This window comes from Durio zibethinus, chromosome 19 (assembly GCF_047325235.1).
Source record: "Durio zibethinus cultivar Kanyao isolate XHJ-2024 chromosome 19, ASM4732523v1, whole genome shotgun sequence".
NCBI lineage: Eukaryota > Viridiplantae > Streptophyta > Magnoliopsida > Malvales > Malvaceae > Durio > Durio zibethinus.
In genome coordinates, this window is record NC_143180.1 from 15,612,304 (window position 1) to 15,684,392 (window position 72,089).

At 28.1% G+C, this 72,089-nt stretch overlaps 1 protein-coding gene across 3 annotated transcripts; it reads right to left on the bottom strand.

Annotated features, from left to right (window-relative positions):
- Nucleotides 1–29,408: 29,408 nt before the first annotated feature.
- LOC111310413 (3-hydroxyisobutyryl-CoA hydrolase 1-like) lies at nt 29,409–36,037 on the bottom strand. Of its 3 annotated transcripts, none has more exons than XM_022909854.2 (14): nt 35,893–36,037; nt 35,450–35,530; nt 35,298–35,366; nt 34,563–34,626; nt 34,221–34,285; nt 33,006–33,089; nt 32,653–32,737; nt 32,204–32,289; nt 31,124–31,245; nt 30,748–30,808; nt 30,496–30,594; nt 29,973–30,074; nt 29,835–29,876; nt 29,409–29,741 (listed from the first exon to the last, which is right to left on the bottom strand). In XM_022909854.2, exons 1-14 carry the CDS (start codon nt 35,923–35,925, stop codon nt 29,598–29,600), a joined length of 1,137 nt encoding a protein of 378 aa, XP_022765589.1. In that variant the 5' UTR covers nt 35,926–36,037; the 3' UTR covers nt 29,409–29,597. The 3 variants fall into 3 exon arrangements, with proteins under 3 accessions (XP_022765589.1, XP_022765588.1, XP_089604704.1); XM_022909853.2 differs by having other exon boundaries at nt 34,221–34,300; XM_089748578.1 differs by having other exon boundaries at nt 34,221–34,300; nt 35,450–35,538; nt 35,893–36,002.
- Between the last annotated feature and the right edge of the window lie 36,052 nt (nt 36,038–72,089).

Here is a 72,089-nt window from a genome sequence, read left to right on the forward strand (position 1 = left end):
AAACAATTGTTTTTCATCATACAAGCCTATTCAAAATAAAATAATACTAATTTATTAACATTTCAAAATTTAATAAGTAAGAGATTTAATAAATAAATCTATTTACTGAACCATTTTCTATTGGAATGATTATCTATTTTAAATCATTATAACCTTTTATTTTATTATAAATAATTGTTTCAACTCATATAAGCTTATTGGGAATAAAATAATACTAATTTAATAATATTTCAAAAATTGATAATTAAGAGATTTAAAAAATAAATATGTTTGCCGAAGCAATTTAAACAATTAAGACTATATGAACAATTATAAAAAATTATGGCCTTTTGTTTAGTCATATAACAATTTTTTTGATCATTCAAGCCTATTCAAAATAAAATAATACTAATTTATTAACCTTTCAAAAATTAATAAGAGATTTAAAAAATAAATTTGTTTACCAAACTAGTTTAAATGAATAACTATTTGAACAATAGTAACTTAAAATTGTTATAACCTTTTGTTCTATCATAAAACAATTATTTTTATTCATACAAGCATATTTAGAATAAAATAATACTAATCTAATAATATTCTAAAAATTAATAACTAAGAGAATTAAAAAATAAATTTGTTGGCTAAACCAGTTCAAATATTTAAGACTATATGAACAATTATGTATTTTAAATTGTTATGACCTTTTGTTTTGTCATAAAATAAGTTTTTTTGAATTCATACTAGCTTATTTGGAATAAAATAAAATGAATTTATTAATATTTCAAAAATTAATAGAAAACATATTTAAAAAATAATTATGTTTACCTAACAAGTTCAAATAATTATGACTATTTGAACAATTATCTATTTCAAATAGTTATAACATTTTGTTTTGTCATAAAACAAATGTTTTTGTTCATATAAGTTTGTTTGGAATAAAGTAATACTAATTTGTTAATATCTCAAAAATTAATAAGAGATTTAAAAAATAAATCTATTTATCAAACGAGTTCAAATAGTTGTGAATATTTGAGCAATTATTTGTTTCAAATAGTTATGACTTGTTGTTTTGTTATAAAACAATTGTTTCTATTCATACAAGCCTATTCAGAAATAATACTAATTTATTAATATTTCAACAATGAATAAGTAAAAAATTTTAAAAATAAATGTTTATTAAACTAGATCAAATAGTCATGACTTTTTTAATAATTATCTATTTCAAATCATTATCACCTTTTGTTTTGTCATATAAACTTATTCGAAATAAAATAATACTAAGTTATTAATATTATGAAAATTAATAAGAGACTTAAAAAATGAATCTTTTTGTTGAGCCACTTTAAATAATTATGTCTATTTCAATAATTTTCCTTTTGAAATTGCTACAACCTTTTTGTTTTGTCATAAAATGATTTTTTTTGTTCATACAAGTTTATTTAAAATAAAATAATAAAAATTTATTAATATAAAGACAATTAATAAGTAAAACATTTAAAAAATAAATTTGTTTACTGAACAAGTTCAAATCTTTTGACTATTGGAACAATTATTTATTTCAAATTCTTATGACTTTCTATTGTCATAAAATAATTGTTTTTGTTCATACAAGCTTATTCAAATTACAATAATATTAATTTATTAATATTTCAACAATTAATAAGTAAAAGATTTAAGAAACAAATATGTTTTTCGAACAGTGCAAATAGTCTTAACTATTTGAATAATTATCTATTTTAAATCATTGTGACCTTTTGTTTTGTAATAAAACAAATGTTTCAGTTCACATAAGCTTATTTGAAATAAAATAATACTAATTTATTAATATTCCAAAAATTAATGAGTAAGTGAATTAAAAAATGAATCTATTTACTGAACATGTTTAAATAGTTATGACTATCTGAATAACTATTTATTTCAAAATATTATGACATTTTTTTGTTATAAAATAATTGGTTCTTTTCATGCAAGCTTATTTCAAATAAAATAATATAAATTTATAAATATTTGAAAAATTAATAAAAAAAATTTAAAAAATAAATATGTTTTTTTTAACACATTCAAATAGTTATGACTATTTGAATAATTATCTATTTCAAATCATTATGACCTTTTATTTTGTCATAAACCAATTGTTTCTATTTATAAAAGCTTTTATGAAATAAAATAATGCTAATTTATTAAAATTCCAAAAATTAATAAGTAAAAGATTTAAAAAATAAATATGTTTATCAAGTGAGTTCAAATAGTTATGACTATTTGAATAATTACTTATTTCAAATTGCTATGATCTTTTTTTTTTTTTATCATAAAACAATTGTTTCTATTAATATATGTTTATTCGAAATAAAATAATACTAACTTATTAATATTCTTAAAATTAATAAGTTAGAGATTTAAAAAATAAATTTGTTCATCGAACCAATTTTAATAGTTATGATTATTTGAATAATTATCTATCTTAAATCATTATGATCTTTGTTTTATCGTAAAATAATTGTTTATATTCATGCAAGCTTAACTGGAGTAAATTATTGCTAAATTAATAGTATTCTAAAAATTAATAAGTAAGAGATTTAAAAAATAAATGTATTTGCTGAACCAATTCAAATGATTAAGACTATTAAAACAATTATCTATTTCAAATCGTTAAAACCTTTTATTTAGTCAAAAAATAATTTTTTCAATTCATATATGCTTATTCGAAATAAAATAATACTAATTTATTAACATTTAAAAATTAATAAAGAACAAATTTAAAAAAATAAATCTATTTTTTAAACAAGTTCAAATAGTTATGACTATTTGAATAATTATCTATTTATTATAAATATGACCTTTGTTTTATCATAAAACAACTGTTTTAGTTCATAAAAGTTTATCTAAAATAAAATAATATCACTTTATTAATATTTCAAAAATTGATAAGTTAGAGATTTAAAAAAAAAAATAATTTAGTTTATCGAATTGGTTCTAATAATTTTGGCCATTTGAATAATTATCTATTTCAAATCATTACAAACTTCTATTTTCTTATAAAATAATTGTTTTTCATCATACAAGCCTATTTGGAATAAAATAATATTAATTTATTAATATTTCAAAATTTAATAAGTAAAAGATTTAAAAAATAAATCTATTTACTGAACCAATTCCTATTTGAACAATTATCTATTTCAAATTGTTATAACCTTTTTTTTGTCATAAAATAATTGTTTTAGTTCATATAAACTTATTTGGAACAAAATAATACTAATTTAATAATATTTCAAAAATTAATAACTAACAGATACAAAAAATTAATTTGTTTGTCGAAGCAGTTCAAATAATTAAGACTATATGAACAATTATCTATTTCAAATCATTAAGACCTTTTGTTTTATCATAAAATAATTGTTTCAGTTCATACAAGCTTATTTGAAATAAAATAAATAATAATTTTTTAATATTTTGAAAATTAATAAGTAAGTAATTTAAAATGTAAACTTGTTTATTGAATCAAATAATTATGGCCATGCCAACAATTATCTATTTCAAATCGTTGTTACCTTTTGTTTGGTCATATAATAGCTGTATTTAAACATTCAAGCTTATTTGGAATAAAATAATACTAATTTATTAATCTTTCAAAAATTAATAAGTAAGAGATTTAAAAAATAAATCTATTTACCGAACCAGTTCAAATAGTTATGACTATTTGAATAATTGTAAATTTCAAATCCTTATAACTTTTTGTCTTGTCATAAAATAATTATTTTTGTTCATACAAGCTTATTCGAAATAAAATAATACTAATATAATAATATTTTAAAAATTAGTAACTAAGAGAATCAAAAAGTAAATCTGTTTGCCGAACCAATTCAAATATTTTAAACTATATGAACAATTATCTATTTCAAAAAGTTATGACCTTTTATTTTGTCATAAAATAAGTTTTTTTGATACTAGCTTATTTGGAATAAAATAAAATGAATTTATTAATATTTTAAAAATTAATAAGTAAGTGATTTAAAAAATAATTCTATTTACCTAACTAGTTTAAATAATTATGACTATTTGAACAATTATCTATTTCAAATCATTATGACATTTTATTTTGTCATAAAACAAATGTTTTTGTTCATATAAGTTTGTTCAAAATAAAGTAATACTATTCTATTAATATTTCGAATATTAATAAGAGATTTAAAAAATAAATCTATTTATCAAACTAATTTAAATAGTTATAACTAATTGAGCAATTATTTATTTCAAATCATTATGACTTTTTGTTTTGTTATAAAACAATTGTTTTTGTTTATACAAGCCTATTCGAATTAAAACAATACTAATTTATTAATATTTCAACATTTAATAAATAAAAAATTTTAAAAATAAATATATTTATCACACTAGATCAAATAATCATGATTATTTGAATAATTATTTATTTCAAATTGTTATAACCTTTTGTTTTGTCATAAAGGAATTGTTTCAATTCATATAAGCTTATTGGGAATAAAATAATACTAATTTATTAATAATCCAAAAATTAATAATAAAGGGATTTAAAAAATGAATTTGTTTACTGAACAAGTTTAAATAATTACAACTATTTGAACAATTATCTATTTGAAATCATTATAACCTTTTGTTTTGTTATAAAAGAATTTTTCTTGTTCATACAAGCTTATCTCAAATAAAAAAATATAAATTTATTAATATTAAGACAATTATTAAGTAAAAGATTTAAAAAATAAATCTATTTACCGAATAAGTTCAAATCATTATGACTCTTTGTGCAATTATTTATTCCAACTTATTATGACATTTTGTTTTGTCATAAAACAATTGTTTCTATTCATGCACATTTATTCAAATTGAAATAATACTAATTTATTAATATTTCAACAATTAACAAGTAAAAGATTTTAAAAAATAAATATGTTTATTGATCAAGTTTAAATAGTCATGACTATTTGAATAATTATCTATTTCAAAGCATAATGACATTTTCTCTTGTAGTAAAACAATTGTTTCAGTTCATATAAGTTTGCTTGAACTAAAATAATACTAATTTACTAATATTCCAAAAATTAATTAGTAAAAGAATTTAAAAAAATCAATTTACTGAATAAATTCAAATAGTTATGACTATCTGAACAATTATCTATTTCAAAACATTATCACTTTTTGTTTTATCATAAAACAATTGATTCTGTTCATGCAAGCTTATTTCAAATAAAATAATTTAAATTTATAATATTTCAAAAATTAATAAGTAAAAATTTTAAAAATAAATATGTTTTCTAAACACATTCAAATAGGTATAACTATTTAAACAATTATCTATTTCAAATCACTATGACCTTTTGTTTTGTCATAAACCCATTGGTTCTGCTCATAAAAGCTTATTTGAAATAAAATAATACTAATTTATTAAAATTTCAAAAATTAATAAGTAAAATATTTAAAAAATAAATTTGTTTACCAAGCAAGTTTAAATAGTTATAACTGTTTAAACAATTATTTATTTCAAACTGTTATAATCTTTTGTTTTGTCATAAAACAATTGTTTTTATTCATACAAGTTTTTTTGAAAGAAAATAATACTAATTTATTAATATTCTAAAAATTAATAATTAGGAAATTAAAAAAGTAATCTGTTTACCAAATAAGTTTAAATAGTTGTGTCCATTTGAACTATTATCTATTTGAAATCATTATGATATTTTATTTTGTCATAAAACAATTGTTTTATTCATGCAAAATTATTCAAAATAAAATAATACTAATTTATGAATATTTCAAAAATTAATAAGAGATTTAAAAACTAGATTTGTCTACAAAATTATTTCAAATAGTTATGACTATCTGAACAGTTATCTATCTCAAATCATTAAATCTTTGTTTTGCCATAAAATAATTGTTTCTATTCATACAAGCTTATTCAAAGTAAAATATTGCTAAAATAATAATATTTTAAAAATTAATAAGTAAGAGATTTAAAAAATCAATGTGTTTACTAAACCAATTCAAATAGTTAAGGTAGTTAGAACAATTATCTATTTCAAATCATTTTGACCTTTGTGTCTAGTCATAAAATAATTGTTTTAGTTCATACATGCTTATTTGAAATAAAATAATGCTCTTTTATTAACATTCAAAAAATTAATAAGCAAGAAGTTTAAAAAAATAAATTTGTTTATCGAACAAATTCAAATAGTTATGACTATTTGAACACTTATCTATTTAAAATTGTTATAAACTTTTGTTTTATCATAAAAAAATTGTTTCAGTTCATAAAACCTTATCCAAAATAAAATAATATTACTTTATTAATATTTCAAATATTAAGAAGTTGTAGATTTAAAAAATAAATCAATTTATTGAATCAGTTCAAATAATTATCGCCATTTGAACAATTATCTATTTCAAATCTTTATGATATTTTGTTTTGTCATAAAACAATTGTTTTTTATTATACAAGCCTATTTCGAATAAAATAATACTAATTTATTAATATTTTCAAATTAATAAGTAGGAGATTTAAAAAATAAATATGCTTACCGAACTAGTTCAAATAGTTATGACTATTTAAACTTTCAAATCATTATAACCTTTTGTTTTGTCATAAAATAATTATTTATGTTCATATAAGCTTATTTGTGATACAATAATACTAATCTAATAATATTATGAAAATTAATAACTAAGAGATTTAAAAAATAAATTTTTTTACTGAACCAATTCAAATAGTTAATGGTATATGAATAATTATCTATTTCAAACCGTTATGACCTTTTGTTTTGTCGTAAAACAAATGTTTTTGTTCATATAAGTTTATTCAAAATAAAAAATATTAATTTATTAATATTTTGAAAATTAATAAGAGATTTAAAAAGTAAATCTATTTAATAAACCAGTTCAAATAGTTATAACAATTTGAACAATTATTTATTCAAATCATTATAACCGTTTGTTTTGTCATAAAATAATTGTTTCTATTGATACAATCTTATTTGAAATAAAGTAATGCCAATTTGTTGATATCCTAAAAATTAATAAGTAACAGATTTAAAAAAATGAATCTGTTGGCTTGACCAGTAGAAATAGTTATAACTATTTGAACAATTATCTATTTCAAAGCGTTATAACCTTTTGTTTTGTTACAAAACAATTGTTTTTTTCATTACATGCTGACTCGAAATAACATGAATCTAATTTATTAATATTCTAAAAATTAATAAGTAAGAGATTTAAAAACTGAATCTGATTATCCATTAAGTTCAAATAGTTATGACTCTTTCAACAGTTATCTATTTCAAATCACTATAACCTTTTTTTTTGTCATAAAATAATTTTTTTCTATTCATACAAGCTTATTTCAATTGAAATAATACAAATTTATTAATATTCAATCAACTAATTAGTAAAAGATTTAAAAAATAAATCTGTTTACTGAATAAGTTCAAAAAGTTATGACTATTTGAACAATTATTTATTTCAAACCGTTATGACTTTTTGTTTTGTCATAAAATAATTAGTTTTGTTCATACAAGGTTATTCGGATTAAAATAATATTAATTTATTAACAATTTTCCAATTAATAAGTAAAAGATTTTAAAAATAAATATGTTTACTAAACAAGTTCTAATAGTCATAACTGCTTGAATAATTATCTATTTCAAATCGTTATGACCTTTTGTTTCATCTTAAAATAATTGAATCAATTCATATAGGCCTATTTGAAATAAAATAATTATAATTTATTAATATTCCAAAAATTAATGAGGAAGAGAATTAAAATATGAATCTATTTACTGAACAAGCTCAAGTAGTTATAAATATTTGAATAATTATTTATTTCAAATAGTTATGATCTTTTATTTTGTCATAAAATAATTATTTCTATTCATGCAAGTTTATTTGGAATAAAATAATACTAATTTGTTAATATTCTAAAAATTAATAGGTAGGAGATTTAAAAAATAAATATGTTTACCAAATAAGTTCAAATAGTCATGTCCATTTGAAAATTTATCAATTTCAAATCGTTATGACATTTTGTTTTGTCATAAAACAATTATTTTTGTTCATACAGAATTATTTAGAATAAAATAATACTAATTCATTAAGATTTTGAAAATTAATAAGAGTATTAAAAACTAAATTTTTTTACCAAACTAGTTCAAATAGTTATGACTTTTTGAACAATTATATATCTCAAATCATTATGATCTTTATTTTGTTATAGAACAATTGTTTCTTTTCATATAAGCTTATTTACATTAAAATAGTACTAATTTCATAATACAAAATAAATATGTTTTGTCGAACAAGTTCAAATAGTTGATACTATTAAAATAATTATCTATTTTAAATTATTCTAACCTCTTTTTTAGTCATAAAATAATTATTTCAGTTCATACAAGCTTATTCAGAATAAAAAAAATACTAATTTATTAAAATTTAAAAAATTAATAAGCAAGAGATTTAAAAATATATATGTTTATTGAACAATCTCAAATAGATATGGCCATCTCAATAATTATCTATTTCAAATTATTATTAGCTTTTGTTTAGTTATATAACAATTATTTTTTTATTATACAAGGCTTGTTTAGAATAAAATAATACTAATTGATTAATCTTTCAAAAATTAATAAGTAAGATATTTACGAAATAAATCTATTTAACGAACCAGTTTTAATAGTTATGATTATTTGAACAATTGTATACTTCAAATCAATTATTTAAAAAATAAACCTTTTGTTCAGTCATAAAACAATCATTTATGTTCATACAAGCTTATTTGAAATACAATAATAGTAATCTAATAATATTCTAAAAATTAATAACTAAGAGATTTAAAAATTAAATTTGTTTGCCAAAACAGTTCGTATTGTTAAGACTATATGAACAATTATCTATTTAAAATCATTATGACCTTTTCTTTTGTCATAGAACAAAATTTTCAATTCATACTAGCTTATTCAGAATTAAAAGAATGGACTTATTAATTTTTTTGAAAAGTAATAAGTAAAAGATTTAAAAAATAATTTTATTTACCTATCCAGTTCTAATAATTATGATTATTTAAACAACTATCTATTTCAAATCGTTATGACCTTTTGTTTTGTCATAAAACAAATGTTTTTGTTCATATAGGTTTGTTTGGAATAAAATAATACTAATCTATTAATATTCCAAAAATTGATAAGAGATTTAAAAAATAAATATTTTTATCAAAATAGTTTAAATAATTATGACTATTTGAACAATTATCTATTTCAAATTGTTATTACTTTTTGTTTTTTCATAAACAATTGTTTTGGTTCATAAAAGTTTATCCAAAATAAAATAATTTTGTATTAATATTTCAAAAGTTAATAAGTAAGAGATTTGGAAAATAAATTAATTTACTAAATCTGTTCAAATAATTATGGCCATTTACATAACTATCTATTTGAAATTGTTATTACCTTTTGTTTTCTTATAAAACAATTGCTTTTCAATATAGAAGCTTATTCGAAATAAAATAATATTAATTTCTAATATTTCAAGAATTAATAAGAAATTTAAAAAATAAATCTGTTCACTGAACTAGTTCAAACAGTTACAACTATTTCAACAATTATCTATTTTAAATTGTTATAACCTTTTGTTCTATCATAAAACAATTGTTTTTATTTATATAAGCTTATTTGGAATAAAATAATATTAATTTAGTAATATTCTAAAAATTAATAACTAAGAGATTTAAAAATAAATACATTTGCTGAACTAGTTCAAATAGTTAAGACTATATGAACAATTATTTATTTCAAATTTTTATGACATTTTATTTTGTCATAAAACAATTGGTTTTATTAATATAAGTGTAGTGCAACCTCAATCGTTCAAACAATGACTTGTGTAGATAGAAATGGGAGAGAGACTGTTCTCTTCCTCTTTAACCAAAATTAAAGTTATGAAACATAATGGGTGACCTTATATATATATGACAGCAGAGACCTCTTTTAACATATTAGTCAATATTGACCTAACTCATTAATGTACTAATAATGGAATTAATATTGACATCACACTTAACTCACATCATTCTACTACTTTGGGTATAGTACAACTTGGTACCACAATGCTCATTGATTAACATTATAAAATTTGATACAAAATAAATTTGTTAGTCCATTAATATGAGATCAATTCAACAATTCAATGTCCTTCAAGTAGGATAGATTTGTTTACTTATAAAATAAAGGTCAAACTATGCCAACAATCCATTTACTTTATCAAATATGAAATTTAGTCCCTTTACTAAAAGAAAAAAAATGTAAATCTCATACTATTTTGATTTGATAATCTTAGTTCAATCACTAACTTTAGCAAATTTTGGCATTAAAAATGTTGATGTGACTCTTGACTTTATGAAATGGGCATTGACTTTGTTGATGTGCCAACTTAGGTGGATGAAATTAATTGTCAAATTATGCAAATGATCTTTGTACTTACATGAAATTTCAAATTTAGTTCCTTTAATACAATGCATAAAAATCTCATCCTTGTACAAATTAAATTTGATAATATTGGTCCAGTAATTGATGCAATTAGTTATGCCCCGTTAGCTTTGTTAACATGACCATTGATTTTATTAATGTGACATTAACATTGTTGGTGTGACAATTGAAATGGATGAAATCTATTTATTTTGACCAACATGACAGTTTTTGGCTAGGGAATCAATCACTTTCATAGATGAAAAACCCTATTCAACAAAATATAATTATATTAATGTTAATATATAAATTAAAACATATAAAAAAATTATTTAAATAAACAATTATTATTTAACTATTTCATATAATTTTTAAGTTAATTTTTAATATAAGTTCAATTAAAAGTTTTATAAAAGTTTAAAACACTAGTTACCCACAAAAATTACATTGCCAATACTTTTGGGTTTATTTAAAACTCTATCTCTTTGTTGTTTCTATATTTAATAATTCAAATCTAGACAAAAAAGGATTTTTATTTAAATGAATAAATAAATAAATAAACTATGCATAAGACATGGGTATTTGAATTGGTTCTATTTTGGTGCGTTGATGTGGAAGAGCATGGAAATTTTGAGTAAAACAATTAAAATGTCAAAGCATGAAGAGTTTCAAATTCTGATTTATTCTTTACTTGAACTGATAAATGATGAAGGATTTTAGTCGAAAGAAGCCCAACTTTAATTTGATAAATTAAAGTCTAAGTTTCTTGAAACCTTCAGTCACCTTCATGATGTCTTCACTTTATCTCTTGAATTTTTTTTCTCTCTGTGATTTGCTTAATAATAAGCAAGAAAGTTTTTTATTTAATTAACGATAGTTGTTTTTATAAAATTCATCCTTAAATTGAATAAAGTTTAAAAGCAAGAAGAATTGATCAATCCTCTAGCTTATAAGATCAATTTATTCTTTAACAAAAAGGTTTCTTAGAGTTTTTAAGTTAAAATGGACTATCCCTTTTTAAACAAGATAAATCCCTTAGCCAAAAAATGACATGTCTATCAAAATAAACTAATTTCATCCATCCAAATGGCCACTTCAACAAAGTCAATGTTAGGACTACGAAGTTAATGTTAGGACTGCAAAGTCAACGACTATATCAACATAATTAATACAGAATAACTAATCACATTAGTAATTGGAGCAACATTATCGAATTCAACTTATACTAGGACAAGGTTTTATTAATTATACTAAAGGGATTAAATTTCAAGTTTCATGCAAGTACACGAATCATTTACATTATTTGACCACTGATTTCATCCATCCATATTGACATGCCAACATATTCAACGTCATTTCAGCAAAGTTTTTGTTTGGCAAATAAAGTTTTGCATGCATTTTTCTTCTTATTCTATTTAAACATTAATCTTTGAGAGTTAAAGTGTAGAGTTACTATCAACTAATAAACATATACTTTTATATCAATAAAGCTACTTTTTTAACAACAACTATATTCATCTTTTAAGTTTGAGCTTCTTTATTGTGTATAGCTGCTTTTGTAACTCAAACTAGATCTTTCCTTTGGTTGGGGAAACTAAAACTAGATCTGTGTTTGCACTTATTAAAGTAACTAAAACTACAAATACATTCTCGTACTTATCCGTGCTTTCTGAAATGGGGAAAAGCTACATTGCCATTATTTTAGGTATATAACTCAAATTATAATGACCAAAAATATCATAGAAAGGAGTAAAAGCTCATATAATTATCAAGTTAGCACAATTGTTCTTTGAATTGAAATAGACTCTTTGGAGGTTTGAAATCATGTCTACAGCTTTTAATTCCACAAAAAATGTTACCCTTCATTCAAGTTTTGATTTGTGGAATTGTTTTTCCTACAATAAGAAAGCATTTTATTCTACTCAGTGTTTCTTTAGAATCTTAAATATATACTAAAATTTATAATCCAAAATGGGTGGTATGAACCTCTCTTGTTTTGTGCCTTAAAATTATTTTTTAATAATTTTAGTACTTATTTTATTTGTTTAAATCTTTTCACTTAATAAACAAATTAGCCATGTTAGAAGTTTCATTATGCAATGTAGATTACAGTGATCCAGAAATATTTCATCAATTATTGATTAATATTGTAAGCAATACTCGTTGAAAGAGTAAAGTGTGTACAATCGATTAGTTTTCTATTAATAATTTATTTTTTAACACTACATGTATTATTGCATTAGACGAGTGGCATAAACATTAAACATGCTTACTTCAGCTTCAAACAGGTGGCATGTGCACTTACGTACTAGAGTGATGATGTTAGGGCTTCTAACACATGCACTAAAAGCACCTACACACAGTGTCAGGCACAAGCAATGCACATGCCTTATCATCTTCCTTGGATTTTCAAATTTTTTTAAAAACAAATCATCCCGACCCAAACCTATTAAAAAATCCTATTTTGACATCTTTTAAGCTCTCAAAATTCGTATACTAACCCATTTAAGTTCCATAATAATAAAACAACAATTTGGAGCAAAAATCATAAAAAGCAAAAAGAGTTTTTAAAAATTCAAAACTTTAAAGCTCAAAGCAAGCTTTGATGAGGGTGTACAACAAAATGAAAAGTGACTAGTGACTCTTTTGGTGAGTTTGGCTTTAATATCAATTGTTGAAACTAGCTAGAAGCTCATCAAGTCACTAACACAAATTTAAATCTCGATAAAAATTGACTTAGGTCTATTACAACAGAGTACTACAATAATTACTCATTAATTAATATTAATTAATATAATTCAATACAAAATAACTTTGTTAGTCCACCAATATGAGATTAATACAACAATTTAGTGTCTCTCAAGTAGGATAAATTTGTCTACTTATAAAATAAAGGTCAAACTATGCTAATAGTCCCTTTACTCTATCGAAATTTGAAATTTAGTCCCTTTACTATAAAATAAACAAATGTAATTCTCAAAGTGTTTTGATTTGATATTCTTAGTTCAATCACTAACTTCGTGAAATTTTGCCATTAAAAATGTTGACGTGACTATTGACTTGATGACATGGACATTGACTTTACTGATATGGCATTGAATTTGTCGACATCGCAACTTAGGTGAATAAAATTAGTTGTTAAATTATGCAAATGGTCTTTGTACTTACCCAAAATTTGAAATTTGGTCCATCTAATATAATTCGTAAAAATTTGATCCTCATACAAATTAAATTTGATAATATTGGTCCTATTATTATTACAGTCAGTCACTCCCCAGTAACATTGTTAGTGTGATCATTGATTTTATTGATATGACATTAACATTGTTGATGTGACAACTTAAATCGATGGAATCATTTTATTTAACTACCATGATGGTTTTTGGTTAGGGAATCAATCCCTTATATAGATGAAAAACTCTATTCAATAAAATATAATTATATTAATAATATAAACCAAAACATATAAGAGAAAATTTATTTAAATAAATAATTATTATTTAATTTTTTAATATAATTTTTTTGTTATTTTTTAATATAAGATTAATTAAAATTTTATAAAAGTTTAAAATATTAGTTACAGATAAAAAATTACGTTTTCAATACTTTTGAGTTTATTTAAAACTCTATCCCTTTGTGTTTTTATATTTAATAATTCAAATCTTGAAAAACAAAGAGTTATTTTATTTAAATTAAAAAAAACTAATAAATTATACATAAGAAACCTTTCTTTAGAATTGGATCTAATTTGGTATATTTATGGTGGAAGAGCATAGAAATTTTGAGTAAAACAAAGTAATGTTTAAGCACGAAGAGTTTCTAATTTCAATTTATTCATTATATGAATCAATATACAGGAAATGATCTTAGTTGGAAGAAGTTTAGCATCAAATTGATAAATTGAAGTCCTAATTTCTCGAAGCTTTTTGTCACTTTCACAATGTTTCCACTTTATCTCCTGATAGATTTTCTCACTTTGATTCACTTAATAATAAGCTAGAAAGTTTTTTTATTTAATTAACAACTATTTTTTTTTTATAAAATCAAAGTTTAAATTTAATAAATTTTAAAAGTAAGAAGATTTGGTCAATCCTCTAGCTTATAAAATCAATATATTCTTCAATAGAAAGGTTTCTTAGAAGTTTTAAGCTAAAAGGGATCTATCTTTTTTTAAATAGGATAAATCCCTTAGCCAAAAAATGCCACGTAAGTCAAAATAAACTAATTTCATCCATTTAAGTCGTCACTTTAGCAAAGTCAATGTTAGGCCAACAAAGTTAATAGTCACATCAACAAAATTAACAGAGAGTAACTAATCACATTAATAATAGGATGAACATTATCAAATTCAACTTATACAAGGATGAAGTTTTATGAATTATACTAGAGGGACTCAATTTCAAATTTCGTACAAATACATGGACTATTTGACAATTGATTTTATCCATCCATGTTGCCATGACAGCAAATTCAACATCACAACAGCAAAGTCTCTGTTTGACATATAAAGTTAGCATGCATTTTTCTACTTATTTTATTTAAACATTAATCATTGAAAGTTAAAGTGTAGAGCTACTATTAGTTAATAAACATATGCTTTTATGTCAAATAAAGCTACTTTATGCTTTTATATCAAATAAAGCTACCAACAACCAAATTCATCTTTTAAGGTTTTATACATGGGCTTCTTTGTTGTATAAAACTACTTTTGTAACTCTAACCAAATCTTTCCTTTCGCTAGGGAAACTAAAATCAGATCTCTATCTGCACTTATTAAAGCAACTAAAACTGCAATTACATTTCTTACTTATCTGTGCTTTTTGAATTAAGGAAAAGCTACATTTTATTATTTTAGGTACATAACTTAGATTATAATGACTAGAAATATTGTAGAAAGGAGTAAAAACTCATATAATTAGCTAATTAGGATAACTATGCTTTGAAATCAAATGGACTTTTTGGACGTTTGAAATCACCTCTATAGCTTTTAATTCTACAAAAAAAGTTACCCTCCATTCAAGTTGCCATATGTGTAATTGTTTTTACTACACTAAGAAACCATTTGATCTCACTTAGTGCTTCATTAGAATCCTAAAGTCTCTACTGAATTTATTATCCCAAATGGCCAGTATGAAACTCACTTGTTTTGTGCCTTTGAATATTTTTTTAAAAAATTTAGTACTTTTTTTTTTGCTTTTATCTTTCACTTAATCAATAGAAATTACCCCTGTTAGAAGCTACATTATGTGATGTAGATTTCAATGATACAGTAACCATTTCATCAATTATTGATCAACATTGTGAACAGCTTTATTGAAAGACTAGAATGTGTACAATTGGTTAATTTTCTATTAATAATTTATTTTCTAACTAAATGTGTGTACGTGCACTGCATACGACTACTATCACTTTAAAAGTGTGACACAAGCATTGCACATGCTTACTCGTGCATTAAAGGGTGGCGCGTGCACTCACATGCTAGAATGATGATATTGGAGCTTGTAATGCACACGCTAGTTGCACCTAAATACAATGTCAAATGCATACCGTGCACACACCCTGTCATCTTATTTGGATTTTTAAGTTTTCTAAAAAAAAGGGATCATGTCGATCCAACTCAACCAAAAAACCCTATCTTGACACATCTTTTGGCTTTAATACCAATTGGTAAAATTAGCTAAAAACTCATTGAGTCATTAACATAAATTTAAATCACAATAAAAATTGAATTGGATACGGATGAGATTTCACTCTTGCATTACAAAGATCTATGAAAAATGAAGCCGCCATCCAATGTTTCTCAATGCCACCCCAATCATTCAAATGATGACCTACATAGAGAGAAACGAGAGAGAGATTGTTCTATTCCTCTTTAATCAAAACTAAAGTTATGAAACCTAATTGCCAGCTTTATATATATATATATATCTATGTGTATGTGTGTGTGTGAGAGAGAGAGAGAGAACCGAGACCTCTCATAACATGTTCATCAATATTGACCTATCTCATTATTGGTCTAATTATGAAATTATTATCCAAATCACACATATCACAATAATTACTCATTAATTAATATTAATTAATATAATCTGACAAAATAATTTTGTTAGTCCAATATATGTGATAAATTCAACAATTCAATGTCTCTTATGTAAGATAGATTTGTCTACTTATAAAATGAAGGTCAAACTTTGCCAACAGTCCCTGTACTCTAGTAAAATCTAAAATTTAGTTCCTCTACTATAAAAAATAAAAAAATGTAAACATCATACTATTTTGATTTGATAACATTAATCCAATCATTAACTTCATCAAAATTTTCTATTAAAAATGTTAATGTAACTATTTATTTGATGCTGTGAGTATTGACCTTGCTGACATCACAACTTGGGTAGATGAAATCAGTTGTCAATTTATACAAATGGCCTTTGTACTTACATGAAATTTATAGTTTAGTCCTTCTAGTATAATTCATAAAAGTCTTGTCCTCATAAAAATTGAATTGGATAATATTAGTCCAAATACTAATGTAGTAAGTTACTCCCCTCTAACATTGTTAATGTAACCATTGATTTTATTGATGTGGCATTAACATTGTGACTGACAATTTAAATGGATGACATCAACTTATTTTAACTAACATGACAGTTTTTGGTAAGGGACTCAATCCTTTATATAGATAAATTTGATTCAAAAAAATATAATTATATTAATATTAATATATATTAAAACAAATAAAAGAAAAAAATTATTTAAATAAATAATTATTATTTAATTATTTAATATAATTTTCTTTAAAGTTATTTTTTAATATAAGTTCAATTAAAAATTTTATAAATATTTAAAAAAGTAGTTACACTTAAAATTACATTGCCAACACTTTTAAGTTTATCTAAAACTCTATCTTTCTGTTGTTTTTACATTTAATAATCCAAATCTAGAAACAAAATTATTGTTATTTAAATAAATAGTTATACATACGACACGGGTCATTAGAATTGGTTTTATTTTGGTATAAGGTGGAAGACATAGAAATCTTGAGTAACAAAAAAATGTCAAAGCACGAAATGTTTCTAATTCATATTTATTTTTTACTTGAATTGGTATATGGGGAAGGATCTTAGTCGGAAGTAGCCCAGCTTCAGTTTGGTAAATTGAAGTCAAAGTTTCTCAAAGCCTTCAGTCACATTCCCAATCTCTTCCCTTTATCTCCTAATATGATTTTCTCTCTTTGATTCACTGAATAAAAAAGCAAGAAAGTTTTTATTTAATTAACAACAATTTTTTTTTATAAAATTCAAGCGTAAATTGAATAAAATTTAATAGCAAAATGATTTGATTAATCCTTTAGCTTAAAAGAATAATTCATACTTTAACAGAAAGGTTTTTTAAAGTTTTTAAGCTAAAAGGGATCTATCCTTTTTTAAAAAAGATTAATGCCTTACTCAAAAAATGCCATGTCAGCAAAATAAATTGATTTCATTGAACTCAGTTACCACATCAGCAAAGTCAATGTTAGGCAAGCAAAGTCAATGGCCAGGTTAGCAAAATTAACTAAATGTAACTAATCACATTAGTAATTGGACCAACATTATAAAATTCAACTTATACAAGGACGAGATTTCATGAATTAGACTAGAGGGGTTAAATCTCAAATTTCATGTGAGTACGTGGACCATTTACATAATTTGATAACTAATTTCATCCATCCAAGTTGTCATTTTAGTAAATTCACTATCACATAAGCAAAGTCTCTGTTTGGAAAATAAGGTTAGCATTCATTTTTCTTCTTATTCTATTTAAACATTAATCTTTGAAAGTTAAAGTATAAAGTTACTATCAGCGAATAAACATACGGTTCTATATCAAATAAAGCTACTTTTATAAAAACAATCACATTCATTTTTTAAGATTTTGTGAATGGGCTTCTTTATTGTATAGAGCTACTTTTGTATCTCAAAACAGATCTTTCCTTTGGTCGAGGAAACTAGAATAAGATCTCTATATGCACGTATTAAAGCAACTAAAACTGCAAATACATTCTCCTACTTATCTATGTTTTTTTATCTAAGGAAAAATTGTGCTGTAATTATTTTAGATACATAACTTAGATTATAATGACTAGAAATATCGTAGAAAGCACTAAAAACTTAAATAATTAGTTCGTTAAGACAACTATCCTTTAAATTGAAATGGACTTTTTGGAGGTTTGAAATCATGCCTATAGCTTGTAATTTCACAAAAAATGTTAACCTCCATTCAAGTTGCCATCTATGTAATTGTTTTTCCTACACTAAGAAAGCATTTGATCCTACTTAGTGCTTCATTAGAATCCTAAAATCTCTACTGAATTTATAATCTAAAATGGGTAATATGACCCTTTTTTATTTTGTGTCTTAATTTTTTTATAATTTTAGGGATAATGTCCTATTTGACCCTTAAACTATTATAGTTTGTTGGATTTGATACCTGAACTAAAAAAGTTGCTAAATAGGTACTCAAACTCTCAAATCGTGTATCAATTTTGTCCAAGAGTTAACTCCGTTAGAAGAGTTGTTGACTTGGCTATTTTAGCCAATAAAAAAATGTAATTTGGATGCAAAATGACATGTCAACTTAAATTGTTGCTTAAATGTCATGCTTATGTGGCTATATATTTTGAAAAAAAAATTGAATTAGTAAAAAAAATTAATTCTCTCTTAAACAGTACACCCTAAATTCCATACCCATGCCATCATCCACCCTAAATTGGAAGAACTCTTTAAAATTATAACAAAATCAAAGCTTGTGAAATCGACGCTGCTACCTTCATGAAATCAACAACAAATGAACCAATTAATCATTACCATCCATCAACATAACCCCACTTCACCCATGAAAAACTACCCCTACCAAGACACCCTCTCAATAATTGAATAAATCCAACAACCCAAAGACCGAAACCTATACTCACCACCATTACATACAACCTAGACAGCCTTCAACCACCAAGATTGTGAGTCTTGTTCATAGCCAAAACAAAACTTTAATAAATACTACCTCCAACACCCAAAATTCTCCCTATCAACACCCCATCTAGACCTATAAAAAAATACACAAAAAACCATATCCCTAAAAGGGGAACCACAAAACAATAGTCGAATAAAAAAATATAACACTAAAATTAAGATTTAGGTTTAGGTGTTTGGGATGGTTTCTAGGCTAGATTTTTGGAGAGTAAGAGGGCTTTGAGGAAAGAGACAACATAGTAAAATATAAGGACCATCGGAGAAGGAGAACTAATAAAAAAAAAAATTTGGTTAAATCTTTGAGGTTAGATTTAGGCTTCTAAGAGTTGTTTTTTTTTAAAAAAAAAAAAAACTAAGGCTAGAACATGAAAGAGGAGGTTGAAAGAAACCGACAAATGAAATCTAGCTTAAATCAATACTGGCAATCATCGACTAACAATGGTGGATAGTGGCTGGCATGATGGTGAGCCATCGATTTCTAGGTTTGGAAATGGCCAGTGTTCTTGGGGGTTAAAAGTGTTTGAAGTTTTTTCTAGAGGAAATGTTTTAAATGAATTGAAAAAAACTTGTGTTTTATATATTTTCTTAATTTTTTAGAACTTTTTTAGATTTTTTTGAAAATTTTCTTTTAATGCTGACATAAAATTGATGATATGACACTAATTGTACTTTTTTTACATGTGTCAATATTTTACTGGATGTTCATACCACAATAGCATTTAGGATTAATAGTGTTAACGGTTGGGGTAAATGAACACACAAAAATGTAGTTAAGATACCTTATTAGAAATTCCTTTTGTTTAGGTACTAAATCCAACAAACTACAATAATTCAGGGGTCAAACAAGACATTATCCCATAATTTTAATACTTTCTTTATTTATTTATGTCATTTCACTTAATCAATGATAACTTTATTTTATAGAGTTATATCTAGTGTTTTAAATGTTGATTTTTGCTTAGTTCGTAGCAAAATAATGTTCTTTTTACTCCTAAAATTGTGAATTTTCTATTTTATAGGTTTTCTAAAAGAAAAAAATTATTCTTGGTAATTCCTGAAGATTCTTGATGATTTTTGGATAATTTTTTATTATATTATAGGTAGTTGAGATGTTCTTGAAAGTTCTTGATTTTTTATGAAAATCTTGAAGTTCAAGAATAGGAGAGGAGTTCAAGATTGACTTTATGGAGTCTAATGAAGATGGAAAGATGAATCTTTAAAAAAAAATGAAGAAAATTCATGCAAAAATTGAAGAGGGAATTTCGACTATAAGAATAAGGGTAAAATTGTACTTTCAAGTGATTGCAAGTTCATGGTAGCTTGTGTAGGTGCACATGCATGAGATTACTAATAGATGATATGGCATAAAGAGTTTTCTTATTGGTTAAGAAAGATGATGTGGCATGATGACATGACAATTCTATTTTCTCTCCTATTTACAGTTGGATTTCTTTACTTAGTGAGGAAGTATTCCTAATTCTATTTGGAGTAAGATTTTGCATGGGTTATAAATATAACTTTTATGAGCATTAAGGAAACTTTTTGGATGAAGTTAATTTCTAATTTTTCTTCAAGAATTCAAGCCAAGGCATAAAAAAGAAGATCAAGATCAAGATGGAAGGATTTGAAGCAAATTTTTAGAAGCTAAATTTACTAAAGTCGAAAATAACTTTCTTGATTTGGTAGGATTCTGTTTTTGGTAAGTTTTTGGTATGGAAGAGTTGCTACAATATAAATAATGGTATGTAATGATCTAGAAGACAATAATGATCTAAAAGCTTTCTTTTTGAAAAGTCCTTATTGAATTCAATTTCAATAAGCATTCCTAGATTCAAGAATTTTAATCCATTGAACCAGTGTGCTACCAATAAGAGATCCATTCTAGTTGAACACTCTTGGATTTTTTTTGCCTATAAATACATAGATTAAGTCTTAGAAAAAGGGTGTAAGGGGGTTAGGGTCAAACCAATCTAAGCAACTTTAGTTTTCTTGTTCTTGAATTTGTTTTAAATTTTCTTTAATCTTTAAGTTTCTGTTTTGTTTAAATTTTAGTTTATGCACTTTCTTTTCAAATTTTCAATTAAATAAGTTTTATTTAGGCATCTTTATATTTTGTTTCAAGCAGATTTAGTTTCTGGTTTGCTAATTTTACAAAAATAGGTTATGTTTCATGTTTTTGGTTTATAGTTGATTTTTCTTTATCTAGTCTTGTTTAGATTTAATTTAATTGCTTTAGTTTAATTTCTGTTTTCATCTAATTTCTTTAATTGCATGTTTAATTCTTGTTAGAGCATTTACTTAGCATAGTTAGGGTTAGATTTGGATCATATTCATTATTGATTGCATAGGTTGCATGTTTTATGGATTAAATCTTATTTGTTGTATAATCTTTTACATGTTCTTGAATTGATTTATGGTTATTTTTTTTGATTAGTTTCTATTTTAGGGTTTTATATTTGGGGTTTTATTCTATTGACAATTAAAGTTTAATAAAAATTGATTTAGGGGTTTTATATTAGGGTTTAAAAAATTGCATGAGATTAGGGTTTTGAGTTTCAGGGTTTCATATATTGGTTCAGTTTCTTTTTTATTTATTTTAATTGTATAGCATATTATTTAGTTAATTTAAATTTTTTATATGTTTTATAGTTTATTTAGGGTTCAATTTGCTTAGATTGCATGGTTTGCACATTAGTTTAGTTAATTACATAATTTTTTGGTTATCCAAGTATAAGAAAGGATGATATAATTTCGGTACTTGTTACTCACAATATATATAATCTTCGTGGGAACAATATTTATATCACCACTTGTCGATTCCATGCGCTTGCAAATATCTTAATCAATCAACAGAAAGCCTTAAAAACTACATTATGCGATGTAGATTCCAATGATCCAATGATCATTGCATCAACTATTAATCAATACTGTAAGTAACCCTTATTGAAAGAGAAAAGTGTGTACAATTGGTTAGTTTTCTATTAATAATTTATTTTCCAATACTAGGTGCATGCAAGTGTGTGCATTGTACGTGCCTACCATCACGTCAGATGCATGGCATGAGCATTGCAAGCATTTTCTCACGTGTTAAAAGTGTGCATATGCACTCACATGCTAGATTAATGATATCGAGCCTTGTAACACACACACACTTGATGCACCATCATGTAGTATTGGACATTGCAGTGTATCATCTTCCTTAGATTTTTAAGTTTTTCAAAAAAAAAAAGATCATCCTGACCCAACCCGACCAAAAAATCTCATTTTGACATCTTTTAAGCTCTCAAGGCTCACATATCCACTTATTTAAGCTTCATAATAATAAAATGACACTTTAGAGCAAAAAAATCATAAAATGTAGAATGACTTTTCAAAAACTCAAAACAAGCTTCGATAGGGGCATACAACAAAATTGAAACAGTCAATGACTCTTTCGATGAGTTTGGCTTTAATTCCTATCATTGAAATTAGCTAAAAACTCAATGAGTCCCTAACACAAACTTAAAACGTGATAAAATTAACTTGGATGAGGACAAAAGTTCAATCTTGAGTTACAGAGATCCATGAAAAGTGAAGCCACCATCCAGTGTTTCTTAGTGCCACATTAGTCGTTTAAACAATGACCTGCATAGAAAATTAGAGAGAGACTGCTCTGTTCCTCTTTAACCAAAATTGATATTATAAACCTATGGGCCAAGCTTATATATATGTGAGAGTGGAGACCTCCCTTAACATCTTAGTCTATATTAACCTATCTCATTATTAGTTTAATTACGGAATTAACATCGAAATCATAGTTAACTGACACTATACACTAATTTAGCTATATTATAATATAACACCACAATAATTACTCATTAATTAATGTTAATTAATATAATCCCATAAAAAATAACTTGTTAGTCCACCAATATGAGATTAATACAACAATTCAATGTCCCTCAAGTAAGATATATTTGTCTTTTTATAAAATGAAGATCAAACTATGCCAACAATCTTTGTACTCTATCAAAATATAAAATTTAGTTCATTTAATATAAAAGAGAAACAAATGTAAACCTCATACTATTTTGATTTGATAATCTTAGTCAATCACTAACTTCATCAAATTTTGCCATTAAAAATGCTGACGTGATTGTTGACTTAATAATATGGGTGTTGACTTCGCTAATGTGACAATTTGGGTGGATGAAATCAATTGTTAAGTTTTGCAAATGATGTTTGTCCTTAAACAAAATTTGAAGTTTAATCCCTCTAGTATAATTCATAAAAATTTTGTCCTTATACAAAGTGAATATAATAATATTGGTCTAATTACTAATGCAATCAATTACTCCCCCTTTAACTTTGTTAACATTATCATTGATTTTATTGATGTGACATTAACATTATTGATGTGATGACTTAATGAATGGAATCGGTTTATTTTCACTAATATGGCAATTTTTAGCTAAGGAATCAATCCTTTATATAGATGAAAAACTTTATTCAACAAAATATAATTATATTAGTATAATTTATATTGAAACATATAAAAGAAAAAAATTATTTCAATAAACAATTATTATTTAATTATTAATATAATTTTCTTTAAAGTTATTTTTTAATATAAGTTTAATTAAAAATTTTATAAAAATTTAAAAACTAATTACCTATAAAAAAATAACATTACCAACACTTTAAAGTTTATCTAAAACTCTATCTCTTTGTTGTTTTTATATTTAACAATCCAAATTTAGAAAAAAAGTTATTTTTTTGAAATGAAAAAAAAATAAATTATACATAAGACACAAGTCTTTAGAATTGATTCTATTTTGGTACATTTGAGGTGGAAGAGTATAAAAATTTTGAATAAAACAAAGTAATGTTGAAGCACAAAGAGTTTATAATTTCAATTTATTATTTGCTTCAATTAGTATATGGAGGGATCTTAGTTAGAAGAAACCCAAGTTCGATTTGATAAATTGAAGTTCGAGTTTTTTAAAGCTTTTTGTAAACACGTTATTTTGTCTAGAATGATATAACATCATTAAACAGGGCTTGTTTTACGAAATACCAAAATAAAGATCAAAATGGATAATTTTTAAAATGACTTATTTTCTGGCCAAATTAAAAGCCCAAGATAACCATCAAAAGAGGCTTGAAATTGATAAAAAAAAAAAAGAAAAGCCGATTAAAGGGCCCATTCACAACTTAATAGAGGACCTGATTACGGGCTTAATTTACAGCCCAATTAAAAGTGCATTTTAAGCCTACAAGTTGGCCCATTTAGAGACCTTTTTACGAAGCCCAAATGGAACTCATAATGTAGCTCATTATTCAGCCCATTTATAACCCGAAAAAAGTCCACAGATAGCCCATTACATGGCTCAATTTGTAGCCAAATATGGCCTATTTGTACACCTAAAGTTATTTTTATGGACCAAATATAGTCTTTATAGAAGAGGCCTAAGAAATGGCCTGTTTTAGGGAGGAAGTTCTGGTCACATGAATAGAATGAAGACAATATGGGTTCTTTTTAAGAAAGGGGATTTTTTTTTGTTGCAAAAAAAAAGAAAATTTTTTTGGTTTTAGAGAAATGGGAGTTATGAGGAGAAAAGAAAAGGAGGAACGACCATAAATGAAGAGGACAATGAGCTAAGAAAAAAAATAGAGAAAAAAGCTTTGAGGAAAATAAAGGGAGCTTGGATAAAAGGAAGGAGATTGTTATCTTTAGGGGATTTCAGAGGAAAGGTAGCTCCTTTATCCATTTCCCTGCATTTAAGTTCATGTAATATTCATCTTGTTTCATTTATGTAATTTGAGGGAATATTCGGGTAGCTTTCTTAGATTTTTATATGAAAAAGATTTGATGCATTCTTTTCTAACATGAATGGTTCCCGTTTAAGCTAAAAGAATCTAAAAAAAATTGTCTTTTTGTCTGCCATAATAGAATCCTCAAAGCTATAGCAACTATTTAAAAGAGTTTTTAGAAAGAAAAGTGAAAGAACACTTTCCCAAGACACTCATCAAAGGTAGGGTTCATAGTTTTCAAAGGCATTCAAACATTGCCTGGGCAATGCTAATGGCTCGGGTTTGTTGTTATCACCTTGGAGTGCAAAAATTGGTATTGTGTCAAAAATGCCAACTTTAGTTTTGGTTCATTACATGGAAGCATAAAGCTTCTACCTTTCACGTGCCACATACAGATGTAAAAGTGTCACACCTTTCATGTTTTAATTTGGTTCAAGAATAAAATAAGGCCATGGGTAAAGGAAAACTAAAGCTGGAAGGAAAGCCGTATAAAGAAAAAAACTAAGCTTTTTCTAAAAAAGGGTGGGATTACATGGGTTGCATGGTTTCTTTTAGGATTGAAGAAATATTAAAGAAAGAAAGCCATCTGAATAAGATAACAAAGCTCTGTATAAAAAAGCGCGAGGACCATGGTGGTAGATTAATTGGATCTTATGTTTCCTTTTGGCCTAACATGATTAGAATAATAAAAAGTAGATTGGTAAACCCCTTTAGTTGGAATCTTGTAATAAATAAAATTCTATAAAATATTAGGCTTAAAGTTTGTTCCCAACAAGGTTTATTTTCTTGAGTGTTAATCTTAATTTTACTTATACATTTTTTTGGTGTTGTTTAGATTTAATTGAAAGTTTAATTTTATAAGTTGTTAATTTCTTTATTGTTTGGATTCCTATGCTTGTTTTAATTTAGTCTTTCATAATTTCATCTATGTTTGGCATATTTTATTTTTCTTACACGTTAAATTTATAATAATGTTAATAATAACACGAATGAAAATTTTCGAGAATGAGATTTTAAGGAAGTCCGAGTAGCGATTCCTTAAAATCTCTAAGTGAGAATATTTTTTAAAAAATACTATCAAAATAATCGATTATTTAAAAAAAATTCAATACAAATAATTTTCATTCATTCCCTAAAATTAAATTAGATAACAATAAAATAATATAATTGCTCTTTTAGGAATAAAATTAATATAGTGATTAACTATTTTTGCTTTTCAATAAAAATAATAATAGAAATTAAAGATTGGAATTAGGATAAAAATAAATAAGAAAGGAAAAAGTAAATAAAATCTCTGAGGATGAGATTATAAGAAAGTCCGAGTAGAGATTCCTAATAAGTCCTTAGGTGAGAAAATTCTTTTAAAAAAATTTACCGTCAAAGTATCAAGGTATTTAAAAAATTTTCAATAAAAAGATTTTCTTTACTTTATTCCTTTTAAAAATTATTAATAACGATAGTGAAATAATTAGATGATTAAGACAAGATTAAAGTGAGTAATGAAAATATAACATAAAGAAGATAGGTAATAAGTTTTTTATATATATAATATGTTTTTTCATATGCATGTTGTACTTGTTCTCGACATTATATAATCTTGAAAGTAATTGAAAGTTCCAATTACAGGACTCTAGGAAGTCTAAATAATGATTCTCAAGAATTTTTTAAGTGAGAAAAGTTTTCTAAAAATTACCTAAGTAATGAAATATTTATAAGCTTCTTTTCAATAATAAAACTTTCATTTTATTATTATTTTCTTTAATTTGAGTATTTTTTTAAATAATATAAAATTTTATATTTTTTAAATAAATTTATTTATGGATAATAATATTATTATATGATTTTTAAATATTAAAGTAATTGAAGCTTTTGATGATGAGACTTTGAAAAGTCTAAATAGTGATTCTTGAGAATTTCTTAGGTGAGAAAAAACTTATAAAAATTATCAAAGTACTAGAATATTTATAAACTCTTTTCAATATAAAGATTTTATTCTTCTTTAATTTAAACAATTTTCTTAAAAAGATAAAATATATATAAATTATTTGTAAGAGTATGCATTTTTTAGGAAATAAATTTATAGATCATTATATTGTTTCATAACTTTTAAGTAATACAATTTTTTATGAACTTAAATGGAAAATTTTGAGAATGAGATCCTAAAGGTCCGAATAGTGATTCTTTAGAAAACTCTAGTGAAAAAATTTATCTAAAATGTTGCCAATATATTAGAGTATTTAGAATAATTTTTTATATCGGTTTCTCATTTTGGTAGAATAAAAATAATAAATTTTTTAAAAAATATTATTTGATTTTAAATTATAGATATTATACTCCACGTTTTTTTAAGTACAAATATTGAAAATAAATATGAACCGTCGAAAATAGGTTTTTTGAAAATTTCAAATAGTGATTTTTAAAAATTTCTTAAGTGAGATATTCTTTTTAATATTTTCAGAATATTGAAATATGTTTAGGGATTCTTCAATATGTAGGGTTCTTATTTATTTTGCAAGCTATTAATAAAAAAATGCTTTTAAAGAAAATTAAAGAAATTAAATTTTAAATACAAAATTAAGACCATTTTAGTCATAATTTAAGGATAACATATAATTAATTAGTACCGTTTTAAACATGGGGTATTAATCCTTCCCCGAGCATAACCAACTCCTGAACCTAAACTAATTTCATAGACCAAAAAATTATTTTTTTGATAAAGTTTTAATTAATTTTAAAATTTTATTAAAAGAATAAGTTTTAATAGGTGGCCAATTACACCTAACAAAAAAAAATGATGGCAACTCTTTTTTGTTTTCAAATTCGTCAGCGACTCTCAAAACTGTTATGACACCTTCGATCACATTCTTGATGTCTTTGCTTTATTTCTTTATTTGATTTTTTCTCTTTGATTCACTTAAAAATAAGCAAGAAAGGTTTTTATTTAATTAATGGTTGTTTTTAAAAAAATTTAAGCTTAAATTGAATAAAATTTAAAAGCAAAAAGATTGATTAATCCTCTAGCTTATAAGATCAATTCATTTTTTTATCAAAAAGGTTTCTTAGAGTTTTTAAGGTAAAAGGGATCTATCTTTTTTTTAAACAAGATCAATCCCTTAACCAAACGATGCCACATCAATCAAAATAAACCGATTTCATCCATCGAAGGCACCACATCAGCATATTCAATGTTAGGCTAGCACAATCAACGATCATGTCAACAAAATTAACGAAGAGTAATTGATCGTATTAGTAATTGGACCAATATTATCAAATTGAACTTATACAAGGACAAAGTTTTATGAATTATACTAAAAAGACTAAATTATAAATTTTATACGAGTATATGAACCATTTACATAATTTGACAACTAATTTTAACTAATAAAATTGTCATGTCAACAAATTTAACAATAAAAATTTAACAAAATTAATGATTTGACTAAAGTTATCAAATCAAAATAGTATAAGAATTACATTTATATAAATTATAATAAAGTGATTAAATATCAAATTTGAATAAAGTACAGAAATTGTTGACATAATTTAGCCATAAGCTTTTTTTTTTTTTTCAATTAGAAAGCTTTTCACAATGTCCATAGGCATTTAAGAAAAAACCAGCAAAGTGGCAGAGAAGAAGATCAACGATATAGAGAAAGATCTTAAAAGTAAATGTAGAGATCATAAAAAAAAAAAGGGTTGGGGGGGGGGGGGGGGGGGGCTAAAAGCACCTCAAAAGATTTGTTGAGGAAGATTTTACCAGAATTTTGAGATGTAGTTTGTTTGACTGGTGATTCTTTCGTTTTACAAGAAAGAGAAAGAAATTATTACAAATTTTACTGTTAGGATAGCTTTTGCAACTAATGCAAGTACCTTAACCGTGTGATCTTTTAGATTCTTTTTTTTTAATGACTCATCTCCAAATCAGAGCTACTTTAATGCTTTTTTTTGCACCCTATGAATGACATCTTACCCCACTTGGTCGAAAGTTTAGCCCATTTCTTATATTGGTAACTTTAAGTTGAGAATAAAGTTTTTTGTTTATTGTTTTTCAACTTTCACGCAGCCTCCAGTCAGATGGTGTTTGCAAGAACTATTTTGCCAAACAGGAGAGGAGAATGAATGACTACTGCCATGCCCATGCTGCTTCAAATAGAGAATGAAAAACACCCCCTCCACATATATATAGAGAACAATTAACTGTGGTAATTTTCTATTGGGCTCATATGAATTCAGAGTTATGTTGCATAAAATGCCCATAGCAGCTTATTACTCATCAAGGAGTGACATGACAGCTTATTACATCTTTCTGCCCTATACTCAACACCATTTTAAATGTCATCTAAAGCTTTGCAATAGCAAACGGTGGCAAGTTGAACTTGGATCTAGTGGGAAGCTTTAGATCTTCCCAATCTTCATTGTTCACCTTGGAGAAATAGCAGTCAACTGTACCATCAGCAATAAGCTCCAATTTGGACGGCTCCCACTGGCAAACCAAAGAGGCAATTCAGTCAGTCTTCTTAAGAAACATCATAAAATGGAAATAAGTGATTGAAGATTCAGGAAAGAGAATACCAACCTTTGGGTTCTTATCCTTATCCAGTAATAGAGCCCTGCAACCCTGCATTGAGGAAGTATTAAGATTTTTAATCAGCTGAAGAAACAATGAGAACTAAAGCAATTTAAAATACATAAAGATATTTGAGTCAGCTGAAACCTCAAAAAAGTCTTTGCTGACTTCTCCCCGCATGACATGACACACCATTCTATACTCACGAACAAGGCATGGACCCACGCCTTGGAGCCTCCCTTTTCTAATCTGATATTGTAAGAGCAGAGTCAGCTCAAGCTGAAACAATTCATCAGGCTTCAAACAATCTCCTAATCAGATACTCCATTATCCTTTATTTACTAATATATAGGGAAATCAATTCATTCCTTGTTAAAAAAAAAAAAAAGAAAATGAAAAGTCATATTATCTTTCTTGTTTCAGTTGTGCCACTACCAGCATAAGAGAAAAATATTCATATGCCAAAATTGACGAGTGACAATTTTTTTATGGCTAAATTCGTTAATGGAGGGTTTCAAAATGAACTAGAATAAAAGATCTGATAAATACTACATACCGTATATCATGTTTGTAGGGTGGGGAAATTTACCTAAAGCAGAAACCCTAAAGCAACCTCAACAAATAATGATATCATTAGCATGTCTCAATCAATATGAATATGTCAACTTACTGATCTAAGAGAAATTTTAAGACTTGTTGGTGAAGCCTTTTTAAGTGTTTGAATTGTAGCAGAGATCCAACCGTCCATTCGGTGAACAACCTCCCTCTCCTGTGAAAGCGTATTCACAGATTTTTGTCTTAGATGGCATCTACTGATGGTATAATAAATTGCAGGGAACTTTGAAAACACATGCAAGAAACATTTAAAGAGAGCACTAGATTAATGTTTCCCAGAACAAACAAAATCAAATTATCAACTTACAAGAGCAGATAAAATTTCTTCAACTGTTTTTTGAGAGAAGCATCTATCAATGACATCTAATCTGCAGTTACATTAGCAATGATAATTAGGATCTAGGAATGTCAGTATGACATCAGCAAGTTTGATTTCAAAAACTACAAATCCTAAATATGATGTACTGAACCAGGCTTTTGGAATGCATAAATGTTGCAAATATGAGCCTTCAGTTTAATGTTATCGGCTACCTCATCTTTCATAAAAAGAATTATAATACAAGGGCAGATATTCAAAAATTTTTATATTCACTATTAATATGTAAGATATCTCTCTCCCCCTTGTTGGGCTGCAAATATCAAACTTTCTATGCAGGATAATAAATTATTAATAGAAAACTAACCTATTGTACACACTCTGCTCATTCAATGAAGGTTGCTCACAGTATTGATCAATAATTGATGAAATGATTGCTGGATCACTGGAATCTACATCACATAATGCAGCTTCTAACATGGGTAATTTCTGTTGGTTAAGTGAAAAGATACAAACAAATAAAGTAAGTACTAAAATTATTAAAAATATATATATTCTAAGTCACAAAACAAGAGAGGTTCACACTGCCATTTTGAATTATAAATTCAGCAGAGATTTTAGGATTCTAATGAAACATAGAGTACAATCAAATGCTTTCTTAGAGCAGGAAAAACAATTCCACAGGTGGCAACTTGAATGGAGGGTAACATTTTTTTGGGGAATTAAAAGCTATAGACATGATTTCAAACTTCCAAAAAGTCAATTTCAATTCAAGTGCGAGAAAATTTACAATGAAGCCCTTACAAAATATGCATGTATAGCCTAGTTGTTCTATAAACATTACCAAATGTAATGACTTCCTAGATGGTTAGATAACTTAAAGGTCAATACATTAACAGAAGCACAGTTGTGCTAACTAGCTAATTATATGACTTTTTACTCCATTCTACAATATTTCTGGTCAATATAATCTGAGTTACGTACTTAAAATAATCACAGCACAGCTTTTCCTCAGTTCAGAAAGCAAAGATAAGTAAGAGAATTTATTTGCAGTTTTAGTTGTTTTAATAAGTGCAGACAGAAATCTGGTTTTAGTTTCCCCAGCCAAAGGAAAGATCTGGTTTGAGTTACAAATGTAACTCAATACAATAAAGAAGCCTGTGTATAAAATCTTATAAGACGAATCTGGTTATTGTTACAAAAGTAGCTTTATTTGATATAGAAGCGTATGTTTATTAGTTGACAGTAACTCTACACTTTAACTTTCAAAGGTTAATGTTTAAATAGAATAAAAAGAAAATTGCAAGCTAACTTTATTTGCCAAACGGAACACAAAACCGACACTTGCTATGTGTTCATTCTATCTTGTTTCCTTAAACAACCAGTATGAATCTACTTTTCCTCAAATATATTTGAAGTCAGCTATATATTAGGTTGGGAAGCGTACTGCTGAAGGAACAAAGTGAGTTGCAAGGCCACATGCAAGCATTTCTGCACCATCCAACCTTGAGCCAGTAAGACCAACGTATTCTCCTGCCAGAAGATGGCGACAAAATGTGAAGTTAAGTACAAAGCAAATTCAAGCATACAAGTTTTTGGGCTAGCTAGAACAATCAATACAACTTGAAACATCTCTACAAACCAAAATAGACCCAACAAAGACCAAAGATTGCTATTGTAGCTATCATAAAGTAGAACCCAATTTATGGTGCCTTAATACTATTTTTCCTTGTAACTGCAAAAGGCATCAGTCAAAATCCTGGATGCTACTGAAGAGGTTAAACAAAGGTTCATCTTTTTTTTTTTTCTTTTTTTTAAGGATTTAGGATACGAAATTTTAAAAATAATAGTAAATAAGGGCATGTATAAAATTATCAATGATATAAGTGGGATTACCAAAAAATCCAGGGAGTCTTGACAAGAAATATGAGGCTCCTACATCTGGGAAGAGTCCCAAAGCAGTTTCAGGCATTGCAAAAACCTACACAACATGCAATATATATATAAAAATATAGATAGAGAAAACAAAACTGCTATACATAGAATCTGATTGTCTCACAAATTTATAGAAAATGTAAAAAGTAGACAAGATCTATGGAAGACATCACATTATCTTAATTGGAGGTTTATAATTATTGATTAAACAATAGAGAAAATTTTAGCTAAGAATGCTAATATAGCAATGTTTTCTTCTAATAAATGCAAGGAAATTCTAAAATACTTGAAGGGATACATAAAGAGAGAAATACCGAATTCTCAGTTGCAACACGGAATCTACCATGCACTGAAGCACCAGCTCCACCTCCCATAACAATTCCATTAAGAATTGAAACCTTCAATGAGATATGCATTCTCACAATTAGAAGAAACATATACTTGATGTAGGCTAAAGTCAGCATAGTCTTAAATGTCTCTTTTATGAAATTTTACTTAGGGTCTGTTTGTTTGGCCGAAATTGACTTCTAGAAATCTATTTCTGTATTTTCTGGTGTTTGGTTGACAGAAAATAATATGGTCAAAGGAACAACCCTCTCTGGTCAACATACAAAGAAAACCAGTGGCAACAGCTTCTCCCATTCCTCCTTCCCTTCTTCCTCTTTCCGCACTCATGAGACCTCAGCAATTGATGTTCTCTTCTTCTTCTGATTACAACTTCCATCTTTCCCTTCCCATTCAATCTATTTCCTTCCTCTCCACAGACCATCCATGACCCTTTTCCATTGGAAATCTCAGATCACAACCCAAACACCCCACCCATATCAAGAGTTGCAAGTTGTGTAAACTTCAAATTCACAATTGAAAACCTTGTCAAGGAAGCCCAGCAACTTCTCAATTGATTTTGCACTCCCATCATTCCATTTTTGCTAATTTTCAGATTCTGTGTTCTTTTATGCTCAAATTCCAAATTTTTTATTGTTCTTGATTAATTTGTTTGAGGATTTAGCATATGAATTTGAAGATTAATTTTATGCATTATTTTGTATTGATTAAATTTGATGTGGGTTGGGAACAATTTGAAGTTCTGATTAATTATTATCAATTTTGCTTGACCTGGAAAATTATTATGGTCCTAATGGCCAAAAAAAAAAAAAAAGGAAAGGAAAAATTATTATGGTCATAGGTAAAACACGATTCAAATCTATTGAAAGAATTTGAAGGAATTTTATTACTAATTTATTGCGTTATATGGTTATTTCTAATTCATAAATTCAAAAGTTTTTTAAGAATTTATGATGATTCGTTTAGATGGTGTGGAAATGTTACTGAGGCACTGGAGTTTAAATTATCCATGGATAGAGAGTTTTGAAGATATTTTTCGCATAGTCAGAGAATTTCTTTTTTTGCAATGTTACCAAACAACAAAATATATTAGCATTTCAGAGAAATAATTTTGAGGAAAAAGTTTTGTTTCCTGGAAGAACATTTTAGTGAAATAAATGGAATCTTAAAGCCAATTGGTTTACCTGTGGTTTGCTATAGGTTGCCATCAAATAGTTTAAGGTGAACTCCTTCAAAAAAAAGTTGGCACCTGCTTTCCAACAATCTAAAGCATATAAATGCATAAGAAAAAATCATTGATGTTAAATTCATCCAATAAAAGAGATGGAAAAAGAAAGCACTTTTGACTGAGCACTTCAAATATGGTTCGCTGTGCTAGCAAAAGAACAATCATAAATGATAGCAAATGTGAGGTTGAGAAAGAGGAAACAAAGGTGATAGCAAACTAATAATGTAACTTATTAACCCTTTAGACCTAAAGATTAGTAGACGTATCTAAGATCCATAACAAATGAAAGAATCTATACCTGCCCTAATATCACGTACTACAGCTGCAACATCTCCACCAGCACAAAATGCTCTTCCTTTTCCCTAATGACAAATGGCCACCTGTCAGGTACATTCTCTTCAATGCTAAAACATTCTTTTATGGAAGGGTTTAGTCAAATAAGATAACTTATTACCTAGCAAATCTTCCAGAATCATTCAAAAAACTTAATTCATGCAAATTAACTAAGTCTTTCAACAATTTGATTACAGTAAGGAATATCGTTGGTCAAAACTGAGCAGACAATGCCCCTTTCAAGTGTATTCTGCCAATTAAATGGCACCAATGAGAAGTAAATTCCTATATCGCCTTGACCTAAGAACCATATAAGACACCTATCTTGCCCAATTAGACTTCCAAAATTAATCTGGGCAGAGATTATAAATTAACACAGAGCAAAGTCATGACTGTTGAATGTATATGACCATGCTAATGTACTAAGATAGTTAACGCAGAATATAGATAGCATTTCTATTGGACATTCTAGGAATAAGCAAGTATAATGGCGAAACAAATCTTATTGACCAACTTGAAATGACAAAAGAGCAGAGACCGGGCACACTTGTATGCAACCCAAAAATGTAATCAGACTCAAATTCTTCCAATTTCATGTTCTTTTCTTTTCTTTTTTTTTTTTTTTTTTTGGTCATATTGTTTCTTTTAACAAAGTAGAAGAAAATGGGTAGTAAAGCTGTCTCTTCATAGGTGTGTGTACCTTCACTATTACCAGCTTGACATTAGGATCCTCCTCATAGGCAAGAAAAAGTTCCAATAACCGAGAAATCTGCCATAAAGAGAGAAAACATTATTGCTATTTTATATTTCAAACAAGAATAACTTTATTAACCTATTAGCAACAGATCATACCATCTGAAATGAAAGGGCATTGAGCTGCTTAGGCCTGTTTAAGGTTAGTGTTCTTGCAAAGCTGTTTGCTTCTACTAGAACCTGCAGAGCTAATCAAGAAATATAAAAGACCCTCCCAAATATGCCAAACTTAGTTTAAGCTGTGAAGCAAGGAAAGATTCTGGGAACTCAAAATCCGCCAGACAGATTGACATATTTGTAATTGAAATAAAAATCAACATAAAGTCAATTTCAATTAATAAGACGATAAACAAAGTTTGTATTGGTAGAATGGTTTAAGTTAATTTGAAGGTATATGTAGTAGGAGCAAAGAGAGTGAAGGAGTGGAATGTTTTCTGGGTTTTGTTTTGAGAATTCAAATCAAGTCTTTTGAATGAAGAAATTCGTTAGAAGACAGAATAAAATAATATAAAATACACCCAGCAAAAGAGCAGAAGAAGCACCTCGTCTTGTTGGGGAGAAACGGATGAAGCCATGTGTAGTCCCCTTCTCAGAACAACAAGCAACAACTGCCAAATGAGTGATTTTTTTTTTTTTTTTTCTTTCGGACACCGGGAACGAGTATTAAAGCAGAGGCTACAGTTTTAAGTAAGTGTGGGGGGTAAAAACGGTAACATCGAAAATCCATCCAAATCCAAAATGTACTTCTAAATGCACAATCAAATCTCCTTTCTACAAACCATCATTTTTTTTTTAAATGATCATATGAAAATAACAATTTTATATATAATGAAATTACAATTTTACCCTCTACAACCTCATTTGCCCTTCTTTCCTTCTTTACCTTTTCTTCTTTCTTTCTCATACACTAAATCTTTGAAACTAAAATCAAATTTTTGTAACATGTGTTAAATCTTATAAATTGTGTAAAATGGAATAGAGAAATGAGAAATAATAATATAAGAGACAAGCTCGACAAGGTAATGATATCTCAACCCAATCGAGCATATAATTTTTATTTTTATGAAAATTCATTTTCGAAAATATAATAATATTTTTTAAAATGAATTTTTAAATAATAAAATGTATTTACACAAATTTATTTTTGAAAATACAACATGATTTTCGATAATGAATTTTCAAAAATCATGCTATAATTTCAAATTTTCATTTTTGAAAATATAGCATAATTTTTAAGAAACTATAATTTCTAAAAATTGTATATTTGTTCTAATTATAATTATTTAACATATTGTGATATGTAGATTAATTTGAAAACTGCACTGATAGAGTAGGATCAATTAGTAAAAAATTTAGATACTAGATGTGATTCCACGATTCATTTATTACAAAAGAAGAAAGATTATATTTTTGAGGTTTAGTGTTATTAAAATGCATAGAATGTTAATTTGTAGAGACGTATTAAGTCAAATATGTTGTGCAGGTGTTTTGTAGTAGAGAAGTTTTGATTTCATAGGCTAAGCATATTGGAAAAGAAAAAGGTTTTGTAATTGTGATTAAAAACTTTGAGGTGAGAAGCTCGAGGAAACTTAGAATAAGATTGGCATGTGAATGAAATGAAAAATACAGAGTAAAATAATAAGGGTAGTGTAGTAGAAATACAACGTAAGAGAACATGAATGAAAAAGTGCGGTTACCTGTTTAAGTTATATGGGATCAAGTTGGCAATGGATGATGAGTGAGGCGTAAAAATAGTTTATGAATTTTACAATCATCTACCAGCAACACAATTAGAGGGATATTCATTTGCATGTCGATTAACTTAAAAAGAAAGGAGAATAGTTGCCAACATGTCCAATAGTATAATTTGACTCAGAAACATACTATTTACCATAAAATAATATGATCATAAGAATTTGAAGATAATATACAATAAACGTAAAAAACATAAATATGTTGAGAAAACTGGTAGTAGAGGATTGACGAGTCTAACAATTGTGTAAAAGGTTTGTTTTGGGCTCATCTTACTAGTGTAGAGTTATTACAAGCTTTTTTAAATATCCTGATTATAGATTGCATTTATAAAATGAATAGGTATTGTATGCCATTGTTTAAAATTGTTTATGTAACTCCCACTAAGATGAATTTTTTTTGCATTGTGTACATAAAGGCCGAACATTTTGAGAATTATATTTGGGCACTGGATAAGTTAAAAAAATTTGATGCCTATAGGTAAATTTTCTATCATCATTGTTATTGATAGACCTGATAATTCATGTACTCATGTAGTATAAAATACTGATAATTCATATATTCATATCATTTTTTACATGAAAATTATATGTTATAATTTGTGTCCACACAAAAACATGAAAGACATTTTTTTTTTGTTTTATTAAACCTATTTATGATTTTTTTTCAAAATTTAAACCGTGTTATCTTTGTGTCTTTTATTCATATCATTTTCATGTTGTGTCACTATATCGTGTTTTAGATCGCTAGGTTTAGTAATTGATAGAGAGTTGGCATTTTGAATGCTGTAAACACCAAATTTTGTCTAAAATATTTTAGCATGGTTAACCCAAGCCCTTTTACAACCCTTTAAAAGTCCATAAAATGTATCGATATTTAAGCCTAATAAAAGAAGACCCATATGATTAATGTCAAATTATTTTGCATGGTATTTGTATGGATGATACTTTTTCACGTGAATGTAAGAGAAGTAAAGAATAAATAAAATGAGTAAACTTTAAAATCAACTCAAGTCAAAATTACACAAAACCCAATCAAAATGTATAAAACAGTGGTTAATCTTCAAAGTTCAAAGTCTAATTGAAATAAATGTGGTTTAAAATTAAATTTGATGATTTTTAAAACATTAAAAAATTTTATTTCATTGGGGGAAGTACAAAATTACTAAAATATCTCTATAAATGATATTTTCATAATTTGACCTTTCTAAGCTTGAATTTTTATGAAACTTTATTTCTTGATATTTCATGATTTTTAGTGCATTTGAAATCACAATTATACCTCAAAAACTTGAAATTACCAAAATACCTTCTATAAGGGTATTTTTATAATTTGATCTTCTCGAGCTTGGATTTTCATAAAATTTTTTAAAATTTAATTTCATAATATTTCATAATTTTTGATGTAGTTGAAATCATAGTAGTACCTCAAGAAATATGGAATTATTAAAATACCCCTATAAGGGTATTTTCATAATTTGACCTTTTCAAGCTTGGATTTTATGAAACTTTCTAGATCTCAATTTTATAATATTTTATAATTTTTGGTGTTTTAAAATCCCAAAAAACGAGCATGAAAACGTTGATTTCCAAGAAAATGGCTTAAATACCGAAAACTTTTTATTAGGGGTAAAATGGTTTTTTCATATGTTTGGAGGGCATTAAAATCTATCCTTTGCATTGAATAATGTGTGCCATCAAATTTTTTATTGATCTTGATCCAATGATCAAAGGTGGTTCCTTGAAAGGAATAAAAGGACAAGCTTTGACCTTGGATGAAATCTCATCCAAGGGTCTATATTCATCAAGAATTAGATTTTTTTTAGGAGCTGACTATTAAAGAGGGTTAAGGGGTTCGATTAAAAGAGAAGAGGAGGAACGCTAGAAAGGTAGAAAAAGAAAAAAGCCAACAAGTAAAAAAAAAAAGAAAGAATAAAGCTACTGAAAAAAAATATATAAAGGCTAGCCGAATAGAGAAGGTGAAGTTGAAAGGAAAAAGAAAAAAAGAAGGTAGAAGTTTGCTGGCTTGGGAGTTTGATCAAAGAATGAAGCTGAAGGGAATAGAAAAAGAGCCAAACACATAAAAAAGGAAAAAAAAGAGAAGAAAGCCAAATACGGGAGGTGAATGAAGAAAACAAAAAGAAAAAAAAAGGCTACCAAAAAAAAGGGGCAAGAGGAAAAGCTGCTAAAGGAAGAAAGAAGAAAAAGCTACCAAAAAGAATAAAGAGAAAGCTAGTAAAAAAAAAAGAAAAAGAAGGCTGAAAAGCTAGAAAAGTGGAAAAAGAAAAAAGTCAAACACGCAAAGGGAGGAAATGACCTATTGAAAAAAATTATAGAGGTTAACCAAATAGAGCAGGTAAAGAAAAAAATAAAAAAACAAAAAGAAAAGAAAAGTTTGCTAGCTAGAGAGTTAGATCAAAGAAGAAAGTTAGAGGGAAAAGAAAAAAAGCTAAACACGTAAAAAAATGAAGCTGTTAAAAAAAAGTGAAGAAAGCCGAACAGAGAAGGTAAAAGAGGAGAAAAAAAAAGAAGAGTTGCCAAAAGAAAGGGGCTAGAGGAGAAGCTGTCAAAGGAAGAAAAAAAGAAAAAATTGTTAGAAGGAATAAGGAAGAACTGCCAAAAAGGGAAAAGAAGAAGCAAGCCAAGTGAAAAAAGGTTTCAAGTTAACTTTTTTTGTTGTTTCAAACGACGTGATTTCAATTGCTTTTTTTATTGTTTTTAGCTACTGCAGTGTTTTCATTTATATAGTTCAGTGTTGACTAAATTGGTTTCCTTTTTCTTTATATGCCATGTGCATCTTTAGCTTGACTTCATGAAAGTTGTAGTCAATACATTTTCAAGTTGATTTGTTTGAAGCTATTTTATAAATTTTTAGATATTTATTGAATCTATTGTTCTTTATGGTGTGATTAATACTTATGGGAAGGCTAGAATTTCTTTTTCTATTTTGGTTTTTTCACTTGTTAATAGTATTATTTCACCTAGCTTAAAATCTTTTCTTATTTTTCTTTTTGAATTGTTTACAACTTTACAAAGTTTTAAAAAAATGCTAAAATTTTTATAATAAGGCTTATTTTCATGTTTGTTTTATATCATCATTTGTATTTCACTAATGTTGTTTCAAATATGATTACAATTTAAATCCCATGCATTTTCCTGTCATTGCTAGTTTGGGTAAATTTCCATGTTCACTTTGATTTTTATGCAATTTAGTTTTTGCACCTTAATTTATTTTAAATGCAAACTTATTCTTCATTTATTAATAATAAATTGAATAAAAATTTCGACGATGATATTTAGAGAATTTCAAGTAGTGATTCTCTAAAATGTTTAGGTGATGATATTTTTCTAAAAAATACTACCAAAGTAATTGAGTATTTAGGAAAATAATCAATAAAAAAAGGTTTCATTTATCTATTTTTCTAAAGTTTTGAAAGATGATAATAATGATGTGTAATAACTCTTTTAGCAACGAAATTGGTATAATCAAAGTTTAAAAATTAGAAAAAAATTAATTAAGGACAAAGTGAATAAAAATTTCTGAAGATGAAATTCTAAGAAAGTCTTAGTAGAGATTCCTAAGAAATCCCTAGGTGAGAAAAATTTTCTAAAATACCACCAAAATTCAGGGTATCTAGGAAAATTTTCAATAAAAATTTTTGTTTACTTTGTTCCTTTCAAAAGTGTTAGTAATAATCGAAAAACAATTAAAAAATATTAAAATATAATAAGTGTTATATTTTTTTGTATGCATATTCTATTTTATTGTTTGCATTATATAGTTTTAAATGCAAATAAAATTTTTCAATGATGGAACCTTAGGAGGTCTAAGTAGTGATTCCTGAGAATTCTCTAGGTGAGAAAAAATCCTCTAAAAATTACCAAAGTATTGGAATACTTATAAGCCTCTTTTTAATACAAAATATTTTCATTTATCATTATTCTCAATTTGAATAATTTTATATGAAAATATATACTTTTGAAAATGAATTTGTTTATAGATAATAATATTAATAATAAAATTAAGTAATAAAAATTTTTGATGATTAAACTTAAAAAAATATGAGTAGTGATTCCTGAAAATTTTCTAGGTGAAAAAAGTCTTCAAAAATTTATCAAAGTATTGGATTATTTAAAAAAAAAATTTCAATATGAAAATTTTCATTTTATAATCATTTTTTTTAATTTGAATATTTTTTTCAATAAATGAAAGCGTGTTTTTAGGAAATAAATATATTCGTAGATAATTATATGATTACATGACTTTTAATATTTAAGAAAAAAATTAAAAATCTTCGAGGATAAGATCCTAAAAAAATTCGAGTAGTGATTCTTTAAAAATCTTTAAGTAAAAAAATCTATCTAAAATGCTGCTAATGTATTAGAGTATTTAAATTAATTTTCGACAAAGATTTCTCACTTTTTATAAATAGCATAAAATGAGTTTTCTAAGAAAATACTATTTGTTTTTTTAAATTATAGATATCATATTTTATGAAAATAAATATGAACCACCATGAATAAGATTTTTGAAAATTCTGAATAGTGATTCTTAAAAAATTTTTAGGTGAGATGGTTCATTTTAATATCGCTAGAGTATTGGAATATTTTTAGGAAAATTTTCATATAAGTTTCTTATTTATTTTTCAAGCTTCCTAAAAAAATAAAAATAGGTTTTCAAAAAAAATTAAGGAAATTAATTTTTAAATACCAAAATTAAGACCATTTTAGTTAATATTAAAAGATAACACATAATTAATTAGTATCATTTTAAACAGGAGCTGTAGAAGTGGTAATCCTGTAGAAATGGTAATCCTTCCCCATGTTTAATCAACTCTTAAACCAAAACTGTTTTTCATAGACCAAAAAATTATTTTTTTAATAAATTTTAATTAATTTATTAAGAAGGTAAATTTTAGTAGGTGGCCAATTACACTTAGCCAAAAAAGATTGGAGGCGACTATTTTTTTTGTTTTCCAAATTCGTCTAATGGTTTTCAAAACCATTATGACAGCTTGGTGACTCCACTGGAGACGTCATTTTTTTAGAAAGTGAGGTTAAAAATTAATAATGTGTTATCTTTAATTTTGATTTAATGGTCTTAACTGATATTTAACTTTAATTTTCTTAATTTTAATTCTTTCTACTACTATTACTACTACTACTACTATTACTACTACTACTACTATTACTACTACTACTACTACTACTACTACTACTACTAATAATAATAATAATAATAATAATAATAAAAGGAAAATGAAAAATTGCATTTCATTTTATCCATGTCATTTATTTACTATTTGCTCTTTTATGCTTTGTGTGTACTATTATTGTCATAAAGTGCATATAATAAAAATTATAATACTTTGTTCCCTTGTTCACATACAACACCTTCACATCATGCATGAGCTCTATATCCGGACTCTAACCCTTTTAAGAAAGAGTAAAGTACCTATGCTCTCGTGAGGTAATAACTTCCGTAATGACAAGTGAAGTACTCTCACTCAAATTGAACATTTTCTTTTCATAACCTATAATGGGTGAGGATTAAGGTGCCTTACTAGGCCAAAGCAGGCGCTAGTGAAGAATAGTTTGGGGACCTTTAGATGTAAATCAATTTGAACCCAACATACAACAAACCATACGAGCCAGTCCGAGGTAAAGTCATATCCACCTTTTTCGTAGACCGTCTCCATGAATTAGAATAAAAAAGAGAATATTTGAATTTTGATTTTTAAAAAAAAAATCATAAATGCAGTAATTCATATTTGTTTGATTTAAAAAAAATACAATAAGATCTTCGTCTCATTTCCTTTTCTAAGAAAAACTTTTCCTTTTGTTTTTTTATTATTTTTCAAGCTTTTATTTTTATTTTTCTCTCTTTTGTATTAACAACTTTTTTTTCTTTTGTGTTTTTTTTGCATAAATTACATTGGCATAACATAGTGAGGTATTTGCTCCAAGACATCTTTTAGCGAAGTTTTTTTTCATGGATCCCATAGTATTATAGATTTGCTTCTCTTCTACAACTGTCTCATGCAAATCATACAATGAAGTCCATGAATGGTCTACAAGAACTCAACAAAAGGAAAGAGTTTGTTTACCTATTGGTTTTGTGTTAGGGTTACCAGAAAAGTGCATTTGAGTTTTACCCCAAATAATTTAGAAGATTTGGCTACAAATAGAATCAAATGGGTGAAGCTAGGAAGAAAAAGTTTTGTGAAAAGTATGGGTAGATTGCATCTCTTTTCTTAGTAGTGATTGAAAAACATTTGATTCGAGTAGGTATTTAGTTTTGTGACCCATCGTACAGATGTTTCACATTTAATGAAGTGGATTTGACATCTACCATCGAATAATATTTGTTTTGGTAGGATTAGAATTGCAATACCTTGATAAGATATATGTTAGGAAACCAAATTAGGATACCATAAAAAGATAGCTAAATTGATGGGAATGAAGGTAGAGGTCATGGATGCTTTGACTACAAACAAAGGTAAAAGTGTCGACTTACCTTAGCATTTCTTTCATGATTTCATCTTGGACATTTAGAAGACGATCAAGGCATAGTAGTGCTCACCTTAGCAATTTATGGTATGGTGATATTTCAAAAAAATTTGGGATATATTGAATTGAAAGTAGTTGATCTGTTTGAATAAATTAAAAGTTAGGCAATTAATCCCATTCTAGCCATCCTAGCTGAGACTATTAGATCCTTGAATTTTTGTCGTTGGAATGGAGGACATTTCATAGGAAATGCATAATTACTGTTTGTCTGAATAAAAAGCTATTTCAGATGCAAGAAAAGTGTTTTTTTCAAGTTATATCTTTGAAATAGAGCCCCAGTCAAAGAATTTTGTGAGAGTCAGTGGCCAACATTGAAATCCAAAGAAGAATGGATAGCATTCTTTCAGAGGCTTACTAGTGATCGAGTCAAATGGATGGCACCATGGATGCCTCATGTGCCAATGTTATATCGAGGTGGAGATGATCTATGGGTATTATTTTTGGGATTATAAGGAATGGTGTAGATATTGAATTTTATTCGAAATATTTTTTCAACATGATTGACCTAGGGCTCATTTGTGAACATGGGCCTAGACCATTTAAGACCCATAAAGAGCTCACAAATTTGCCTATTTAGAAATTCAAAGTCAATTTGGGTCAAATCTAGTCAAACAAAGTCGAAATTACGCAAAACTAGGTCAAAATGGATAGAGCTCGGGTCAATTCTAAAAATTCAAAACCTAACTGAAATTAATGTGATTTAAAATTAAATTTGAAATCTTTCAAAACACTAAAATTTTTATTGTACCCTGAGAATGACAAAATTACCAAAATACCCTTATAAGGGGTATTTTCATAATATGACATTTTCGAGCTTGGATTTTTGTGAAACTTTTCATATCTTAATTTTATAAAATTTCATATTTTTTGTGCATTTAAAGTTACAGTAGTACCCTAAAAAATGTAAAATTACCAAAATACCCTTATAGAGTTATTTTTTAATTTAGCTTTCCCTAGCTCAAAATTTCACAAAACTTTTCAGATCTTAATTTCATAATATTTCATGATTTTTGGTGCATCTGAAATCATAGCAATACTCTAAAAGTTGAAATTACCAAAATACCCTTATAAAGGTATTTTTGTAATTTAGCTTTCTTCAATTTGAATTTTCATGAAACTTTTCAGATCTCAATTTTATAATATTTCATGATTTTTGATGATTTAAAATCCTAAAAATGAGCATGAAAACATTGATTTCTAAAAGAATGGCCTAAATATTGAAAATTTTGCATTATGGGTAAAATGGTCTCTTCATGGGTTTGGAGGGCATAAAAATTCAACTTTTGCAATGAATAATGTGAACCATTAGATCTCCTTTGAATTTTGATCCAATGGTTAAAGCTTGTTCCTTGAAAAAGAAAGAAAAAAACTTTAGCTCTTAGATGCAACTTGATCCAAAAGCCTATATTCATCAAGAAACAAAGCTTTTTTTTTTTTTAAACAAAGAGGCCAGTATAGGGAACATCTAGTAGGGAACAAGCTAATGGGTTGAAGTGGAGAAATAACACCGGCAATAAACAACAAGATACATGGTTAATGGAGCAAGAAAAAGAAACAAACCTTAGAGCCTTGAAGAGGAAGGCTAGGAAGCTTTAAAAGGAGTTTCTAGAGTTTAAGGAGAGGGGCCGAAAACTACAGAAAAGAAGAGAGTTACCAAGATAAAAAATAGGAAAAAAAGATATTGTAATAGAAGAAAGACGCAAAAAAAAAAGGAAGAGGGGGTTGGTTTTGTTAAAGAAAAGGTAAAAAAAAAACGTGAAGAAATAAAAAAGAAGGGCAGGGTGAAAGAGGAGATACAAAATGGCGTATGGGAAAAATAGTGGAACTGAGAAAGGAGAAAGAAGCTATCGTTTGTAAAGGAAGAGACCTATAGCAAAAAAGAGAAACCTGACATGTTTGAAACCTTCACCAAAGGAAAAAGCAAACTAGGAAAACAGGAGGAAAAGTGAGTGGTAGTGAAGAACCTGAAAACTAGCAAAAACCTTATAATAAAAAGAAAAGTTGAAGGTTAAGACTAGGCCCTATTTTTTGTTGAATCCTTTTGTGTAAAGGTTACATGGGGTCTTAAAAGTTAATCTATGCTGTTTATGGTGGCTAATGCTAGTAGGTGCAGTAAAAATCCAAAAAGTTTAAGAATGGTAGTTATTGTCCAAAACAAAAATGATAAGACCTCTTTCATGTTGTTTATATATATATATATATATATTTATTTACGTTATTTTGATTAATATATCACTTTGCACACACTTTGCATGTTCACTCACATACATAACCTCTAGACTTGGGCTCTATTCTTTTTAGGAGGAAGTAAAGTAGTTACACTATTGTGAGGTAATAACATCCATATTTGCTAGTAAAATACTTTTACTCAGATTGAATCTTTTCGTTAGTAGCCTGTAAAGGGTGAGAATCGAGGAGTCTTACTAGTCTATAATAGACGATGATGTGAGGAATAGTTTGGGAACCTTTCGATATATAAATCGAAATTATGCATATTGTGAACCCTAAGGATCCACCCTAGGATAGAGCCATGCCATCCTTTTCGTAAAAATTACCTAAAGCTAGGACACTATGTATATTATACTCTGTTATATACTATGCTTGATTATTTATTTTTTTATTTGTTTATTAACATTATTGATTTTTTCTTTCTTTTGTTGCCCTTAATCTTGCTGCATGCATAGCATAGGCATCATACTTCTTAGAGGGGTATTTGTTTTGGATCAATCAATAAAAAGGAAGCATTTATGAAGCCATCAGTAGCATTAGCCTATGGCAAGAATTATGTGAAAGTTAAAAGCCAATCCAAAAGTACCCAAAGAAAAAGAAATAGACTATTTAGGGGTCAGTTATGTATCTATACTTCCATAATTGGTACACATAGATTTGAGTCAAAATGACGTAGTCGAGTTGGAATCTATATGGCAACAATGGGGAGGAGAAATGAAATTTTGAAGAAATATGGGGATGTGGCATTGCTCATGTTAGTAAAGATTGATGAGGCACTAGTTAAGGTTGTGATACAGTTTTAGGATCCATCTTATTGGTGTTTTATATTTAATCAACAAGACTTGACCTTCTTAATTGAAAAATATTCATCTTTACTTTGGATAGAGTCTACTAATCAAGACAAGATCTATTAAATGGAGCAGAAGACTATCGAGTATAGGAAGAAGTTAGCCAAGATTATGCGAATAGGGGTCGAAGAGATAGACTAGCATAAGACAAAAAAAAATAGGGTTAAGATTATTCCATCAACTTTTCTGTTAGAGTATATAAAGAAGCATATTGATACTAATCAAGGGTTGGATGCGTTTGCTTTGGCCATGTATGACTTAATGATATTTCCCAAGGTATTAGGACATGTAGAAGCATCAGTGGTCAACTTTTGGAGCAATTAGATAAATGTATAAACCCTTCACCGACTATTTTAGCAAAGACCATTATATCGTTTAATTTTTGTTAAAGAAAGGGTGATGAACGATTCATAGGATATGCTTAGTTACTTTTTATTTGGCTTAAAAGTCACTTTTGGAGAAAAAAAAAGATATCATTTTGGTCATTCTCCATTCATTTTGTTCTTAGTAAGGAGTTTGTTATCAAAGAGTGGTAGAGGGATTAGACAAAATGTCAATGGATGTCATTCTTTCTAAAGCTTGCTAGTGAGGATATAACATGGAGGGCACCATGGATGCTTCGTATGACCTTTTTGTATAGTTATGGAAATGAGTCATAGGTACCTTTGTTAAGAATATAAAGGCAATGAGTTATGCACCTCTTATAGCTCAGAGACAATACGACTCATATCAATTCATCCTTATGACTCATAGACTTAGTTCACTCGAATTTGATTATGAGGCACTTGGTTATATGAAAAAGTTCCATGAAATCATTAAGGCATGGAAGTAGGTTAACCGAATGAGCTCGACTAGATTTGTAGATAATGTTATGGAAAGGTGCCTTGCATAAAGAATGAAAAGGGTTAATGAAGTTAGGCCTTTACCAACCGATGTTTCAGATAAGTTGTCCATTCCTATTTTAGGGTTAGTATTATCAACTTTTAAGATCGCCTAACGAGAGTTTGAGATTGAAAGAAAAAAGTTAGAGAAAGAGAAAATGGCAATGACGGATCAAGTCAATCAATTGAGATATGATTTAACGATAAAAAATGATGTAGTACAGAAGCTAACCAAGGAATAAAAGGTATTTAAAAAAGATTTGCAAGACCTTTATTAAGAAAAAAAAGGATTGAGATTGGACATCAAACCTTCAAAGGGATCCAAAAAGGATATGAAAGAATTGAGAGAGATGGTAGAGTATTGGAAGAATAAAGCTCGAGAAAACAAGTAATCATTACAGCCACCAAAGAGCAGCACACATGGAAAAAAAAGTTTTCAAGAATCTCTAAAAGGGTAGCCAAGTGCCAAAAAGAAAATAAGAAGCTAAAGGTTGAATTAAAGAAGGAATAGAATAGGAACTCTGATTTGCAAAATGAGAAAAAAAAACTTAGAAGTAGGAATTAATGAGTTTGAAGCTTCAGTTGGTTAACAATCAAAATCACATAGACAAGATTTTGACTAAATGGCAAGAAAAGGAAAATTATTAGGCCCATACTTGTAACATGAAAATGGATGCTTGAGAAATGTGAAGAGCAGAGAGTTTAGTAGTACATAGAGCATTTGACTTCTCAAATTTACAAGGCTATTTAGAAGGCTGTCAGAATGATAAAAAAAGTAAAGGCATTTGAACAAGAGATCATATCGACCCAAGGTTATAGTCAGAGATTAATGAACTTTTTGTGTGAGGTTAGAGAGCAATATGCTCAAGTCAAATATTTTTATGGTTTAATGTAAGGATGATTGGATGATGTACAAAGACTCCTATGGTCAATGAAAGTTTTTTTTTCTTAGATTGATCCAAAACAATGCCCTAATTTGCATTACAGTCATTCCATGCATACAATTTAATTTAAGCAAAGATAAACAATAATAATATTGAATTGTGTACTTTAATTCATGGTTTATAAATAAAGGTTAAAGGATAGTGAAGCCAAAGAACACCAGTCAATCAATCCCACACAAGTATAATATTCATTCTCAAACTCGAATCATGGAAAGAAAGAATGCTACTAGGATTGAAAGAGTTGAAAAGGCACAAGAAGAAATAAGAGAAAGAGTAATCGAGTTTCAACAAAGTATCAAGGTGCAAATGGCTAAATTAAAGTAGTTGTTATCCTATTCATTAAAAGGTAATGGAGTTGTTGGACATCAAGACTAAGGGAAAAGGTTAGTACTAGAGAACCACTATACCTTCTAGGGTTCATCCCTTCTAGGGTTCAAAATCCTTGTGGCATACATGTGCAACCACTAAATGTACAACTTTACTTTTATGTCAATCCTTTTGCTAGTCAACCTCAGATTCATGTGAATGTTAACCCTGGATCAATCCCTATTGATCCCACTTTGGTACTGAATCTAGATAACCCAGATAAACAAAAGAAGTTACAAAAAATGTCAGAGCCGATTGTGAACCCAGAAATATGAAGCAAGTATGACCAACTTGAAGAAAGGCTTAGAGTAATAGAGGGTAACGATATCTATGGGGTTATTGATGCTAGTGAGCTCAGTTTGGTGCCTAACTTAATTATCCAAAACTAAATTTAAAACCCTAAATTTTGATAAGTATGATGGGATAAAACATCCTTCTGCTCATCTTACCATGTTATATTAGAAGATGATGGGCCACACTCAGAATTACAAGCTTTTAATACATTGTTTTCAAGATAGTTTAACTGGATCAATAGTAAAATGGTACGTACAACTAGATCAAAGCTGAATTTATTCATGGAAAGACTTGGCCAAAACCTTCATTGCCTTGTATAAACATGTCCTTGATATAGCCTTTGACAAGTTGTTATAGAACATGGAAAAAAAGACGATGAAAACTTTTAAAAAATATACACATTGATGGAGAGATGCGGTAGCTTAGGTCCAGTTGCTATTAATCGAAAAAGAAATCATGATGCTATTTGTCAACATACTAAAAGCACCATACTATGACGAGTTGGTTGGAAATGCAATAAAAAATTTCTTTGATATGGTGATTTTGGGAAAAATGATAGAGAATGCCATCAAGAGTGGCAAAATTGAATGGCTCAAAAAGAAGACAGCAAATTTGAAAAAGAAAAAGCATGAGACACATGTAATCATTTATGGAAATTCCTCACACTGTTTATTTGTTTCATACAACCTAAACCCACAATACCCCCTTTTTTATGCCATTATAAACTTAATCTCCTAATAGCCCTATTATTACCAAATACCCCAACAGCCACCATATAGGTTGAGCTTTAGCCTTCTTCCACCCAATTATACCTAGTACCTCCCACTCGACTAATTACCCAACCAACACTTCGAACCAATAACCAAAGAAACCTCAATTTGATCCATTTCTATATCATACACCAATTTATACCCTTAATTGTTGAAAGGCCACCTTATTGCCCCTGCTTGTGTGTGCCATTAAAGCCACTTTATCCAAGTTGGTGTGACCTCAATGCCAAGTATTATTACCATTATGGTGTGGCAAGACACTCTCTTGAAAACTGCACAGTACTTAAACATAAGGTATGAGGTCTGATAAATGAAGGGCTATTAACTTTTGATACTAAGTTCAAGCTAAATGTCAATGGAAATCCTTTGCCAAATCACATCGAAGGAAAGATTAATATCGTGGGTGATGGAAAAGTTGTAAGGATCAAAAAATATGTAAATGAAGTGAGGACCCCTTTTGAATGGGTATATGATTGTTTGATTGAGGCAAGTGTGATTTAGCTGGTATCTTTAAATAATAGTAAAAGTTATGAAAATCATGAATAGGTTTATAAGTACTATAGAAAGATGGTTGGACATTCAATTCAAAGATGTGAAGCCTTTGGAAAAATATTACAAAGCTTGATGGACGTGGCCATTATAGAGTTTTACGATGAATATGATGAGACCAGTATGAATTTGGTGGGTGATGAGCATCTTGGCATGTCTCTTATCCCTGAACCTTTTATGGTATACTATGATGAGAAATTCAAACCTACGACTGAGAAAGTTCTCTTTTTCTAGAATGCTAATGATTATCTATGTCTCTAGTCTTTTCTCTTACCAGACTGACAAAGCAGTCCTGTAGAAGTATAACTACGATGTCATGATGCAAGGATCGGATATGATCACAAATAACTGTAGAAGTATAACTATGATGTCGTGATGCAAGGACCTGATATTATCATAAATGACCTAGGTATAGGGAAAGAAGCTTGTGAAAAGGGAAAGGTAAGGACCTAATATGATCACAAATGACATAGGAGAAAGTCAAGGTTTCCAATTGATGATAAACCCAGAGGTCTAGATCTACAAGTTGGTATCAGGGAAAAAAGCTTGTGAATTCTTAAAAATCATCAAGCACAATGAGTATAGTGTGGTGGACCAACTGAACAAACTGTCAGTTCACATTTCTTTAGTGTCATTATTATTGAATTCAGAGCCACACAGGAATGCTTTGCTAAATGTGCTTAACTAGGCTTATGTGAAGCATAATATTTCTATTAAGAAAGTAGATCACATGATTGGAAATATTGTAGCTCCTAACTTTATTACTTTTAATGATGATGAAATACCATCGGAAGGATAATGTAGTGTTAAGGTTTTGCACATTATTATCAAGTGCAAAACCTATACCGTGGCTAAAGTATTGATTGACAATGGGTCATTTATTAACGTTATGCCTTTAATGACATTGTCAAAACTTCTAGTAAACCCCTTTCACATAAGAAACAATCACATGATTGTAAGAGCTTTCTATGGAACATGAAGAGAGATGCTTGATGACATAAAGATTTAGTTATAGATTGGTTTATGTACCTTCAATATCCCATTTCAAGTGATAGATATAACTCTTACATATAGCTATTTATTGAGAAGACCTTAGATTCATACGACTAGGGTTATACCTTCATCTTTACACCAGAATGCAAAATTCATTATTGAAAGGAAACAAGTTTGTCTAGATGGTGATGAGGATATATTAGTGATAAAAACCTTAACTACTCCTTATGTCGAAGCTATAGAAGAGGTGACTGAATGCTCATTTAGAGCTTTTGAAGTAGCAAATGCTATTTATGTTGAAGAAGGGTAAAAAATATCGATATCTTAATTATCAAAGACTACATATATAATGATCAAACAAATTTTGGCAAGGGTTGGCAAGTCGGATGAGGATTAGACAAGACTTTACAAGGAATCAAGAAAGCACTAAGCACAAATGATAATAAAGAAAGATAGGGCTTAGGCTACAAGCTTACTATTGTTTATAGAAAAAATATAATGCTAGAGAAGAAAGAAAAGAGAATGGCATGCCTCAAAGGGCAAGAGTCAGTTGATAGAAAAATGGTATTTCCCTATCTGTATAAAGCATTTCGCTCAAGCAGGTATGTCTACCCTGGATCATCATAGGTTAAAAAAAGGGAACCGACGATAGGATTGGAGGAAACTTTTTCTCAAGTTCAAATTGGAGTAGATGATGAAATTATGCAAGATGAATAGATTTTTTGTTCCTTTTAAGGTTAGGAGAGCCACAAATGATGTACTGTTTTCATTATCCTTGACCTTTCTAACCTAAAAATTCTAATTACTTTTGCCTAAGAGCATGGGGAGGTTTAATGTATGGATTTATTTTCGTTATCCTAATAAAAGTATGAATGTGATGCATTTCACATACACCATCTTCTCCATTTCTTTCCTTTCTTTTTCATTGTTTTTCATATTTTTGTTACTTACTCCAAAATCAGTCTATATCTCTTTAAAATTGAACCCATTTTCAGGTCTTTAAATAATGAACATTATGGATGACCAAGATAATAACGCTGGATTTAATTTCAAAAGTTTGAGTCACATTAGTGAGTTTGATAATGATGTTGATTTAGAAGACTATAATTTGCCATAATTTTTCTTAGGATCTATTAAAATGGATGAAACAAGAAAAGAAAATTATAAAACCCCATTAGGAATTCACTAACTTGTTGAATTTAAAGGATAGTGAGAACAAGAAAAAAGTTAGGATCGATACTTTACTATGACCAATCAAGAAACAGAAGCTGGTGGATTGTTACAAGAATATGTGGATGTATTTGCATGGTCCTATCAAGATATGCCTGGCTTAGCATAGATGTTTTTAAGCATAGATTACCTTTAAAACTAGAGTGCTAACCAATACAGCAAAAGTTAAGATGCATGAAGCCAGAGATGTTGCTAAAAATAAAAGAAGTGAAAAAGTAGTTTGATGCAGGTTTTTTTTTTAAGTAGCCAAGTACCTTGAATGGGTAGCCAATATAGTCCCAGTTCCTAAAAAAGATGAAAAAGTTAGGATGTGTGTAAACTATAGGGGCTTGAATAAGGCCAGTCTAAAAGATAATTTCCCATTGCCTCATATTAATACCCTTACGGATAACACTGTTAGGCACTATACTTTTTCATTCATGGATAGGTTTTTTGGCTATAACTAGACCAAAATAGCCCAAGAAGATATGTAGAAAACCATATTTGTGACAAAGTGGAGAACGTTTTGCTATAAAGTCATACCTTTTGTATTAAATAATGCTGGCACCACATATCAAAGGGCAATGGTCACCCTATTTCATGATATGATGCACAAAGAGATAAAAGTGTCATCCCGGTCGTTCTTTATTTTTTGACTTACGATATCATCCTAATCATTTTCTTATTTTTTTTATTTATGGTGTCATCTTGATTATTTTTTATTTTCTAACTTGTGGTGTCATCCCAATCATATATAGCTTTCGATTTACGGTGTTGTCCTGGTCGTTCTTCAATTTTTGACTTGTAGTGTCATCCCAATCATTTTTTATTTTTTGACTTATGGTGTCATCCCGATCATTCTTCATTTTTCGACTTGTGGTGTCATCCCAATTGTTCTTTATTTTCTGGCTTGAAGTGTTGTCTCGATCATTTTCTTATTTTTTTGACTTGTGGTGTTATCCTGATCATTCTTTATTTTCTAACTTATGGTGTTGTCCTAGTCATATTTATTTTTTGACTTGCAGTGTCATCCTGGTCATTTTTCATTTTTTGACTTACAATGTTATCCTGATCATTTTCTTATTTTTTGACTTACAGTGTCATCTTAATCGCTCTTTACTTTCTGACTTACGATGTCATCCTAATCGTTTTTTATTTTTAACTTGCGATGTTGTCTCGATCGTTCTTTATTTTTTGACTTGCGATGTTCTCCCGATCATATTTATTTTCTAACTTATAGTGTCGTCTCAATCATTTTTTTATTTTTTGACTTGCGTTGTTGTCCTGATCGCCTTTTTTTTTCTTACTTGTGGTGTTATCTTGATCGTTTTCTTATTTTTTGACTTGCAGTGTCATTTCGATTGTTCTTCATTTTTTGACTTATAGTGTGGTCTCAATCGTTTTTTATTTTTTGACTTACAGTGCTGTCCTAGTCATTTTCTTATTTTTCAACTTGCAATGTTATTTCGATCGTTCTTCATTTTTAACTTGTAGTGTTCTCTGAATCGTTTTCTTATTTTGCAACTTACAATGTCGTTCCGATCGTTTTATTTTCTAACCTATAGTTTTGTCCCAAAAACAAAACAAAACAAAACAAAACAAAAAACTAAACAAAAAATAACAAAAAAACAAAAAATGAAGGTTTTCTTACTCATAAGCATTATTTGGATAAAATTACCATCTATGTCTTTGCATTACTTCAGATTCTAAAAAATATGCAAAGAATGACAACAGTAAACACTAAATTTTGTCTGGAACATTTTTTTCAATATGATTGATTTGGGGCTCATTTGCAAACATAGGCCTAGACCATTTAAGACCCATAAAGAGCTTACAAATTTGCCTATTCAGAAATCCAAAGTTAATTCGAGTCAAATCCAGTTAAATAAAGTCAAAATTACACAAAACTCTGTCAAAATGGATAGAGCCTAGGTAAATTTTAAAAATTCAAAACCTAATTGAAATCAATGTGGTTTAAATTAAATTTGAGACTTTTTGAAACACTAAAATTTTTATTGTACCCCGAAAAAGGTAAAATTAACAAAATGCCCTTATGGGGTATTTTCGTAATTTGATCTTTTTGAGCTTGGATTTTTGTGAAACTTTTCATATCTTAATTTTATAATATTTCATGATTTTTTGTGTATTTAAAATTATAGCAATACCCTGAAAAGTTTGAAATTACCAAAATACCCTTGTAGGGGTATTTTCGTAATTTGACTTTCTTAAGTTCGCAATTTCACAAAACTTTTCATATCTTAATTTTATAATATTTCATGATTTTTGGTGCATCTAAAATCACAACAGTACCCCCAAAAGTGTGAAATTATCAAAATACCCTTGTAGTGATATTTTTGTAATTTAACTTTCTCGAGCTTGAATTTTCATGAAACTTTTTAGATCTCAATTTCATAATATTTCATGATTTTTGGTGTTTTAAAATCCCAAAAATGAACATGGAAACATTGATTTCTAAGAAAATGGCATGAACACAAAAAACTTAGCATTAGGGGTAAAATGGTTTTTTCATGGGTTTGGAGGGCATAAAAATTCAACCTTTGTAGTAAATATTGTGAACCATTGGATCTCCTTTAAATTTTGATCCAATAGTTAAAGCTCATTCCTTGAAAAAAAGAAAGAAAAAACCTTTAGCCCTTAGATGTAACTTGATCCAATGCCCTATATCCATCAAGAAACAAAACCTTTTTTTTTTTTTTCTGAAACAAAGAGGCAAGTATGGGGAACATCCAATAGGGAACAAGTTTATGGGCTGAAGTGGAGGAACAACACCTGCAACAAATGACAAGAGACATAGTTAGTGGAGCAAGAAATATAACCAAACCTTGGAGCCTTGAGAAGCAAGGCTAGGAAGCTTTAAAAAGAAGTTTTCTAGAGTCTAAGAGAGAGAGCCAAAAACCATAAAAAGAAAGAGAAACCAAAAGCCAAAAGAGAAAAGGGAGAAGTTTTCTTTAGAAAAAAAAAAAGAAAAATCGTAGAAAAAGAAAGGAAAGCTTGGTAAAAGAAAAAAAAACTCTAGAAGAAAACGAGAAGAAAGGTAATGTTCCTAAACTTTTTATATATTCATGTTCTTCAATGTGAGATTAAGAAATGGTCCTTTCTTTTCTTCATGTTTGTTTCGATGTAGGGTTTATATGAAAACTTATTAGTTTAGTGAAGCTTAAAGCTTCAAACTTTGGCCGATTCTAGTAAGTCCTTGTTTGTAGGTTGTTTGTTGAGGATTTAAAGGTTACTGTATTTATTGTGATGGCTGTTTTGTCTTTGTTTGCAAAAGCTCCCGATCATCTATGTTTTCAGTTCATGGTTTACTCTCGATCGTTTCTTGTTCTCTAACTTATGTATCCAAAAATAAAAAAATAAAAAAAAATTAAAAACAAATTTTTAAGAAGTAACATTCGGACAAAATTGTTATCTATGTCTTTGCATATTTTTGAGGATTTGCATTATTCCTAATACTTAGAAATATGCAACAAAGGGCAACTATAGACATCTATCTGGGATACTTTACCTCGTAATCTAAGCTTATTTTTGTAATTGGGTTCAATATTCATTTTTTAAGCCCAATATATGGCTTACTTTCAAAATGATCTATACAAGGCCCAAAGTGACTCGTTAAAGGCCTATTCTAAAAAGTCCGTTAATGGCCATAATAATAATAATAATAAGCATATAAATATATAAAATTTAAAACTAAAATTAAAATATAAAATATAAAATAAAAAAATAAAAAAAAGTAAAAGTTAAAAAACCAAATAAGAAATGAAATAAAAATATGTAAAAATATAAGGATCAAAAAATAATAACAGTAAATATAAATATAGTAATAAAAATAATAAATAATATAAAAAAGAAAAAAAGAAATTAAAATTGAAAAATAATAAATGAAGAAATGGGCTTGGCCCAAAATTAACTAAAAAGCCTAGGCCCAAACAAATAAAGATTTGACGGCCCAAAATAGCCCAAAACGAGACACAAAACATGGCCCAAATTCAATGACCCATTCGGCAAAACAAAAAGAGATTTTGCAGCTCACGTGAAAGGGCATGACATGAAGCAAAATAGGTAAGTTGCTAAGGAAACAGCCTGCATGAGACATGGGAAGAGGCAGAAAAGCAGAAAACCGTTTCCTGCTGCATGGAGGTGTGCGTGAAGACGTGCTGGAGAGAAAGAACTTGGGAGAGAAAAGGGGGTAGGCAGTTTGAAAAGAAACATTGATAGAGAATGTGGAAAAGGAAGGAGGTTGGCTGGATGAACGAGAAAAAAGGGAGAAGAAATGGAAGCAAAAAAAAGGTAGGAAAGAGGGTGAAACAATCTGCTGCTGAAAAGGGACGTGCAAAGCGGCATGAGCAGCCCACATGCATGAGGAAACGGGAGCGGTTGTAGAGGAAACGTGCAAACAAAAAAAAAAAAGCAGAAAAAGGAGAGGCATTGGAACTCCAGAGAAAAAATAGACCAGGAAAAAAGAGGAGGAGAATAAAAAAAACCAGAAAAATCGTGGGAGAAACTAGTGACCACGAAAGAGAAGAAACTAGAAAGTAAAGCCAAAACAGAAAAAAACTTTCGAAAGAACCAGAGGAAACAAACCAAAAAAAAAAAAAAAAAGAAAGGAACAGGAGGGAGTAGGCGTCAACAAAAGCAGAAGAAAAAGCTGGACATGCAGTAGCAGTCGCGGAAAAGCTAGGCAGAACGCCGGCAGCTAAGAAAGAGAGAGAGTGAAAAGGAAACAGAAAAATAGAAGCAAGGTGAAAACCAATAGCTGAACGAAGCAGTAACAGGGAGGGAAAAACCAGAAAGCGGACGGCGGCAAGCAGGCAAAATGAAAAACAGCAGTAGAAGAAAATTGCAGCAGACAGATTGAAAGAAAAACGCGAAGGACAAAGGAGCAAAATAGGAATTAGATGAAAGTGAGCAAAAAAAAAGAACAGAAAAGAAAACAGTGAGTTCGGCTTTCCTGCATTTTCAGGTTTACTTCTACTTTGTTATTTTCCTCTTCAAGTAATACTTACACGGTTCTACTATAATCCACAGCAAATGGAGGTTGTAAATGTTTTTTTAGGGTTTATTAGTTTGATATACGTTGGCAAAGCTTTAGGTGCTTGTTTTCTCAAACCAGAAAAAAAAAACAAAAAAAAAAAGTTCAGTCCACAGTCCTTAGAAAATTTTATTTTCTCCATTTGACAGGTTGCATGATGCATTTGCTTGAGTTCATCTAAGAGGAGAGAGTTTGAATATTATTCCCTTAGATAGATTAGGAATGAAAATAGAACAAACTCACTAGTTTTTCTAGGATTGATTGATCTTTCAATGTCATCCCTGGGTTAGGAAGAATTTAGAATAGGCTAGCATTAACATGAAATTAATCAGGTCTTGTTTTTAATTATTCATCCTTAGTCTTTATGTTTTTGTATGTTCATTTAGATGATTATGCAATTTTCATATTTCAATTTATTGTTTATATCATTGATTTTTCATACATTTTAGGTTTATACCAAAAGAAATAAAAATAAAAACAAATAATAATAACATTAATAATAAATAAAAGATATATGTTATAGGAAAATATTTTAAATTCTTTACCTAAATGTTGGAGGGAATAAAAAGCCACTTACAGGCTACGAACAGAAAATATTCAATCTAAGTAAAAGTGTTTCACTAGTCATTGCAGAGGTTTACACTTGATGAGAGCGTAGCTACTTTACTTCCTTCTAAATAGAGTTAGAGCCCGAGAAAAGAGCTTATGCATGTGATGCAATGGGAGAGTGTGCGAAGGAACATACAAACCTTTCACACTTTCTAAAATACCCTTGTCCTAAATGCCCCACAGTTATTAAAAATAGAATAAATAACAACAATTTAAAATAAATGACTTAATTAAAATATACATGAAATGTAAAACACACACACACATTTTTTCTTGAATTTTTGAGAACAAGGAAATCAAAACAATTTTTAATTTTTTCAATTTTTTGATTTTTTTTAGTTTTTTCATTTTTTTTTCGAAAAATAAAAAAATCAAAATCAAGGAATTAAGATTAAATACTAATTAGGACTATTAAACCAAAATTTATGATAACATCCGATCAATCAATGGCCTAACTATTCAACATGTGTCCAGTAGAGTTACCAAGCTGTCAAGACATTTCGAGATCAAGAAAGTGCCCGTCCATTGGATTAATAGGGAATGAGAAAAATAAGGGCTTAAAAAAGCATTTTTGACAAAAATAAAATAAAATGAGTCGTAAACCAATCTTTTTTAGGTTATAATTGGCCACCTAAAAGTTTTTGTCCATTTTGGTAGAACATTTAAAAGATTTAAATGTTTTAGGAAAAGAATAATTTGAGGTTCGCAAAATTAGATTTAGGTTTTAAGAGTCAATTACGCATGTAGAAGAATCAATACCCTTACAGCTTCAATCAAAGATGGTACCAGTTAACTACATGTTATCCTTAAACTTTGGTTAAAAATGGTCCTATTTCTTTTTGTTTAAAATTAATTCTTTTCCCTTGTTTTGGAAACAAAAACAAATCAATTTTTAAAAGCAAAGCTTTTTACTTTTGAATCAAGATGAAAGCACCTTAAATATTGAAACATCTCTTTCACTCTCCTATAATTAGGTAGAGTTTCAAAAATATCTCTAATATAAGGGTTTTCAAATTGTCTCATAAAATCGAGATAACACCTCACATAAATAATAATCATTGAGAGTCCCCATATAGTTAGACCAGATATCAATGACCATATTTACCTTGATTTCATCTTATTTAAAAATATTTTACTTTGAAAACTCATTTTGAAAACAAATGGATGATATGCATAAACATAATAAAATGAATGAATGCATGAATGACATAATATGAATGGATGGAAATTTAAAAATGCATGTGATGTAAATGCATGAATGGGGTTAAGGATTGTTTTTAAGGTTTAGGGTATGTTTTAAGGTTTAGGGTTTTAAGGTTTTAGGGTTTAAAGTTTAAGGTTTAGGGTTTACGATTTAGGGTTTTAAGGTTTAGAGTTCAATGTTTAGAGTTTTAGGGTTGGTTTAGTATTTAGGGTTTAGGATTGGAGGTTTAGGTTTCAGTGTTTAGGGTGTGATGGATTGGCTGACATAACTTATGAGTTGTGGTCAAATGGTGAGAATAATATAGGTTAATGGATGAAATTTATGCTGAAATTGCTAGTACTGAAGAGCCTGTGAGTCATGATTAAATGAGATGGGGCAATGGACAGAACTTGTCTTGGAATTGTTAGTGTTGAGAGACCTATGAATGATGATTAAGATGACAAGGATCAATTGACGAAACTTATTCTAGAGTGCTAAGAACCTAGAGTTGGAAAAAAAGATAAGAGATGGTGGAGTCTTGAGGACCATATTACCACATTTTGATTAGAATTTCATGACTTTGATATCTGCAGTATATGCATTACATTATCAATTGTTTTTTGGCATACCCCCTTTCTCTATCGAAAGAGATTATATTATCTCATATATAGCGCATAACATAAGGAATTAACCAAATTTGCCTGATGTAGAGGCAATCAAGAAAGCCGTATAAGTAAATATATAACCTACAGAAAAGTGGGCCAATCCAACCAATCTTGCTTGCACAATAGAAAGAGCCATTGGTTTATCTCTCCATCAAATCAAATTAGCTAAAGGTGTGCGTTCATGAGCCTATGCTAAAGTTTCAATCAATTCTTACCAATATCCGTGCCAAGAAATTAAGAACATAAATTCGGTAACCCAAACAAGATGTCTAAATAAGAACATCCACGCCCATACTGATAAACCTTGGGATTTAGGGTTTCATGCAATTATATATGTATAACAAATAGATGACAATGGAACAGACTAATTACAAACCTAGGCATTTACAAAACTAAATTACTAGCAAGATGTGTATGTGAAAACAAGTGAAAAATGGATCAAACACAATATTTTTAAACATTGACAACATTTTCCACCATTGTTTTTCCTTGAAAACCAACCAAACAACCATAAAAAAATCAACTAAAAAACCTACTAAATTAACATTTTTTGCATAAAAATTAGATCAAACATATTAAAAACTTGATAAACAAACCAAAAACACAATTAAAACATATGAAACAAAGCAAAATTTGGCCATGAATATGGTTGAAAGTTTCCACCAAGCATGGAAATGGCTTGGTCGAATGCTTCCTTGGCTATTCTTACATCATACAATCATCTACTAAGGCAAGTCATGCATCAATCATTCATCTAATCACTATATGAAGGGATTTATACCATGAGAAAAACTTTATCAAACATGTGATTAAATAGTTAGAATGAAAATCATGAAAGCAAGAACATTAGCCAAACAACCAAACATTCATTAACAAACCAATAAAAATTCAAGTAAACTACCAAATAAATAATCCATAATCAACATAAAGAGTAAAGAAAACATTTAAGGAGAACCAAAAGAAGGTTTAGCCATGGTAGAGTTGCTTCGTCAAACCTTGTAATTGGTTTCAATGGTGGATGTTATTTTTTGTCACTTGATTCTTTTGACTTCAAATCCAAATATGATTTAGTTAGTTGAATCTTGAACCAAGATTGAATACAAAAAAATTATAATCTTTCAAAAAAAAATGTAATGGAGTGCAAGAAAAAAGAATAGAAATTCTAGCTTTCTCTAAGCCTCCTTCAACTTTTTTCTTTTTCTTCTTGTCTTTTTTTTTCTCATGTTTTTTCTTTAGTTTCCCTCCTCTTCTGTTTTTTACTTTTTTTTTCCAACCCTCCCTTTCTGTTCTTCTTTTTGTAATCCTAGCTTAAATGAGAATGAAAATGTCCCCTCAATTGAAATGCTAGCCTTTAGATTAAGAATGTATCTAATGGTCTACATTCATCCCTTTTCTTTTTTGCAAGGAGCAAAATTTCACCCCTAGATCAAGTTTCCCAATGTTTACGATCTAGAATGCACACTACCAAAGATAGGATTTTTAATGCTATTGAAGTCAAGTGAAAAGATTACTTATCCTTATTATAAAGTTTTTGGTTTTTAGGCCATTTTCTTGGAAAACAATGTTCTCATGTTCATTTTTGTGATTTTAAAGCATAAAAAAAATCATGAAATAATATAAAATCATGATTTGAAAGTTTTTGAGAAAATTCAACCTTAGGAAGGTCAAATTATAAAATTGCCCTTAAGAGTATTTTGCTAAGTTCACACCTCTAGAGGTACTGCTATGATTTCAAATGCATAAAAAATCATCAAATAATATTAAATCATGGTCTAGAGTTTTTTTGCAAAATTTTGACCTTAAAAAGATCAAATTAAAAAAAAATTATCCTTAAGAATGCATTTTACTAAGGAGAGTACACAAATTTTCCCTCAAAATCTTAATGCTAGGTATTTGTTTCCCATGTTTAGTTTAGGTTTATCTGATTATGGGGGAAAATGTTAGATTCCCAATAGTACCCAAAGTCCTAAAAGTAGAAACCCACATCTCTCTATGGTATTTTAGGATTCTAATACGGGAAGTTGCCTGATTTTTAAATTTGACCTAAATAAAAAATTTGTCACATATATGTTAACTTTTTTAAAAGCAAGTCTAGAACTCAGTTTTTAGCTTTTCTTTTTAAATTCAATTATGGCATTTCTTTTAAACAAAATGCAATAATTGGTACAAATTTTGAGTTTTCTAATGTATCCTATTAAGTTCCTATTACGGCGATTTTGTGGTACATACACCTTATTTGGTGCCCCACATGTTTGTGATATAAGTGGCTATTAAGGCGTTTCATTGGAGAAATGCTTTAATTGATTATCAATTACAACCTTTTTTTGTGTACAAATGCCTTATTTGGTGCCTCACATTTTTTTCAAATTTAAGTGGCTATTAGGGCATTTCATTGCAAAAATGCCTTAATTGATTATCAATTATGGCAATTTTTCATTGAAACGTCGTAATTGTCGCAAATTAAAAAATTTGTTTTCCCTATCAAAGATCGTATTTTGACATTATGAACATTGTAGCGTCTAATCAAATGTAGAATTACATATTTTTAATACATCAATTATGGCATTTTTATATATGAAACATTGTAATTGATGTATTAAAAATATGTAATTCTGCATTTGATTAGACATTACAATGATGTCTTCGTCATGTTTCAATAACCAAAACCACTTTCTAATTTTTATTTCAACATAGCAAAGTTTAAAGCATATAGTTTTCTATTTGAACCAATTTCAACTTCAACATCTATCATTAATCTTCATTTTATTAAGTTTATCTATGTTTTTTCAATAAATGATATGTTTACTATCTATTACCTAATTATTTGTTTTGCTTTATTTGTTGCATTCAAATGTTTTTTTAATCTTTTTAGATGTCATTTAGATCTAAATTGAAAATATGTTGATATATCAAATGTGTTATTCATTTTGGTTTTAGCTCCTTCATCCACAACTATTTTGTTGTTGCTTTATATTTTCTTTTTTAATGTTTGATAGATTCCATCTACCATATGTAACAATTTGCTTTCCAATTATGTTTTCAACTTTAACGAGATTCTGTCTTCAAGCAAATATGGCTCGTTTATCATTAAGAAAGAAGATAAAATTGGTTACAATGCTTATGATGCATTTGAACCAAATGGAGACTTTATTGCATGTGTTATGTTTTGTTGCTATGACTTTAATTGATATGAACCTTAAAAAATGACGTATACTATCTTATGGTGAAAATTCTTATGATAAGCTACATATCAGAGAGTTAAACTTAAATGCAATCATTTTTTAGAGCGATAGACAATGTGTAGATAATACTAAAATGGATAAGAGAGATTTTATAAAAATATGTTATTTGATTCAAACAAAATGGAGATTACAAGCATCTAGACATATGTCAATAGAAGAACTAGTTATTAGCTTCCTCCACATCATTGCCTATCATATAAAAAATAGGGTTATGAAGTGTCAAGTAGCTAGATTTAGAGAGATAATTAGTAGGCAATTCCATTTTGTGTTGAATTCTATTTTAAAACTGTATATGCTGTTGTTTAAAAAACTTAAACCGATATCGAAAAATTCAATAGATAATAGATGGAAATGGTTTAAGACTTGTTTAGGTACCTGAGATGAGACATACATCAAGGTCAATGTAGACACAGTTGACAGGTCTAGATGTAGGACTAGGAGAAATGAAATTACTACTAATGTCCTTGTTGTTTGCATTCCAAGTATGTAATTCATATATATTCTACCGGGATGGGAAGGTTCTATAGCAGATGGCAAAGTGCTAAAGGATGTCATTACATACAAAAATGGGTTGAGGATCCTACAAGGTATTAGCTTTGATATTTTGGTTTTGTTTATAATGGAACACCTTTTTTTGTGTATTGATGTTGTTCTACTATAATAGGTAATTACTATTTATGTGATGCCGGATACACAAATGGAGAAGATTTTTTGGCACCTTATAGAGGTTAAATATACATCTCAATGATTGAAAGTGAAGGCTCCAATCAATGACCCCATAAGAATACTTTAATATTAAACACTCTCAAGCAAGAAATTGTATCAAGAGATGTTTTGGTATATTAAAACCTAGATGGACAATTTAAGGGAAAAGTCATTTTATTCAATAAAGACACAATATAGAATCATTTTTGTTGGCTGCCTTCTCTATAATTTTATTAGGTTTGAGATGGTAATTGACTTTATTAAAGGTGAAGTTATTGAAGGAAGTAGTAGCCAACCAAATGGATCTGAACATCAAGATTTGAGTATGCATGTTAAGCCATCTAATTCTTGGACTCAGTTGCAATATCGAGAATAAGGACATTATAGATTTTTTTTCTTATAATGTTTGTTGATTTTTATGTACCATATGGTGAGTGTATAATTTAGTTTATACCTCAATTGAATATATATTTATTTGATATTTCTTCTCTTATTGAATGTTTAATGTATATGACAATTGTTTACAATAATATTTGTTTTCTTTCCCTATTTATTGGTTTACTTGATGCCATAATATGTACATTTGACTCTTCATTGGTTTTTCATTTACTATATTGATATAATTGCATGATATCTAACCATGTGATTAGGAATTTAACATGTCTTCATCTTGCGCTAATTCTTTTCAATCATACGAGGCCTACCCAAAAGAAGAACAGAAAGTTCGAGGGTAGGTAACCATTCTTGGACAAGGAGGAGGATTCCTAACTAGTTCAATGCCTACACTTTTTATGGACTTCATCAATTTCTTCTTGTGTGAAGTTTTCCTTTTGCCCCTACTATGAACAAAAAATAAGAAGTCAATGTTAACCAACTTGCATAATGTTTTATAAGTTTAATTTAAACATATTACTTATTATATGGTATTTATACTAACCTTGATGGTGTTCTTATAAGATCATACATAACAATCTCCCTCATAAAGTGAAGGACATAATATCCACATTCGATAACTCCTAGTTGATGAGGAACCTAAATATGAAATTGAGTTAGTTGGTAAACATTTTTCTAAACAAACTTAGCATAAAAGAATGTAGTTTACACTTACTAGTAATGTTAGCCATTTGAACTTTCTATTTTTACAAATTGGAGCCATTTCCCTAAATTGAACATAAAAACCATCATAAACATAAATACTAGTAATTAGACAAATATACATTTTAATTAAATTATCATTTATGAGTAAAATGTAATACCTTTTTATTAAATTGGCAAGATTGGATTTAGGCATTGACCCTACTTTTTTGGAGTTCAAAAAGTAAAGAGTCCATGTATTAATCTCAATTACAACAAGCTGCCAATGACATTTACAAAATAATATGCATGATAATGTTAAAATGTATTACATGAAACAACATAATGCATACATTTATACAGAATGTATTAGTTATCATAAATGATCCAATTATTACTACAAATAAAACTTACCCAAAATTATAAGGTGCCAAATAATATTCGGATGATTTTTGCAATGATTGAACCACATGACGAGCACTAATAGTGAGAGAGCTAGAATCATGACTGATAGAATTTGGGTTAATGAATCTGTATCTATCAGTCAATTGCCTTTCCTTGATCTTTCTATACAGGAAGATGCATGCTGACAATCAATAGTATCATTCAATAATACTATATAATATAGGAAAATAAATTGAAAGAATATATTTAAATTAAATGATAAGCTAACCTTATATACGTAACAATATCAAAAGTTGATATCTTATCCATGGTATAAAATACGTGAATCTCTTACTGCCTATGTATGAAGACAAGGGATAATCAAATAATCCATCCTTGACCTCAATGACAATGCAGTCTCCTCCTAATAAATGTTCTTGTGTATAAGTGGTTAACGCATTCATGGCAAACTATGCAGATGTCATCATTTAAGGCTAAACATCTTGTTACAAAGGAGTATAAAATATTATTCCTTTAAACAATTTCAAAAGTAATTAATAAATTAACAATTAACTCAATAAATAAAAAAAAACAATAATGATGATTACTAGAGATGGGGTTTGTTGTAAGACTTGATTCGTAAATTCATTTATGAGCTAGATGTTAATAACAGATTGACCCTAAGTAATGGTAGGTTGCATTGCTACCAACATTGCCTCCAATGTTTGAGTCGTTGATGTTGCTCATTAAGGCATTGCTTTTACTCATAAAGTCTTTGTTGTTGTTACTCAATTATTTCTTCATATTCAATATTTTTTGTTGTGCAGGGTTTCAGATGATTCTTAAAGAACTATGATGGCAAGAAAAATCTCTCAACCCCTCAAACTCAATCATGTCTCCCATTTGATCCTAAAGCTAAGGACAAAAGATCTTTGCCATAACTAGTTTGTAGGTCATCAGATTCATATCTCGTAGTATATTCATCTTGAAACACAACATGATGGTGAGTAACTAACTACATACAATATTTATTCATGCATAAAAGTACATTCAGCATACATGATATAAAAACAAAATCAACTACAATCTTTTTAGCCAATTCTTCGTTGCTTCATTCCTATACAATCCATTTTTATGCATATGTCCTTTTTTTTAAGCACCCTATCTAGAAATTTCGATTCCTAAGCTGGATGTTTCATGAAACCATTAATCAATATACGTTTCACATTTTGATTTAATGAAGTTCATAGTATTCATCTATGAGTATAATAAAAGCATTTTAATACTTATAAGATCATGCTTGACACTTGTATAACCTTTTTTCAATGTTTGATGATGATATACTTATTAGACCCGTAAGTTTTTTTGTTGTTCTTTTATTTTAAAAAAATCAATTACATATTAACATACAATTATATTAAACAATATATTGTAAAAACTTAAGTTGGGTATGCATATCGAGAATTCATCTGATAGATGATTTAGTTCAAACTGCGACGACTCCTCATAACTGATAACATTTGCATATATCATTGGAGGATCAGACAACAATTTAGAATTATCAGCAAATGGTAAAATATTTGGTTATCAATTTACTCTTAAAGTCTCTGAATGTTTTCCTAAAAGATTATAACATAAGTTTTTTATACTTACCACAACCAAGTCCCTTATATTGTCCTTTTTATCATATGGAACCATCCTCTAACTAGGGTAGGTAATGGATATACTCTATCGAATGGCAGCTTTAATGTGGCTAGCCAACTTTGCACCTCCACTTAACATAGGCTACCCATCTTGGTTGAACTACACATGAATTTTTGTCCCACTTGCTTTAAGTGACTTACCACATCTTTTTGATTTTTGCTTTTTTAAGGTAGTTGTGTTTTTTTCATGTTCGGTAAAAGGAGACATATGTTCTTCTAAAGCCATACTACCTGTAATTTTGATCAGAATCATACAAAATTTAAGAAACAAACTAATATGCAATACAAAAAAAAAAACCAATAATAAAACACATGCAACAAGCCACTATGTTCCATCATATCATAAGAGTCCATGCAAAACAAATGGGAAAAAAAATAAGACCATTCCATTAGACAAGTGTGGTTTCAACTAAACTTTCTGTCTACAAATCCATGGCAGTAAAGGTAGAATTGCAAATCATATTCATCAAAGGCCTATTTTCCATAAAACTAATCAGCAAACCACAAAACTCCAACCATATAACCAAAAAAAAAAAAAAACCCATGCATGTTAACAATAATGTAAGGAGAATGTGTGATGGTGGTAAAGGCATATATAGATAAATATTTAATATATATTAAAGAAGAACAAAAAAAATCCATGCATGAATAAATGAGAAAAATAAAAGGAAAAAATTTGCACTTACTAGAGTAAGACAATGTGTGACGGGGGTCATAGTACAACGGTCAGTGACAACAAGAGAGAGGAAGAAACAAAAATGAAAAGTGAATGGTTTTATCATTTTAAAAATACATGAATGGTTCCTTTATCGTTGAAGGGTTTTACTCATTTGGTTTTTCAAGTTTTAAGAATAGAAAACGAATGGGTTTATGGTTTAAAATTACCTAAGTATGGTATTTATGTAAAGGAAACGTCGTAATTGAGTAATTGAAAATTTTTTATGTTGTTTCAATTAAAGCATTTCTACCAATAAATGCCATAATTGAGTAAAAAATAACAACTAAGGCATTTATATTAAACCAACGCTATAAGTGAGGAGTTTTTCCAAATATAAAACAAAAGCAATTAAAGTGCTCATATTAAACAAACGTCGTAATTGAAAGTTTTTATCAATTATAAAACTTGTTAGTTAAGGCATTTATCTATTCTGAACATCATAATTGAGAGGTTTTATCAATTATAAAAACCTATCATTTAAGGTATTCAAAATTTTTAAAAGTTGTAATTGAGAGAATTTTTCAATTGTACAACCAAATCAAATAAGTTGTTCATCTGTTCCAAACGCTATAATTGAAAATTTTTGTATGTTTTTTTAATCAATTACAGCATTATGTCTATTTAAACACCATAAATGGGTATATTTAATTTTCAAAAAATTAAAATCTTTTTTTTCTTTTCCTACTAAAGGCATCTTTTGTCATTTAGGAATTTTTATTAAAACAAAATGAAAGGTTGCCTACAGCTTGTTAAACAGATTATGGTAAATATACATGAATTAATAAATGGATATTCTCCCTAAACAAATAAGTGATTCTGAATATGGGATGCCTTGAAAATCAAACAAAACCATGGGTATCAAACTTTCCTGATAATCACACTTTTCCTTGAAATCCAAAATTTCATGAACCAAACGCCCCATAAAAGTTTTTTTTTTTATAATATCACACCTCCCAAGGTGTGACCTACATTTTTAGTGCACCAAAAATCATTAAAAAATATTCAATTATGATCTGAAAGTTTTTACGAAATCTAACTTTAAGAAAGTTAAATTATAAAAATACCCTTAAGGGCATTTCAATAATTCTATGTTTTTCGAAATGCAATCAAACTTTTTAATATTTTAAAAGTCACAATCTCAATTCCAAGCCATATTATCCCAATTGGTTGTGAATTTTGAAAGTTGACCCCATTTTTATCCATATTGACCAATTTTGATCAATTTTAATCATATTTGACTTTATTTGACCAAGTTTGACCGTGTTTGACCTTAGAGAATTTGGCTCAAATTGGTCCCAATTTTGATTTTAAAAACTTGTCAAAATAAAAAAAGTGTTAGATTTGAACCGAGTTGGATTTTAACCAGGTTGGATTTTAAGGATCTAACGAATGGCTGGAATTCACTTGAACAAAATTAGGTGTCTACAGTAATGTTACGCAAAACATGAAAATTCAAGAACAATGAACAGTAAAGTGTGCACAAGTTTCATATATTTGCTTATCACATCTCTCTCCATTAATGTAGATAACCACATGACCAAGGACTTTATAAGCTTGTAATATGGGTTAAGGTATGATAAAAGACAATTTAGGCTCAAATCCCCTAACAATGTATTACTTTGTCTATGATCATTCATAGTGAGCTCTCAGGGGAAAGAAGTTTAAGCTTATCTAAAGAATCACCCCAAACTTTGTTTTTACCAACTTTCTTTCTTTTTCTTTCTTAGCTTTTCACCATTTGATGCTTTTTTTCTTTATTTTTTTCCTTTTCACTTTTTTTTTCTTTTGCAAACTAGCTTGACTTTTTCTTTTTTTTCCTTTTTATTTTTTATTTTTTACATTCTTTTTCCAAGCTCCACCCTTCTTCCCTAGTAATGCATAACACACAAATGGTGTATAAATATTCTAATGCACATAGGGCAAGGGATAAAAAAGATAGGAAATATTCAAATCAAGGCTATGGACTTATGATATGGTTTCAAAACAAAGAAAAGTAGTATTGGGCTCAAATAGGGGGACTATGGAAAAATTAATTCAAGGTTAGCTTGAAAAGGCTCAATCTATCCAAAAATGGCCTATATCATTTCCCTAATCATGTGTCCTCTAATATTTTACCTCAAGAGATGATCAAAACAAATTCTAGAACATGAAACATAACTTCAAAGACTAATGAAAAAAAAATCTCATGCTCACATAATCAATCATGAGATAAAAAAAAGTAATTCACTAATCAAAATATCAACTCAAATGAAAACTTATACTCAAAAAGTCACTAAACCTAAGCATCATCTCATATTTCACACAATATTCAATCATTTCTTAGAGCTATATTCATTCTCAATCTCTACCTATCATTGGCTTCATGTAGAATTAATCAAAGAAAGCATACTAATGATTTAAGCTACAACAAGTCAAGCTCAATTTCAAGGCAAAACTTTAAGGAAAATTCAAAAAATTATGTAAAAAGTTTGAGCAATTTTCTTATACCCCCAAACTTAAACAACACATTGCTTGCAATGTGTAAGTAAAGAGAAATAAAGCACAAAAAAGAGGAACAAGGAAACTCCCCTATCAACATGGAGGCATGGTGGGTGCATCTCGCATGTATGCTTGGCCAAACTAATGTAACCTTTCTTCAAGTTCTTATTCATTATAAAAAATAAAAAAAATAACTACACAAAGAAACAACATCAATATGTACAAGAAAAACATAAGTTGAACAACAAAATAAGCAAATGAACAAACAATGAAATGTAAAGCATGGGTTGTCTCCCAAGAAATATTTTATTTAAAATCAAAAGCTTGACTTTCATTGGTGTTAGAGAATCACATCACACTATGTTCCCGAATCTATCCATTTCATTCTTTTTCTTTGCACCAAATATGTAATGGTAAGCTTGGAATAACCCTAGTGCTTAAGGGTAGAATTGTAGTCCACCTCTATGATTAATATAAGAATATTGCACTATGATGTAACAAAAATGATCATTGGCTTCAGTACCAATGATATGGGTACCATCATGGAAAGGATGGATTTAGGCTCTAGAATAAAATTTCCTCCATGAAAGGTATAAGTTGAGTAAGCATGAGGGATGGAAGTCAAAGGTATCAAACTGAGAAGTAAAATATAGGAAAATGTCTAAGCCACCAGAGAATCCCTCTATATCATCATCATCATCCAAATCCTCTATATAATAAACTTTTAGCCTTTTTTTCAAAGTTTCCTCTATTGTATCCTCATTCATTTTACTTGGCTTATCAAAATTCTCAAAAAATCGGCTTTCAACAATATGCACTTCCAAATCATCATCTAATGGAATCTTAAAGAACAGAAAAAATTGTATGGGTGAACTATGAGCCTTAAAGTCTTTTTGATCAAGACCAATACTAAGACCTTCTTGCAATTCAAAATAGGAAATTGAACTATCCTCTCCAAAATTATTTTCATGCACTTTTTCCTCTATGGTTGGTCTATTTAAAGGAAGCTCAAGAACAAGGTGTCAATAGCTCCAAGCATAAGATCATGGAATGGAAAAGCTACTAGACAAATAAGTTCTTTACCAGTTCTTTCCTTTTCATTCTTAAGCTTAACACTATATTCAAGAAGGAATATGTCTTAAGGCTTAAATGATTTGTCTAGTAAGCTTGCCTTATCAACACATTCATTCATTTCATGCATCTTCAAACAATTGGGTAAGTGATTTTCAAAGAATTTCGAAAATGGCATGAGTGTAATATCAACATCAATTTTTTCTTGAATCCTTTCCTCTTTTTCAACTCCCCTAAATGATCCACTGTCATCAAACTCCCTAGCCATAGATTTGTCCTCTAGCTCCACTATCTCTTCTTCCACAACTTTAACAAAATGTGGCATTTCCACCATAATGGGCTTTTCATCATTATTAATCTACATTGGACCTTCTCTCCTCAAATGATCCCTTTTATGTATGCTCCTAATTCTCCTCCTAACAAGGTTTTGACTCTATAGTCTTAGGCATATGA

Coding starts and splice junctions, on each gene's coding strand:
- LOC111310413 (XM_022909853.2), bottom strand. CDS start 35,925: ATGGCTTCATCCGTTTCTCCCCAACAAGACGAG. Junction 34,627..35,297: donor TCAAGCTGGTAATAGTGAAG/GTACACACACCT, acceptor ATTTGTCATTAG/GGAAAAGGAAGAGCATTTTG. Junction 30,809..31,123: donor GAGCAGAGTGTGTACAATAG/GTTAGTTTTCTA, acceptor ATGTAACTGCAG/ATTAGATGTCATTGATAGAT.